Raw genomic sequence first — 60,000 nt, forward strand, 5'->3', positions numbered from 1 at the left:
CATGGGATTGATCCGGATCCCAACTCAAGCCAACACGAGCAAGTTCATGAGCACAACTATTACAAGATCGTGGTGCATAGACCACATCTACATGCACAAAATTCATAGAAATAAGAAATTTCGCTTCTCTAATGAGAACACAGCAGCTGGAGAACACACTAGACTGAAGAGACTGTGCCAGAATTGTTGAGTCTGATTCTAGGGCCTTGTTTAGATGTCTCTCCATCACATCAATTTTTAGCCGTTTGCATGGAGTATTAAATGTAGGTAAAAAAATAACTAATTACACAGTTTAGTTAGAAATCACGAGATGAATCTTTTGAGCCTAGTTGATCCACGATTGGATAATATTTACCAAATAAGACGAAAGTGGTACTATTTATCGGGTTCACTTTTTTTGCAATCTAAACGAGGCATAGGATAATATGAGACATACCTTGATCCATCGCTGTAGTAAGAGTTGCAAGGCAACCATGGATCTCCGCGCTTAAGGCATCATGCAGCACATTGATTCTCCCTGCACCGGCTAACATTGCTAATCCATCATGATCCCTCTCAATGAAACTCCATGCACCTTTCCTCTCTTCCTGTGAAAATGCCCCATCAAAAGTGATCTTCAGGATGTCAATTGGTGGTGGAGTCCAGGCTGATTTCAATTTGGCTTCCTTATTCTGCTTCTTCTGTACATACAGACTTATATCAGATCTCAAGGCTTGGGCTTCCCATGTACATCGATAGTCCTAGATATTTCTCATTTAATGCCTCTGTTGTGATTCCCAGGGATGCCATAAATTGATTTTTCTCTAAACTTTTGGTGTTCTTGCTGAACATCACTGAGGACTTCTCCTTATTGATCGTTTGCCCCAAGCAATCTTCGTACAAAGAGAGAATATTTTGCAGATGAGTTGCACTCCATTCATCAACTTTAAATTACATTAACCACTTTTATATTTTATTTCTCTCTAATACATTTGCATCAGGAACCTTGTCATGTTTTTTTCTTCCCCACGTCCTTCCACCTCAGATTGGGGTGACGATAAGCGCGCGTAACTTTACACGCGTGGGGGTGATTTTTTTCAAGTGCCAAAAAATTTGGAGGTGAATTTAGGAGTTATCAGAGATGAGTTTTTTTTTTCAATCTTGCCAAAATTCCTAGATTGATAGACTTTTTGGGTACTCTTGGTGATGCTCTTGGTCAGAAAACAGATAACCCGCACATACGCTTATTAAATGGCATCCTGCAAGCACTTAGGCATGTTTGTAAAACGTTTTTGTGTGTTCCAGGAGTTTGAAATGACCATCATTTGCATAGTTAAAAAGTATATGTTTAGAATGAATCATAGCTCATGCCTTTACCTAGATGCTTAGAATGAACCATTGCTCACGACTTACTCCTACCTTGTGAAATATTTTTTTTATGAGAGCGGCAACTCGCAGAAAGGACAAAAGAAGAGACTTTTCATTCAAGTGCGCTGACCAAACACATGCGCGCGCATGTGGCCTACTGGGCAGGCTACGACGCTGCACATGGGAGAAATGGATCTCGCATCTTCCGACGCCTAGGCCTCGTGTAGATTGCGAAAAAATTTTAAATCGATGAATAGTATTATTTTCGTCTTATTTGACAAATATTGTTCAATCGTGGACCAACTAGGCTCAAAAGATTCATCTCGTGATTTCCAACTAAACTGTGTAATTAGTTATTTTTTTACCTACATTTAATACTCCATGCAAGCGGCTAAAAATTGATGTGATGGAGAGAGAGTGAAAAAACTTGGAATTTGGATGGCATCTAAACAAGGCCCTAGCTTAGGTACCGTTTAGTTGGCAAAATTTTTGGTGAAATACTACGGTAGCATTTTTGTTGTTATTTAGTAATTAGTGTTAATCATGGTTTAATTAGGCTTAAAAGATTTGTCTCGTAAATTTCATCTAAACTGTGTAATTAGTTTTATTTTTCATTTATATTTAATGCTTCATGAATACGTCTAAAGATTCGACGTGACGAAGAATCTTAAAATTTTTGACATTTTAGAGTGGAACTAAACATGGCCTTAGAAAAAAGTTCAGTCAAGAGTCGAGACCATCTTTATTACGCATATATAATTATCTAACACATTAGAGGTGTAGTCTTAAATTTATACGGTAATTTTTCTTTCTAAATGTTACTCATACGTTAAATGCATACGTAAGCCAGTTTTAAAGGGAGTTTCATAGTATTGTTTCCAAGAATATCACCTTAAATAAAATGCAATGAAACTTCAATAAAAACAATCACTCTCAACGCATAGTTTCATTTCATTGTTTCATAAACATTTAATCTCATGACTCATTACGAATTTGTAATTGTGCTAAGAGAATTTCATCCCTGTAAAACTCACTTCTTCTCTCTTTTTAAATACGGTGCTACCTTATCAAAATATTTACGTGACAATATATTAAATGTGAATAAAACTTTCAGAGACGGACCTAATTACTGCTTGTCTCCCCTGCATTTTCTCGGGCTCAGGGCTAAATTTTTTACTTTTTTATTTTTTTTAAAGTTTCTCACAAATAGACCTCTATAGGAAAAATTTTAGAATTTGGATCCTTAGCTCGGCGTCATCGATGCTGGTGCCGAGCTAACACGTCTCGGCGTCGGCGTCAAACGCTGACGCCGAGCTTTTAGGCTTGACGCTGACGTGGCACCAGCTCGACGCCGCTGACGCCGAGCTTAGCGTCCTGACTTTGCCATGTGTTGTCAGAATGTCAGCTACGAAACACGTAGGGCTTGTTTAGATCCGAAAATTTTAGTAAAATAGCACTGTAGCAGTTTTCGTTGTTATTTGACAATTAGTGTTCAATCATAGTCTAATTAGGCTTAAAAGATTCGTCTCGTGGATTTCGTTTAAACTGTATAATTAGTTTTATTTTTTATTTATATTTAATGTTTCATGCATGCGTTTAAAGATTCGATGTGACGGAGAATCTTGAAAAATTTTGCAAAATTTTTTGCAACTAAACTGGACTGTAGGCTCCATATGCGATGTGCGTCAGTGCGTGTGGCCACTACTACTAGGCCTTGTTTAGTTGTAATTTTTTTTTAAAAAATAATACTGTAGCAATTTCGTTGTTATTTAATAATTCGTGTCTAATCATAGTCTAATTAGGTTTAAAAGATTCGTCTCGTGAATTTCATCTAAACTGTGTAATTAGTTTTATTTTTTATTTATATTTAATGCTTCATGCATGCGTCCAAAGATTCGATGTGATGAGAAATTTTAAAAAATTTTACAAAATTTTGAAAAGTAAGCACTAGCACGCAAATCGTTTGTTCATTGGAATGTACGTGGTAGTAGTAATTTTGTATACATTTTCTAGGAGACGCAATAATCACGCAGGCCTTGTTTAGATTGAAAAAAAATTCAACCCGATGAATAGTAGCACTTTCGTTTTATTTGGTAAATATTGTCCAATCGTGGACCAACTAAGCTCAAAAGATTCATCTCGTGATTTCCAACTAAACTGTGTAATTAGTTATTTTTTTTACCTACATTTAATGCTCCATGTAAACGGCTAAAAATTGATGTGATAAAGAGAGAGTGAAAAAACTTGAAATTTTGAGGGTGTCTAAACAAGGCCGCAATCGTTTGTTCATTGCAATAAAGCACGCAAATCTGTTCAATTCAATGAGGCACTTCAATTCTCCAACCACCTCTTTGTTGGGTTGTTGGCGCATTCACTTGCGCCCTCGCGCTCGCCGCTACCACGCATGCACCTAGGCCGGCTAGCACTGTGGCTGCTTCAATTCGGCGTCGCTGTCCCTCCATCCATCCGGCCTATATGTACCATGAACGTCAGTCACACGGAGTACTACCCACCGTGCTTTGCATGCTCCCCGGCCATCTCCTCTTCGCTCTTACTCCCTCCATTCCTTGAGTGTCCGTACCACGATTTTAACTTAATTTATATAAAATATGTGTAATATTTGTGTCTCCAAATAAATTTGTTAAAAAACTAGATTCAAAGATTTTTTCAATGATACTAATTATGTATCATAAATAATAATATTTTTTAATATATATTTTGTTAAAGTTATTTCTCGGAAAGTGAGAACGACATATATTCTGGGACAGAGAGTACATCATGTTTGGTTCTTCTGAGGGCCTGTTCGGAACAAAAAAAAAACATGAGGTATTATTAAAAGAGATGAATACCTGTTTTATTATTAAAATATTTGTCATTACAACATTAAATTTTAATTAACAAATAAATATATGTGTAAATTTTTTTTTGCAAGGAGTAAAGGAAAATAGTAACAATTTAATATAATTAATAGACATGTGATTGTTCCATGGCGGGAGCAAGACAGGAATAAACAAGCACGGACAGCAGCCGTGATTAGCAAGATAGGACTAAAACAGAATAGTAATGTGTGGCAGATTAATTTGCTAACATATAGTTTAAAAACATTTATGTGATTACAAATCAAATTTACCATTTTAATTGTTTCTGGCACGTAGGATCTGTTGTTGGTCAAAAGATGGAAAACTCTATGGTGTCTCACACAAAAATATTTAACTCATTCAGTGTTGTCTGTTCTTATCCAAACCTTCTCTTCTTTTAACGTTATCTGTTCAGCGCGGGTTTAGTTGAGTGAATTTGGAAATTTGGGCTATCGTAGCACTTTTATTTTTATTTAGCAATTAGTGTTAATTATGGACTAATTAGGTTCAAAATGTTCGTCTTGTAATTTCCAATTAAACTGTGTAATTAGTTTTTTTCATCTACATTTAATACTCCATACATGTATCATAAGATTCGATATAACAGATACTGTAACACTTTTTTGAGATTTTAGAGTAGCAACTGAACACGCGCTCTGAGCGCAGACGGGACGGACAGAGCGCGTGGGCGCAGCGCAGAGCACGGCCGCACGTACACGGTACACGTCACCTCAGGCATCACGTCTCGCCTCCGCGCTTGGCACCCAGTGTGTCCACATGTCCCTCAGGCACCACGCACGGGGCACCGGGCAGCACAGCTGTGCATACGGCCACGGCATTTCATATAGCGGGGGTGTTTGGTTTCTTCACCTAAAATTTTTATCATATAAAATATTTAGATATATGTATGGAGTATTAAATATAGATTAATTATAAAAATAATTACACAACTTACGACTAATTTACGAGATGAATCTTTTAAGCCTAATTAGTTTATGATTTGACGACATGTTGCTACAGTAACATATGCTAATGACAGATTAATTAGGCTTAAAAATCGTCTCGCAAATTAGTCTCTATCTATGTAGTTGATTTTATAATTGATCTATATTTAATGCTCTTTATTAGTATGTAAACATTCGATTTGATATGAATTTTTAGGAACGACTAAAAAATCAAACATCCCATATATATATATATATATATATATATAGAACTACTATCCTGTAGCTGGCTACAGAATAACTTATTCTGTAGCCACTTTGAGTTACGATAATTACTATGTTATTTTACGAGATTATAGTAACTCCTTACTAAGTGGTTTAATATAACGTTATGGTAAATATCCCCATGTGTTATAGTAACCCAATTATCGTAAATATATATTTATATTATGGTAAATTAGTATATAAAATTATAGTAAATGGAGGTGGCTACAGAATAACTTATTTTGTAGCCGGCTACTGAATAGCCTCTCCCTATATATATATATATATATATCAGGCCATGTGTCCGACGACTTTGCTGAGTCTACTGCTATCAAGTCTCTGCTAGCAGTACTGCGTAGCTAGCACATGGTGCCGTGCTAGGCGAGCCGTGCAACGCGTGCACGTAGACGATCGGCGCTGTATATCTTGGCGTTAGCGTCAATGGTGTCGAGCTGGCGCCATGTCAGCATCGAGCTCAAGTGCTTGATGCTAGAAACGCTGGCGTCGAGACGTGTTAGCTCAATATTAACATCGATGGCGTCGAGCTAAGAATTCAGATTCTGAAAATCTTTCTTCCCAGCATTCATTTTCTGAGAAACTTAAAATAAAAAGCTAAAAAATAAAAAATTCGGTGCTCAGGGCTCCGGCGGTCCGGACCCGGCCAGCACGTGGTGCCGTCCTCGGCCGGTCGGCCCCGACTCCGACAACGATGCTGCATTGTTCCACACGCGGAAGAGACCTGGACAAACATTGAACACCTCCAGTCCTTCACGCCAGGCCGCCAGCCGCTGCGTCAACCGTCCTCCGTGCACGGCGCACGAGTTTGGCCGCGCGGGGGTCGTCGTCCTCGCCGGCGCCGCGCGCGCCGCATACACCGCTGCGCAGGCACTCACTCCTCCCCGGTGTGGACACGGGGAGGCGCAGATAAATGCCCGTCGTTTCCAGTAAAAGCATGCAGCCACATGCCAAAATTGGGGACGGCGGGGCGGTGCTTCTGCGGTCGGAGCCGTGAAGACGGCCGGTGAGTGGGGTTCAGATTGTGTGACTTGCTGTAGGAAAGTCACTGGTGACTTATACCATGTCCGATGCCCTCCATTCCACATCAACGGCTGAAAGAAGAAAGCAACTTTTCCACCACAATAGCAAAGCCCAGCACCGGTGATTCTGGCCCAATATGGCTGCACGCGGTTGGCTGCCCTCCCCCATGCGTGGAATTTTTTTCGGCAGAATTTTTTTTGACGGAAATAAAAGACTTTTTTAATCATTTCATTGAAAATCCGAAACTAGATGCTATGCTCCACCTCCACTACAAGTTTTCCACCGGTGACTTTCCTCTCACCGGGTGACTTACTCCATGCCCGATGCCCTCCATTTCACATCCAACGGCTGATAGAAGATGCAACTTTTCCACCCCAAGCAGCAAAGCCCAGCTGTGGTTTTGGCCCAAATATAGCCCAACTCAGGATTATTATATATGAAACAGAGAAATAACATATAGTTTTACTAAGTATTTTCATAGCAAAATTAAACGGGCATTTTACTAAGTATTTTTAATGAGCAATACTATGGTAACCTCTTTACTTACTATATTTTACATGGCCATTTTACGTGTTCAATATATATGACAGCTTGTATTTTATTAGAAGAGCATCTCAATTATGTAACATATTTTAATCGAGTCAGCTAACGTACATACTCAATTATGTAACGTGTTAATAACATGTATATTTTAGACCGTCGACGTTCACGTTCGTGTTAGCGTGTAATATGTTTTACATCGTCAACATTCATGATTCAGTTAATGTGTTAATTAGATGTTGATATTTTTTTATGTATATAACATATTTTTTTAACTGAGTATGTGAATTAAAAAAAAGATTATTTGAATTTACATTCAAGATATACTATATGCTTTATCAGTTATTTTAGTAGGATAAAATATTTATGCACAGTCACAGAACAGAAAAAGGAAAAAGACGAGCACAAGAATACTAAAATAACTGATAAAGCATACAGTATATCTTGAATGCAAATTCAAATAATCTTTTTTTAATTCACATACTCAGTTAAAAAATATGTTATATACATAAAAAAATATCAACATCTAATTAACACGTTAACTGAATCATGAACGTTGACGATGTAAAACATATTACACGCTAACACGAACGTGAACGTCGACGGTCTAAAATATACATGTTATTAACACGTTACATAATTGAGTATGTACGTTAGCTGACTCGATTAAAATATGTTACATAATTGAGATGCTCTTCTAATAAAATACAAGCTGTCATATATATTGAACACGTAAAATGGCCATGTAAAATATCATGTACGCACCTAAAGTTTTTTTTTTCTCTATGTCAGGTATTGGACACGTACGTAAGTTCAGAAATTTATAAGACATAAACTTGTAGTGGAGGTGGAGCATAGCATCTAGTTTCGGATTTTCAATGAAATGGTTAAAAAAGTCTTTTATTTCCGTAAAAAAAATTCCGCCAAAAAAAATTCCGCGCATGGGGGAGGGCAGCCAACCGCGTGCAGCGGACCAGAATCACCGGTGCTGGGCTTTGCTATTGTGGTGGAAAAGTTGCTTTTTTCTTTCAGCCGTTGGATGTGGAATGGAGGGCATCGGGCATGGCATAAGTCACCAGTGACTTTCCTACAGAGAATCTGAACCCCGGTGAGTGGCGCCTCCGCTCCGTCCGTAGGTGCATGGCCGGCGGCGGTGACATCTGGCCATCTGGGCGGCTCTTTTTCCATCAGTGGGTAGAGTAGATGATCGGGGCTCGTCGTGCAAAGTACAGACATCGTGCTCACGGGCTGTCGCTCGCATTAAAGGTACCCAGGTCAGCAGCTACCCGGACCATACGCTCACACGGTACACTCGGGTCAGCTGGCTTTGGAATCGCACTCGGTGTTTGGAATCGTTCTATGGAATTCTAAAAACAACTTTTCCCCCCCAAAAGTGCAGACGACACTAACGCATGAGCACATTTGAAAGACTGGACACATATTCTGAGATTCACAAAACACATCGCTTACCACTAAAAGATAACGTTTATAATCCTAAAATCAATTAAAAAGATATAAATATCCACGTCAAGTTAAGTTGAAAACTTAAATTTGGATGGACAGTTTCGCTCTAAAAACAACTTGACATTGTTACACGACAGTCCTAACGTATTTCGTGCAGCCTAGCCCCACAGGCTCCCATTCCTTTCAAACCTAGTAGCACTGTGGTTGGTGGTTGTTTCGTGCTATGATAGCTCTGAGTCATTTTTTTTTCAAAAAAGATAAGGGAAAAAATCAGACAGCCAGGCTAAGCTTTCCAAAAAAAAGAAGAAGAGCGGGATGTGTCTGATCCGTAGATATTACTGTCGCCTGAATCTTGATCGCTAATCACGTCGTTGCCGCTTTGCGTTAGCTAAAGGGTAGGATGGAAGTGCCGAGTGGCGAGCATAATAAGTGATGCACAAATGAACCGAATTTGCAACTGTTTTCTTTCCTACGTACATCCGTGCATGTCTGCATGACTTTATGTTACCACTTTCAGTGAGGCAGGAAGCGCACAAGTAAGGTGTGCGCAACCCCGCGTTTCCTGCACGGAAGGAAAATTGCTGGCCTCCTATCGGCTAAAGGACAGGTCCGAGAGCTCAAAGCGGCATCAGCGCAATCATCTTCGTCCCACACGGAGGCCGGAGGGCCTGCGTGGCCTCACCGCGGCCACTCGCGCCACAGGCAGTAGACGCCACACGCGCTCGGTGTTCGTTGGCGCGCCGCGTTCCCTTTTCCGCCTCCCTTCGACCCGGGACGAATGGCGATCGAGCCGATCCCGCCGTCCGCCCGTCCCGTCGCATCCGCGCGTCTGAACCCAACCACGACGTTCCGCGCCCCACGCCGAGCTGCCATCCGATTCGGCGATCCACCCAGGAGAGTTGAACGCACGGTGTCCGGGCCCCCGCGCGGCGGCCGGTGGGTGAGAGAGTGTGGACGGCTCTTGCTCGTCTCGTCTCACCCGTCGATGGGATCGCGCCACCCAACCGGTCCCCGTGAGCGGCCGTCGCTCTCAGAGCAAGGACACTCAGGCGGGCCGCTGCGCGCCCAGCCCCCGCCCCGCTCGCGGTATATAAGCGCCACGATCTAGCTCAGTTCCGCACAGTTCAGCCAGCACGCTGCACCTGCACGCACCTGTCTGTTGTCTCGCCACCGAGGTAGAGCTCTGCTGTGCAGTGCAGCGGTGGGAGCAATGGATCCGTATAAGTACCTCAAGATCCGCTTCAACCCGGACGGCTCGCTGTGCCGCTACGGGGAGGCGCCGCTCCTCCCCGCGGCGCCGGCCGGGGAGCCCGTCGCGATCGAGGACGACCAGGGGGCGCGCCGCATTGCGGTCCACTCCAACGACGTCCCGCTCAACGACGCCACCGGCACGGGCCTCCGCCTCTTCGTGCCGTCCGGGTCCGGCGGCCACCACGACCGCCTGCCGCTGATCGTCTACTTCCACGGCGGCGGGTACGTCCTCTTCCGCGCGGCCTCCGAGCCGTTCCACAACACCTGCACGGCGCTCGCCGCCGCGGCGCCGGCGGCCGTCGCGTCCGTGGACTACCGCCTGGCCCCCGAGCACCGCCTCCCCGCGGCGTTCGAGGACGCCGCCGACGCCGTCCTGTGGGCGCGCCCGCACGCCGCCGCCGGCAGGCCCGTGTTCGTGATGGGCAGCCACAACGGGGCCAGCATCGCGTTCCGCGCCGCGCTGGCGGCGGCGGACGCCGGCGTGGAGCTGCGCGGGGTGATCCTGAACCAGCCGCACCTCGGCGGTGCCGCGAGGTCGCCCGCGGAGGCGGCCTCCGTGGACGACCGCGTGCTGCCGCTGCCGGCGAACGACCTGCTCTGGGAGCTCGCGCTGCCCGTGGGCGCGGACCGGGACCACGAGTACTGCAACCCAGAGTCGATGGTCACCCGTGTGGGCGCCGCGCGGCTGCTGAGGCTCCCGCCCTGCCTGGTGCTCGGCCGGCGCAAGGACCCGCCGCGGGACCGGACAAGGACGCTCGTCAACGCTCTGCGCAAGGCCGGGGTTGCCGTGGAGGCGAGGCTCGACGGCGCCGGGTACCACGCGATGGAGCTGTTCAAGGCCAACTACGCCGCGGAGTTCACCGCGCAGGTGGCCGACTTCGTTCGCCGCCACTCCTCTGCCGACACCGACACCGGCGCCAGCGCCGGCGACGTGGTTGGTATGAGCAAGCTGTGACACATGGTCAAACCGATCGGGCCGCAGTGGAGATTGCTGTACGGCACTTGGGTGCAAGTTGAACCGATTTTTAAGGGCCACTTCTCAATCATATCATATCATCATCGTCATGCTACAATGCTGAGCGGCGACTGGCGAGCTCGCCAACGTCCAACCGATGGGTAGACCCGGGCACACGGGCATAGTAGTGCCGAGCTCGTTCAATTCCGGATAGCTACACAAGTTGGCCGCCCTTTTCTTTTTTTGTGTCGTTTTTATTTACCCGCGGGTCGATTTCGGCGTTAATTGTGCGTGGTTGCCTGGTTGGTGGCCACCCGAAGTACACCAAGATGAAGAGGCACCCCCACATCTGTTACTAGTACTACCCTGTAGTATGCTGTTGTAGTATTTGTACAGCTGATAGAGATTGCTTTCAATGGCCCCGTTCGCATGTCTTAAAAATGGCTGTTTGGCTTTTTTTTTTAGCCGGAACGGTGTTTTTCTCTCGCAACAATTCAGCCAGAACAGTGTTTTTCAGTCAGTTTCAGCCAAGTTTCAGACCAGCGAACGGGGCCATTGAATAACTGAAAGCACACCCTTTATATTATGCATGTGTACTTGAGAACTTGTCATGCTTGATACCTTTGACAGGTTTTCACAGTCAACTTTGCCATTGAGAAAAAGAACGAGAGAAAATGTTACAGTCAACTCTGATGCCAAAAAAAAGAAAAGAGAGTAAAAATATAGAAGTTGGCTTCGTTCCCATACGGTTGGATTGGTTGTAAAGATGCAAATTGAGTTGATTGCACAACTTGCGCTACACCATGAAACAGGTAGCATTTATTGCTTGCCTCCACAGTATTGGCTTCGAATGGAAGACTGCAGTCTCATAGTAACAACAAATCGACAAAGAACACCAGATCGGTTGGACGTTGGCGAGCAGTTAGAAACCTTTGCGCAAGATTAGCACAGGATGACATCAAGGAGGATATAAAGAAAACAATGGAATTACTAGAGCAGATGAGCCGAGATGACAAATGATATGAAGGTCAGATTCCAGAATGATGCAGACGGGAGAATACTAATGGGGTGTTTGGTTCCATGGATTAAATTTTAGTCCATGTCACATCGGACGTTCGGATGATATTTATGAGAACTAAATATGAGTTAATTATAAAACTAATTACATAGATGGAGACTAATTTACGAGACGAATTTATTAAGCCTAATTAATCCACCATTAGCACATATTTACTGTAGCACTACATTGTCAAATCATGGACTAATTAGGCTTAAAAAATTCGTCTCGCAAATTAGCCACAATCTGTGCAATTAGTTATTTTTTTTATCTATATTTAATACTTCATACATGTATCTAAACATCTGATGGGACAGGGACTAAAATTTTCCTGTAGTAACCAAACATGGCCTAAATATGTTGTGGTGCACCAGGAAAAATCAACAAGATTACGAGCACCTTGGAGATGTCGTAACTTTTGATACGACGTACAGGACAAACCTGTACAACTTACCGTTTGGGATCTTTGTGGGGGTTAACATTTCCCAGCATCAACTGTGATTCACAACTTCAAATAGCCCACTATGTCGACTAGTGGGAGGTGCCTAATCGGTGCCTTTGGGACTAGTCCCTCTTTGGTTACACACTAGCAACTTCGTTGTTTTATTTATTTATTTAAATCGATGTGTTCAATATGCTTGTCGTTATGGATAGATCACCTGTGCACATGTTTGTCACGAACCTTTCGTTTTTTTTTAAATTAAAGTATACCTTAATTTATCTAAATATCTAATAGTCGCATAACACAATTTGCTTAATTTATCTAAATATCTAATAGTCGCATAACACAATTTGCTACAAGTCGCTATAAAATGCCCAAATCCCGTATCGATCACTGAAAAAAGTTATTGCAGACTTTTACATCACCGTTTCATTTTTAAGCTTCGAGTATGCCACTACCATCTATGTATTTTAGCTAAAACAACAGCTAACATGAGTATGAAATGTCTATTTTACCTATGTTGGCTCTGTTCGGCTTACCCCATATTCGACTTGTTCAGCTTCTTTTTCAGTCGGAATAATATTTTTCTCTCACAATAATTCAGTCGGAACAGTATTTTTCAGCCACTTTCAGCCAAGTTTCATACCAGCGAACGGGGCGTTGTTCCATCCTCCTCTTTCTATCTTCCTAGATTCTCCTTTCTTCTCGCGCCGTCCTGCATCTCGTGAGGGGGCAGCGGCGCAAGGATAGGTGGCCACGGCCAAGGTTGCCAATGAGGGCCCCTTCGGAATGTAGGTGAAACAAAGAAAAAAAAAATAAGATTCATATCTGTTAGGATTGAAGGACTATAGCAGCTTTTGGATCGTAGGAAGCTCCATATAGGAAAAATAGAGGAAAAGTTCCTACATGGCTGATTCTATAGGGAAAAAACACAAGAAACTTTCCATCCCGTTCAATCATTTTTTTTCTCCCACGCGTAGGATCGAGGCAAACAACTCTGTCATCCTTGTAGGTGATCTAACGTAGGATGGGTCAGGCTCCCAATGATAGATTGATAGGTGGGGCCCAGGTTGCTTGATCCTTGCTGATGATGATTGGTTAATAATAGAAGTGATCTACCACTAACTCGTATCTAGAAACCATGTGTTTTTCCGTTGGCCATCCAAATAACCGTACTCATTAAATTCCTTTCTTTTTCAATCCTATGTTTTACACATGTATTCCTATCATATTCCTATATTTTTTCTATTCCTTTATTTTTTTTGATCATTTTGATAGAGGGGGATGGATAGAGTGGGCAAAACAGACTCACATTTTTCAATCGAAAAGATGGGTTCCTTTTTCGTCTCGGCAAAGAAAGAATTATCTTGAGCTCCTAACCCCTTCGTAGGGCCGTGTATAGTAACTGTGTGTATGGTTGGAGGGATTTGTAGGGGCGGGATGGGATGGACCTGGGATTTGGGCTGTTTGGATGGGAGTCAACCCAAGGACAGGGACATCCCACCTAAGCATATTCCCCTCAGATTCCTTGACTCACATCCTATTTTTTTTACACGGACGGAGGCGGTCCCTGCTTTCTTATCGTTTCTTCTCACCTCTCACCGATAGCCTCACTCGGTTCTTTCTCGGAAAAAGGCACGAGCGGGCGAGAGCTCGGTGGCGGCGCATCCTTCACCGGCGCGGGACATGGGGCCACATCGCTTGGCGGCAGCGCGGCACCAGGCGGCGCGTCGGCGGCGCGGCACCGGCCCCCACAGCGGCGGCGTGGCACCGGCCCTTGCAGCGACGGCGTGGGCTGTGGTCGGCAGCGGCGGTGCAGCCTGTGGTCAGCGGCGGCGGTGCGGCACACGTCCGGCGGCTTCGTCCTCCTTCTCCATTAGCAGATTTGTGATTTGCCCAAGGTATACAAACCCTAACACAATGGATTTACTTTTTTTGTTAAATGTGCCTCCAGTAATTTAACAAGTATGATGTGATTTATGCTTGAGACATGTTTGCTTCTGCATATGGTAAAAAATCAGCAAAGTCCAATGGAAAAAAAATTTCCCTACGTTGTAGCGCTAGTAGGTTGCCTCATGTTTCTGATATGTGTTTAAGCATGACATGACAATATTATTTTTCTTTCTTTGATTGTTGCATTGTAGATGGATCAGAGAACCAAGGTTCTAATTTGTTCAGCTGCCGCATATATGTTCTTGTTCATGGTGGCCACGGTTATTCAGTCTAGAAAAAGAAAAAGACGTGCCAGTAGAGTTGGTATTACTTATGCGCCAATTGAGGAAAGTGATAGAATTAGACAAGAATACCTAGACACTTGCATTTGGAAGGATGATACAACTTGTGTAAACATGCTTAGATTTAATAGAGCATGTTTCTATCGATTTTGTAACCTTTTTAGAGATCGAGGGTTGCTTCAAGATACCACTAGTCATATGTGTGTTGAGCAATAGGTGGCTATGTTTCTAAATACAGTAGGGCACAACCTTAGAAATAGGTTAGTTGGCACTAATTATAAAAGGTCAGGAGAAACAGTAAGCCGCTATTTCAACAATGTCCTTCATGCCATTGGAGAGCTACGAACAGAATTTATTAGGCCCCCATCATTGCAAACTCCATCCAAAATTGCTGGAAACTATCGGTGGGATCCTTATTTTAAGGTGTGAGGTTTATCCCTACCTTTGTTTCACATTTAAATTATGTAACCTTGTGTTGGCCCCTAATTAATTTTTACTTTGATGAACATAAACTAGGATTGTATTGGAGCTATTGATGGTACACACGTAAGAGCATCTGTTCCTAGAGATTTGGAGCATTCATTTCGTGGTAGAAAGTCCTTTGCAACTCAAAATGTAATGGCAGTCGTAGATTTCGATCTACGTTTTACTTATGTCTTGGCTGGTTGGGAAGGCACAATACATGATGCTTTAGTTTTGCGAGATGCTTTAGAACACCCTAATGGCCTTCGTGTTCCACAAGGTAACAAAAAAAATCACCAACTTAATTTCGTTATGCCAATTTTTGATAACTTGAAATGTGATCTCCTTTTCTACAATATGCTAGGCAAATTCTATCTTGTTGATGCCGTGAAAGCTCTAGTTTGGTTTTGGTTAATTAATGAAACCCTAAGTGCTAACCTAGTTTATCAAAGTGATTATAAGATAGATAGCACTACTCCAAGTGATGAAGCAATGACGAAGATCATGACGATGGTGATGGCATGGTGATGATCAAATGCTTGAACTTGGAAAAGAAGAAAGAGAAAAACAAAAAGCTCAAGGCAAAGATATAAACCATATGAGCCATTTTGTTTTGGTGATCAAGACACTTAGCGAGTGTGATCACATTTAGGATTGATAGCCGTACTATTAAGAGGGGTGAAACTCGTATCGAAATGCGGTTATCAAAGTGCCACTAGATGCTCTAACTCATTGCATATGCATTTAGGATCTAGTGGAGTGCTAACACCCTTAAAAATATTTTTGAAAATACGCTAACACATGTGCACAAGATGATACACTTGGTGGTTGGCACATTTGATCAAGGGTGGTGAAGTTTAGGTGCAAGGGTAAGAAACTCCACTGGTGGAGTGTCCACCCGTATAGTGTGGACAGTCCGACGGTGCTACCGGCGCTCTAGACAGAAAAGACAGAGGTCACTGTGTGTGACCAAACGCTGGCCACGGTTGGACCGGCGCGTCTGGTCAGGTGTAATAGCAAAGACACTGGCGTCGGTCAAATGACCGGATGCTGGGTCGCTCTGCGACCGGACGCTAGCAGGGTGCGTCTGGTCAATGCTGACGTACGCTGACGTGAGGCGCACAGAGGAGACGTTGTGTGACCGGACGCTGGGTGTGTCCGGTCAGGCATGACCGGACGCGTCCGGTCGTGAAATGTCGCGTTTGGAACCTTACTAGAAACGACTGGATGCTAAGATCCAGCATCCAGTCACTTTCTAACTGACGTGTTCGGTCATCACTTGACCATTGAAATTGGGAGATCGGCGTTTGAAGCCAATGACACGTGGCGCACATCGCACGACCGGACGCTGAGGTCCAGCGTCTGGTCAATCTGACCGGAGCGTCCGGTCGGCCCGTGTTCAGTGCAGTGAGTAGCCCAACGGCTTTATTTCATGGGGGCTTCTATTTAAGCCCCATGGCCGGCTCAAGCTTACTCTCTTGCACATTTTCATTGACATAGCAACCTTGTGAGCTTAGCCAAAGCCCTCCCACTCATCTCCATCATTGATTCATCATCATTGTGAGATTGGGAGAGAATCCAAGTGCATTGCTTGAGTGATTGCATCTAGAGGCAATTGGTATTCGTATTGCGCTACGGATTTCGCTTGTTACTCTTGGTAGTTGCCACCACCTAGACGGCTTGATGCAGCGGTGGAGGATCGGCACGAGTTGGTGATTGTGAGGGGAGTTGTACCTTCCCCGGTGGATTGCCGAAAGGTAACTCTAGTAAATTGCTCGTGTCATTGAATTACCTCACTTGTGGGTAGGTTCTTGCGGTGTTCAATCGTGTGGACGAGGTTTGTGAAACACCTCTTAGCCGTCAAACCACCAAGTGTTGGTCGACATAACGGGGACTAGCGTGTTGGCAAACACGTGAACCTCAGGGGAAAAATTGGTTGTCTCTTGTCATTTGCATTCTCCCGGTGATTGGCTTAATCTTCATCTTGTGATTGGTTCATCCCTCTACACATTGATATAATCATCTTACTCACTCTTTTATATTCTTGCAAACTAGTTATGGCAAGCTCTTTAGTGTAACTAGAATTGAGAGCTTGATTTGTTATTTAAGTTCATCTAGTGGAGCTCTTTAGTGTAGCAAGATTGAGAGCTCTTAGTGAGTAGTATCATTGCAAGTTGTGTGTATAGTAATTATTGCAACTAGAATTATTGGATAGGTGACTTGCAACCCTTATAGAGCTAGAGCAAGTTTATATTTCGCCTTTTGTCATACTAATCAAATTGCTCTAGTTGATTTGTAGATTTTTAAATAGGCTATTCACCCCCCTCTAGCCATACTAGGACCTTTCATGCCGGTTATGGAGCCAAACCGGGATTCTTGCCTCCTTTCCATGGAGTTAGGTACCATTTGAATGAGTGGGGGAATAATCCGGTCCAAAATAAGGAGTTATTCAACCTTAGGCACTCGTCTTTTTGTGTGACTATAGAGCGTGCATTTGGTTCACTTAAGAGGAGATTCAAAATTCTTGATGATGCAACTCCATTCTTCTCTTTCCAAACTCAAGTAGATATTGTTGTAGCTTGCTGCATAGTCCATAATTTTGTCATATCAGATAGGATTGATGAGTTCATCATTCAAGATTCGAATTGGCCAATGCAAACCCATGCTACATCGTATACTGGACAAGCAAGTGAGCATGCTGCAACCGTTCAATTTAGACAAACAATTGCGGATCAGATGTGGGTATGTGATAGAACCGACCAATTATACGAAATTAAGTGAGAAAATCATCCACTAGAGCAGACGATTTATCCAACTTAAGCCCGTATAACCCGGTAGTCCATGAAATCACGAAGGATTTCAAACCAACTCGTGTCCCAGCCATGATCGTAGTAAGTTTAGCGGTCACCATCACATATTACATAAAAGTTCGCGGTCTCAGATACATCAAAGTTTAAACATAGTTATTACAAACCAGTTCGAATAAAAGTAGCGGAAGTCATTTGTTTAAACCACACACACACTCACGCGGAGTTTAAATACAGTGCCAGCGGATGATCATCTCCAACAAAAGCATTAGATGAGATGTAAGGAATGACCATGCCCATGGTCCTAAGCATCACCCATCGCAGGATAAAGGCAGTTGATACAGTAGCCATAATACATCTGTCCCATCTGCAACAAGTGGGAATAAAACCCTGAGTACGAGAAGGTACTCAGCCAGACTTACCCGACATAACCGAAAATAAATGACACCAAGGATTATGAAGGGCTTTATAGTAGGGTAGCTGACTCATTTGCAAAAAGAAGCATTTTTAGTATTTCAAGAACCTTTCTAAAAACATTATTGCCAAGTGAATTATTATTAACCTGTCAACTAGATTTGCACTTATGCTAGAGTAATCATGTGATTAAGTAGATAATGATAACCAATGATCATTAAACAATTTCCATACTGTCATATTCACTATAACTGTCCAAGTGTTCCATAACATTTACTACGATGAAGTAACTCAAGTCAAGTGCTCACTATCCAGGAGCGATGGCGATTCGAATCGATTCCTAACCAGCTGGTGATTTATTCCTTACACAAACCTCACTCACCCGCTAAAGTGAGATATTGATCACCGAGTCAACTTTCCAGGAATCTCGAGTTTGCCAGGAACCACATGTACCCGGGGGCCGACCGACTGCACTTTGGTCTTATCATCCCGCCCCCGTGTCCTACCACACCTGCTCCGGTACAGTGCGTTGCGGGCAATCTACTCGGCCCGAAAAATCTCCCAGCTTCGCGGTCGGAAGGTACTTTATCCGGCCAGCTAAATGTAAGGCATGCGTTCAACTATGACTCGAGGCCCAACAACGGTCGGTCCTTAATCGACACAGACGGAAACACTACAGTCCAAAACTCTGCAAGTCTCCGTCCGGTCTCAACTTCATTTAACACTTAGTTATACCATGACTTCATAGTCATCCAAGCAGATCCAGGTAACCACCTATAGCTCGCAGGTGACAGGAAATCACCCGACTTCTACCGGTCTAAGCCAGCTAAGCATTGACTCGACTGCGGATACCAGGGTAACAAGGATATAGTATAACAAAGGTAAGCAAGGTATAATGCAGCAACGGTTGCAAACAACTCCTGAACGTAATGCATCAATTTAAAGTAAAGTATTTAATTAAATAATTGCAAACCGGGAGAAAATGCTCCGGGGCTTGCCTCTCTCGAAGGAGCTCGGACGGTGATCGGGGCACTCCGGAAGTTCCTCAACGTCCTCCTCGTCGACTTCTAGGCACTTCCTGCTGCTGCACCTCGGGCTGCTCCTCGGGCTCCTCGGGTAATGACGACTGGGTTCTCAGGTTTGCGATCCTGTATGATGCAATGCGCGTAAGTGATTATGCAAACGGTGCATCGAAGGAGATGAATGTAATGGATATGTTGAAATGCAAGGTAGTCAACATCATCCAAGAACTATACTACAAGCACATGTCATCTACTGCATTCTCTTCTACTACTAATATGTTAAGTTAACATACCTTATGAAATGCTTCAAAGATACACCAAAGCTTTACTAATTTCCTAATCACACTTAAAGCAACACTTGCTTAAACTCTAATTAATAATAGGTTTGAATAGCAACATATATTTTTGATGTTACTAAAAATCTGAGAAAATTACAGTAGCATACTACTACCCTAAACAGACTACCATAAAAATTTCATGGAATTTGGATAAGTAAACTATCCTACACAAAAATGACAAGCTATAGCATAAAAATGAGCATGAAATTACTTTGTACTATGAAAAGTGTCAAACAACAGAATTAGTATTTTTCCTAGGTTCTTAATAGCATATAATGACTGTACAAAAATTATCACATGCATGTTTTATACAAAGTTTGCTCTCTAACAAAAATAACAGAATTCAGCCATTAAAGGTACTTGAACTACACCTCAAAATTTTCCACAACACATGCATGAAACATATTTTTCCTAAGAAGTACATGACACTAGAAGATTAACAAACTTAGAATCATATTTTTCTGAATCCTATAGATTTTTCTACAAATTTTTAAAGTTATCAAGCAATATTCATGATTAAATAAAGTTCCACAGAAAAGTATTTCAAAAATGGCATGCAATAATTTTACCTAGTAGATCTGATGATAAGGAACCTAGCAAAATTTGTTTCAACAAATTTGGAGCAACTTTGAGTATCCAAATATTTTGCAAACCATTTCTGTTTTCAAATAATAATGAATAAATTGAAAACAAATCATTTAAATGCTACTGGGCCGGCCTGCGGAAATGAACTGGCCCACGGCCACAGCCGGCCTGCGCGGCCCGAGCGCGAGGGAGAGGGGACGGCCCAACAGGGCGTCAGCCCTCGGCCTGGCTCGGCCTGGCCAGCCGAGGCAAGGTGCCTCACCGTGGCGCGCGCTGGCGCGGCGGCGCAGCTCGGCCAGCGGCCGGCGGCCATCTCCGGCCTCGGCGGCGCAAGCGAGCGAGCACAGGAGACGTGCGAGGAGAAGGTGAGCTCGGTAGGGTAGCTAGGCGAGGCTGGAGGGGAGAAGGAAGACGGATTCCATGGCGGCCGAGCACGGCGGCGCCATGGCCGTCGGCGGCGAGACGCAGGGAGGCCCAACCTGTGCTCGGAAGGCGGAGCAAGCTCGAGCGTGACTTGAAGGAAGGCGAGGCGGAGTTGCGGGCGCGAGTAATTGGAGAATGGCGCGGTGGTGCGGGAGTTTGACGCCGGCGGAGCTCGGGCGCGGTGAGGGCGGAGCTCGGGGCTCGCGGCTCTGGCGGAAGGAAAGGCAGCGCGGGAGGAGTGAAGGCAGAGCGCGTGCGGCTGGCAGCAGGGCGCGCTCCTCTTCAAGCCCGCCAGCGCGCTGCGTGGTCAGAGCTAGCCGGGCGCGTGGCGGACACACGGCGGGCGTCGCCTGACGCGGTCAGGACGTGGCGCGGCGACGGGCACGGCGCGCGGGAGAAGAAGGCGCGGCGCACGGGGGCAGGCCGAGCTGGCACGGCGCTGGGCTGGGCCGAAGGCGAGGCGCGCGGCGTGCGTGGGCTCGCTGGGCCGGCTTCGGCTGGCGGGCCAGAAGCGAGGCGGCGGCCCAGACAAATAGAAATGGAATTTTTCAATATATTTTCAAGAAATTTTTTAAATGCCATCTTTCAATCATTATTTTGAGCAAGAAAATGACCTCTTTTGAAAATGTACCAAAAATGAAAGTTGCTTAGAATTTAATTCCCTACAACTTTGCTTTTATGACCAAAGTCCAATTCTATCTAGATTTTTAAATTATAGAATCAAAGTTAAATTTTAACTCAAAAACCCTAATTTTGGGAATTTACTTTGGAAGCAAAGTTTTGAATTAATTTGAATACAAACCTTGCTCCAAAAATTTTGCTAAACAATTCTAGATGATTTACAAGCATAACCAACAGTTTCTACTCAACTAGCAAGCAAGAATCAGAGCAAAACAACTCTAATAAGTGTATGCATCATTTACTTTTCATAAACATGTTTCGTATGTTTCGAAGTAATGTTTCAGTTGTTATATGCAAGATTGCGCATATATGAATAGGATGCTTGATGATGCACAATATGTATAATTAGCAATGCCTAAATGCAGGCATAACACCGGGGTGTTACAGTGTAGAACGTATTAGATATGTATTTGAGAGATCGTTTGTATGCCACTGAATTTGTCACTAGAAATTATTTATTTCATAAGTTTATGAGAATGTACGGCACGTACATACATCATATTACTTGTGCATTTCATTCATGTCACGCATTCCTCCTCTTATAAATTGATTATCTCATTTTGATAAAAATTGTATCACCTAAAATATGTTCCCACGGGGTAATAAAAGAACTTTTACTACAGATGGCCTGCACGAAGCAGACCACCCATAAGTCCACCGGAGGAAGAGCACCTCAACGTCCGTTGGCCCTAAGGGAGCACCGCACCACGGACACCTTCTTGAGCGAGTTTGGCATGCCAACCTTGCTTTGGAGAGTGCTCCATGATGTGGGGTACCTAGAGGGTCAAGAGCCGGTGTACTCTTGGAATGAGAGCCAGTTAGCAGAGGATGGACTTGCGGTGGTAGAGATCACAGTTCCTGCTCTTGGTGATGCTCTAGAATGGGATGGTTGGCACTTGGAGTTTGAGGGTCACACTCCTGTTGAGGGTGCAGAGGGAGCAGATTTCCATGTCATCAGGGATATCATGAGCAGATTTCCCAGTGAGCTTGTAGCAGCTCTAGCTGGCATCTTTCCTAGGGATGATCCTCGTGATGCTATTTAGGTTCAGCCTCAGGGAAGTGCTTTGGTCAGAGATCCAGCTGAGGGACAGGCTAGCGACAACCATGCTATGAGTGCTATGTTCGCTGCCATTAGAGCGTATGAGGGTCTTGAGAGTACCTACTGGACTTTGACTGGCTTACGTAGTCATGATAAGCTCAAGGTAAGAAAGCAGAAGAAGAAGCAGGCACATGCTATAGCTAGTTTGCAGGAACAGTTGGCTGATATGAGCTTACAGCAGGACCAGGCGATAGAGAGAGGTGATAAAGCTATGCAGCGAACGCATACGTTAACTCAAGCCAACAACAATGCAGACCGCATGATTGGACAGTTGGTTCAGGAAAGGAATGAAGCCTAGGACAAGAGGGACCTTCTGCTGTAGAGGGTCGATGAGCTAGAGGAGTACAACATCAACCTGCATGAGGAGTTTCACGCGCTCTACAATGGGGTTGGCCCATATGCTCCTCTAGACGCCACTGGTATGGACATCGACGATGACGACAAGGACGAGCCTGTAGTTTCACCTAGGGGTGATGGTGACGTCTCCGTCTCCAACCCCGACGACGACCCCGAGGAGTAGGCTAGTCGCCTTGCGCTAGTGTTTAGGTCCTATCGCGATGACCTTTCTTTTGTTGGCATGTAACCTAATGTATCTCGCTTCGAACTAATGAGACTTGGCATGTGATTGGAACTTGGCTAGTAATGCGAAATCTGAATGCATAAAAGTCCAGTGTATGTATGCTGGCAATTTGGTTGTATGGACGTAATGTTTGCTTTTGAAGTAATTTAATTAGTGATGTTGTTTTAATTGGGATGCGATTATTGTGCCTTTGTCTTATTGTATGAATTTATTCTCTCTAGTAAATTCAGTTTGGCATAATTTTTCATTCACTCACAATTATTACAGCTTCACTCAAGCATTACTTGTTGAAATATGCAGATGACAAATACTCGTCGTACCACGTATGAGGCCGTTGAGACCGGTGCTAACAGTGCGAGGACCGGTGGTGATGGTGGAAACCACATCAACAACAATGAGCCCCCCCATGAACCACATTTGCCACCTCCTCCCCCGTTTACCCTAGAGGTGTTCCTCGCACAGTTGCTCGAGAGTCAGCATAACACGGAACAATCCCAGAAGAATATGGAGGATTTTCTACATACTATCGCCAACAATGTTCAGCGTGGTAACAATCAGGGTGGTGGCATTAGGGTGAATTAGTATAGCAGCTTCAAAGATTTTATGGACACTAGGCCGCCAATATTCAAGGAAGCAACAGAACCACTTGATGCTAAAGAATGGATCAACACTATGGAAGATAAATTCCGTGTGCTGAGGATGACTGAGGTATTGAAAACTGAGTATGCTGCACATCAGTTGCAAGGACCAGCGGGAATGTGGTGGAAGCACCATCGCACAACCTTCCCTCCAAATGCTCAGATTACGTGGAGAGAGTTCGCTGAGGCCTTCCATGGAGTTTATATTCCACCCGGGTTGACCGAGATGAAGTTGGGAGAGTTCTTGGCGTTGAATCAGGGCACCAAGACTGTGATGCAATATTTGCATGCTTTCAATAACTTGTGTCGTTATGCTCCCGACATGGTTGACACTGATGCTAAGAGAATCACCAGTTTCAAGAGGGGCCTCAATCCAAAGATGATGAAGCATGTGGGTACCAACACCCGTGCCAGATTTAATGACTTCATCGGTGATTGTCTAAAGCAGAAAAAGAACAACAACACTAGCACCGCAGCCAAGACTCGTAAGAGAGCCCTAGAAGGTGGTCTATCCCAAGCAAGAACACCTACAGGAGGTCGTCCTCCCTATCGTCCATCTGCACCTAGCGCTAGGTTTAGGCCACCATAGCAGAGAGGTTAGAATTTTAGGGGACCACAGAAGCCTTACAAGATGGCGGTACAGTCCAACAAGGCAGCCGCAACTGCGGTATAGGGCAGTTCCAAGGGAGCTATGGGATCTGCTAGTATAGTAAGGGGACCCTGCTATAATTGTGACCAACCTAGCCACTTCTCTAGGTTCTATCCCTATCCACCCAAGAAGAAGCAGTAGACCTATAATGCTCGGGTGCATAGTATGACCGTGGATGAGATTCCTGAGGGAGAGCCCATAACCGCTGGTAAGTTTCCTGTCAACCAAAACCCTACAGTTATTCTATTTGATTTTGGATCATCGCATTCTTTTATGAGTCAAGCATTTACACGGAAACATGAACAACTATGCACAGAATTGGGTTATGGTTACCGTATAAGTTCAGCAGGGGCTGGTGTTTTGACCAATCGGATGGTTCGAGGGGCAACCCTTGAATTAGGTAGCAGAAAGTTTTGAGTGAACTTGATAGTTATGCCTGGACTAGTTCTGGATGTCATTATAGGGATGAATTGGATGAAGGATTAGGGAGCAGTTATAGATACCAGAAGTCAGGTACTTACCCTTAAGGATCCCCTGGGTGAGGGTACTTTCAAAGTACCATTGCCTTGGAGAACAGACCTTATAAGTGTGACATGTGCTACTGAAGTTATTCCTATTCATCATATTCCGGTAGTATGTGAGTTTTCAGATGTATTCCCGGATGAGCTACCTGGTCTTCCGCCAGATAGGGATATTGAGTTTGGAATTGAGTTACTCCCTGGAACAGCTCTGATTTCAAGGAGACCCTATTGGATGCCTCCAGATGAATTAGTTGAGCTGAAGAAGCAACTAGAAGAGTTATCGAAAAAGGGGTTTATCCGGCCAAGCAAGTCTGAATGGGGATGTCCTGCCTTATTTGTGAAGAAGAAGAAAGAGGGCACATTGAGAATGTGCGTGGATTACAGGCCACTTAACATTGTAACCATCAAGAATAAGTATTCCTTGCCTCATATTGATGTTCTGTTTGACCAGTTAACCAAGGCTAAGGTGTTCTCAAAGATAGATTTGAGATCTGGTTATCATCAGATCAAGATTAGGCCACAAGATATACCGAAAACCGCATTTTCCACCAGATATGGGTTGTATGAGTATCTTGTCATGTCCTTTGGCTTGACAAATACTCCTGCATACTTTATGTTTTTGATGAATACAGTTTTCATGCCAGAATTGGATAAGTTCATGGTTGTGTTCATTGATGACATTCTGGTGTACTCCGAGAACGAGAAGGATCATGAAGAGCATCTGAGAATTGTCTTGACCAGACTTAGAGATCATAAGCTATATGCTAAGTTTAGCAAATGCAAATTCTGGTTGAAGAAAGTTCCTTTCCTTGGTCATATTATGTCAGAAAATGGAGTTTTAGTCGATCCAAGTAAGGGCAAGAGGTTATGGATTGGAAGGCACCGACCATAGCTCCTGAGGTTAGAAGTTTCTTAGGATTAGCTGGTTACTATCGTTGTTTTATACCGGACTTCTCGAAGATTGCCAAGCCAATGACAAGTCTGATACAGAAATATCACAAGTTTGTGTGGACAGAGGAGTGTGAAGCAGCTTTCCACACCTTGCAGAAACTGTTGACCACTGCTCCTGTTCTAGCACAACCAGACATCGAGAAACCATTTGATGTGTTTTGCGACACATCAAAAACTGGTTTGGGCTATGTTCTTATGCAAGAAGGAAGAGTCATTGCTTATGCCTCACATCAATTGAGAAAGCACGAGGGCAACTATCCGACACATGATCTTGAACTTGCTGCAGTTGTGCATGCCCTAAAAATTTGGGGACATTATCTACTTGGTAATGTGTGCAATATTTTCACACATCACAAGAGTCTCAAGTACATCTTTACCCAACCAGAGCTGAACATGAGACAACAAAGATGGTTAGAATTGATCAAAGATTACAACTTGAATGTGCAATATCATCCTGAAAAGGTCAATGTAGTGGCAGATGCTTTGAGCAGAAAGTCACATTGCTTGAATGTGTAGCCATTACTTGAAGATGGGTTCGATCTGATGCATCATGCTATGTTACATAGTATTCAGATTAGTTGCTCTTTGGAGAGTAAGATAATAGAAGGCCAGAAAATAGACAAGGGAATATTCCACATCAAAGAGAAAATAAAAGAAAAGTCGTCTAAGCACTTTAAAATGGATGAACAGGGCGTGTTATGGTTTGACGACCGTCTTGTGGTTCCCAAGGATCGAGAGCTTAGGAATAAACTCATGGATGAAGCTCACCTTTCTAAGCTATCTATCCATCCGAGAAGTAGTAAGATGTATCAAGAACTAAGACCTCGTTATTGGTGGACCAAAATGAAGAAAGAAGTTATAGCCTATGTTGCCAGATGTGACACGTGTTGTAGAGTGAAAGCTATTCATATGAAACCTGCCAGTTTGTTGCAACCTTTGTCCGTACCTAGTTGGAAGTGGAATAATATAAGTATGGATTTTATCTCAGGTTTGCCCACTACTCAAAAGGGACATGATTCGATTTGGGTGATTGTGGATCGTCTTACCAAGACCGCTCATTTCTTACCTGTCAAGACAACTTATCGACCACCTCAATATGCCGAGAAGTATATCGCAGAAATTGTGAGGTTGCATGGTATACCAAAGACTATAGTATCTGATAGAGGGCCACAGTTCACGGCTCACTTTTGGGAACATTTACATAAAGGCTTAGGAACTAGTTTGATTTGTAGTACCGCTTATCATCCTCAGACAGATGGTCAGACTAAATGAGTGAATGCTGTTCTAGAGGATATGTTAAGAACCTATGTGTTGTCTTCTAGGGGATCATGGGAGTCGTGGTTACCATTAGCTGAGTTTGCTTACAATAATAGTTATCAAGAAAGCATCAAGATGGTTCCATTCGAAGCTTTGTATGACAGAAAATATAGAACACCACTGAATTAGGTCGAGCTAGGAGAAAGAAGGTATTATGGCATTGACTTTGTAGAAGAGGCCGAGAAGAAAGTTCATATTATTCAACAAAATATGAAGGCAGCCCAATCACGTCAGAAAAGTTATGCAGACAGAAGAAGGAGACCCCTTGTGTTTGAAGTTGGTGACTATGTTTATCTGAAGGTCACGCCAATGAAGAAGAAATGGTTTGGAGTCCGGAGAAAGCTTGCCGCTAGATTCGTAGGACCATACAAGATCTTGGAAAGAAGAGGTCCAGTAGCTTATAAGATAGATTTACCTGAGACAATGAGTACCGTATTTCTAGTTTTCCATGTATCGTAACTCAAGAAATGTTTGCGTGTTCCGGAGGAAAGAATAGAACCTCGGGGCATCAAACTCAAATCAGATTTGGTGTATCATGAGCAACCGGTCCGTGTGTTAGACACTAAAGAACGTGCTACTCAGAATAGTGTGGTGAAAACATACAAGATACAGTGGAATCACCATGATGAGGGAGATGCAACTTGGGAAACGGAAGAATATCTACAAAAAGCTTATGAAGATTTTTATAACAAATGATTCATAACCCAAATCTCGGGACGAGATTTTTATAAGGGGGGAGGGCTGTAACACCCCAGTGTTATGCAAGCATTTAGGCACTACAAATTATGCATATTATGCATCATCAAGCATCCTGATCATACATGCCTAATCATGTAAATAATAACTGAAACAATGCTTCGAAACTTATGAAACAAGCTCGTGAAACATGAATGTTGCATACACTTGTTTAGAGTTATTTTGCCCTAATTATGCTTGCTAGGTTAGTAAAACATGTTTGGCTATAATTGTAAATCATCTAGAATTATTTAGCACAATTTTTGGAGCAAAGTTTGTATTCAAACTTTTGACAAAATATGCATTTGAAATTTTTATTGAAAATGGTCAAAAATCCTCCCTATTTAGCTTTTACTTCCCAATTCAAAATCTATGCAAAATTTTTAGTTGGTCCCTAAAGCAAAGTTGTAGAGGATTAAATTCTAAGCAACTTTTATTTTTGGGCTATTTTCAAAAGAAGTCATTTTCTTGCTCAAAATAATACTTGAAAACTGATATTTGAAAATTCATTGAAAATAGAATTTGAAAAATTGTTTCTCTTTTAACGGGCCGCCGCCTCACTTCTGGCCCACCAGCCGAAGCTGGCCCAGCAATCCTCCCTACGCCTGCACCTTCGCCTCGGCCCAGCCCACCTCACATGCTGGCTTCCTTCTTCCCCCGCACGCGCGTACGCGTCCGACCGCGTCAGGCACGCCGCGCCGCGTGGTGAGCACATGCCGGCGATGCCGGCCGGGTGGCGTCCCGTGGCCCCCGCAAGCAAGTGCGCCTTGCCATTTTCAAGCAACCGTAGCTCCGCTTCTCCCTGCTCTCCTCATTTCCTCTCCCACGCCGTGTCTCTGCCTCGCCCCGCACCGAGCTCTGCTCGCGCCGCCATCGCCACCGTAGCCCCACCAGCAAAATTGGCCACCGGTGGTCCACCATTTCCCGCAATCAAGCACACGTCGCTCCGCCTCGCTCCCTGGCACCTGGTGCTCGCTGTAGGGACACCATTTGAGCAAGGTATAGTGGCCTTGCGTGTTTTCACTGCCGTCGGTCATGGCGCTGCCGCGCTTGGCCTCGCCATGGAAGGGCTTCCTCCGTCCCTTCTCCATCCCCTTAGGTAATCCGCTCAGGTTCGCTATCTTCTTGCGGACCCAGCACTCATGCCTATTTGTTCAGTCATGGTCGGCAATGGCCGTCGGCCCGCTGGTAGCAGCCGCACCGCCGTGGCGTCTGGAACACTGGCGTGGCGTGGCGTGGCGTGGCGTCTCGCCTCGGCCGAGCTGGGCCAGGTCGGCCTTGGGCCGGAGCCCTAGGCCAGGCTGTCGCCTTTCCTTCGCTCGTTTGCGCAGGCCGAAAGTAGCCGTGGGCCAGTTGTTCCCATGGGCCGGCCCAGTAGTAATAGGGAAATTGTTTTCGGTTTTTCTTTTATTATTTGGGAAGAGAAATACTTTGAAAAATGTTTATGTACTCATTTTGGCTCCAAATTTGTTGAAACAAATTTTGTTGTGTTCCTTGTCAGTAGATCTACCTGATAGAATTATTGCATGTCATTTTTGAGATACTTTTCTGTAGAGCTTTAATTAATTCTTGATATTGCTGATATCTTGTAAAATGTGTAGTAAAACCTATATGTATCAGAAAAATATGCTTCCAAGTTCGTTACTCTTCTTGTGCAATGTACTTCCTAGAAAAAATATATGCCATGCATGTCCTGTAGAAAAATTATGAGATGTAGTTCAAGTGCCTTTAATGGCTGATTTTTGTTATTTTTGCTAGAGAGCAAAATTTGTATAAAAATGCATGTGATAATTTTTGTGCAATGATTATTTACTGTATAGAACATAGGAAAAATATTACATCTGTTGTTTGACACTTTTCATAATACAAAGTATTTTCATGTTCATAATTATGCCATAGCTTGTTATTTTTGTGTAGGCTACTCCACTTATTCAAATGTCATAAAAATTTAATGGTAGACTACTTAGGGTAGTACTATGCTATGATAATTTTCTAAGATTTTTCTAAGCTATAAAAATAGATATTGCTATTCAAACCTATTATTAATTAGGGTTTAATCAAATGTTGCCTTATGTATGATTAAGAAATTAGTGAAGCTTTGGTGTATCTTTGAAGCATTTAATGAGATGTGTTGACTTAGCATATTAGTAGTAGAAGAGAATGCAGTAGATGACATATGCTTGTAGTACATGTTCTTGGATGATGTTGACTACCTTGCATTCAAGCATATCCATTGTGTTCATTTCATCCAATGCACTTTTTGCAGAAGCACTTACGCACATGCATCATACAGGATCGCAAACCGAAAGCCCAGTCGTCATACCCGAGGAGCCCGAGGAGCAGCTCGAGGTGCAGCCGTAGGAAGTGACCGAAGCATACGAGAAGGACGTTGAGGAACTTCTAGAGTGCCCCGATCACCGCCCGAGCTCCTTCGAGAGAGGCAAGCCCCGGAGCATTTTTCTCCCTGGTTTGCAATTATTAATTAAGTACTTTACTTTAATTGGTGCATTACGTTCAGAAGTTGTTTGCAACCGTTGCTGCATTATACCTTGTCTACCTTTATTATACTATATCCTTGTTACCCTGGTATCTGCAGTCGAGTCAATGCTTAGCTGGCTTAGACCGGTAGAAGTCATGTGATTTTCTGTCACCTACGAGCTATATGTGGTTACCTGGATCTGCTTAGATAACTATGTAGTCATGGTATAACTAAGTGATTAAATGAAGTTGAGACCGGACGAAGACTTATAGAGTTTTGGACTATAGTGCTATCTATCTGTGTCAATTAAGGACCGACCATTATTGGGCCTTGAGTCATGTTGAACGCATGCCTTACATTTAGCTGGCCGAATAAAGTACCTTTCGACCACGAAGCTGGGAGATTATTCAGACCGAGTAGATTGCCCGCAGTGCACTGTACCGGAGCAGGTGTGGTAGGACACGGGGGCGTGATGATAAGACCAAAGAACAGTCGGTCAGCCCCCGGGTACATGTGGTTCCTGGCAAACTCGAGATTTTCCTGGATAGTTGACTCGGTGACCGATATCTCACTTTAGCGGGTGAGTGAGGTTTGTGTAAGGAATAAATCACCAGCTGGTTAGGAATTGATTCGAATCACCATCGCTCCTGGATAGTGAGCACTTGACTTGAGTGACTTCATCATAGTAATGTTGATGGAACACTTGGACAGTTATAATGAATATGACATTATGGAAGTTGTTAATGATCATGGGTTATCATTATTTGCTTAATCACATGCTTGCTCTAGTATAGGTGCAAATATAGTCGACAGGTTAATAATAATTAACTTGATAATAATGCTTTTGGAAAGGTTCTTGAAATGCTAAAAATGCCTCTTTTTGCAAATGAGTCAGCTACCCTACTATAAAGCCCTTCATAATCCTTGGTGTCACTTTATTTTCAGTTATGTCGGGTAAGTCTAGCTGAGTACCTTCTCGTACTCAGGGTTTTATTCCCACTTGTTGCAGATGGGCAGATGTATTACGGCTACTGTATCAACTGCCTTTATCCTGCGATGGGTGATGCATAGGACCATGGGCATGGTCATTCCTTACGTCTCGTCTGATGCTTTTGTTGCAGATGGTCATTAGCTGGCACTGTATTTGAACTCCGTGTGAGTGTGTGTGGTTTTGAACAAATGGCTTCCGCTACTTCTATTTGAACTCGTTTTGTAATAACTATGTTTAAACTCTGATGTATCTGAGATGTGAACTTTTATGTAATATGTGATGGTGACCGCTAAACTTATTATGATCTTGGCTGGTATGTGAGTTGGTTTGAAATCCTTCGTGATTTCATGGACTACCAGGTTATACGGGCTTAAGTTTGCTAAATCGTCTGCTCTGGCGGATGATTTTCTTACTTAATTTCGTATAATTGGTCGGTTCTATTGTAGCTTGGTGACTTGCGACTCCATTGAAGCACGTGAGAAGATCGTGCGGTGCTCTAAGGAGGATTTGTGAGGGGGATTGTGCTTACCCTGTAGGGATCGCGAAGAGCTACTCTAGTTGAGCAGTCATTGAGCCACCCTCACTTTTAGGGTAGGTTCTTGTGGTGCCCGACAGGCGGGCTTGACGGGTGATGCCAATTAGCCACTGAACCACCAAGTGAACGGTCGACACAATGAGGACGTAACTTGTTAGTCACATTGCTTAGTTTATGTAGCTAAGTAATTTGCGCTCTCTAATTTGGCTTGTGTAGCCTTATTATTGAGCATTGCTAGTGAGCTTAGGGGCTTTGTGCTTTTGCTTCACTAGCTGTATAGGAGCTTCCTCGGTTGTGTGAAGCACTAGTGCATTGGTTTGTGTGACCTTACTCTAGAATTGATTAGGTGAGCTCTAGCTAGCCCGACACCTTTGTTACTTCTTTAGGATCTTTATAAGGTGCTTGTGAACTTAGATAGACGAGAGTAGTCTTGGCTAAACAGATAGTTTTAATTCCATATTTATTTTGGTTAGCCAGTGCGATTAAGTTTTAGAAAGGACTTTTCACCTCCCCCCCTTTAGTCTGCCATCTCGACCCTATAGACGCCCACCCTCTGCCGACGCTCGGCAGGCATTAAGGGCGTGTTTGGTATGTTGGCCCGATGGCCCGGCTACGCCCCCCAGCTGCAACACGCAAGTTTGGTACACCTAGGCCGTCTCTCAGCCAGGCTATCGTGGTGCTTTTCCACCCTCTCGGCCTGTCTCCAGGGAAATGACTCCCTTCTCCATTTTTCTAGGGCTCGGGCACGCGATAGTCCTCGCTGGCGATTTTGGGTGATTTGGGAGTGGCGGCGGGTGGCTCGTGTGGGCTCGCGCATGAACGGTGAAGCCTCCCCATGCGCTCCCGCCTCCGATGAAATTTGCTGCCTTTATAAGTGGCCCCTTCGGCACAGCTCTCCCTTCCTTCTTCTCGCTTGCTTCTCCACCCACTCCCATGAGAGACCAGTGGTGCTGCTATGGTGTGGTGTCTAGCGAGGCTGCTCTTCTTCCCCGATGGCTTCCTCTCCATTCTCCCATACCAGATCTGCTTTGACGCGGCGCCTCACCATCCATTTTGCTAGGACTTAGGGAGGTGGGCATCTTCTTCCTTTGTCTTCCTTAGGTCAGGTGGTGTGGACCAGATCTGCATCCCCTCCATCCAGATCTACTTCCACTCCCTTGCCTCAGCTTCTTCTTCTCCATTTTGTGCTCCTCGATTCCTCCGATGACCACCGCTAGGTGAAATCGATCCCTGAAAGTGCATCTAGCCCTTTAGTGGGTTTTGGATGATTGAATGACAATGTGATTAAAGGTCTAACCCATTTGCTAAGTGTGGATAGGTAATAGGTTATCTCACTGGTACTTAATGAAAGCCAAAATGATGTGTTGTTGTATAAATAATCTAGTTCAAGCATAAGACAATAATACAAATGGAATTTATACAAAGGATTATTTATTGTGGGATTTTCATGTACTATGTGAAAGCAAGCTCGTAAGAATTAATTAATGAGATATGGGGGATTGCATATGGAATGGTCTCATATTTGAAGCTTGCTAAATTGAAATGAAAAAGATAACAATACAAATGAATGGATGATTCAACACAAGATGTGACTTGATGGCTTGAGATGGTGAAGATAGCAAGGAAAGGCTTCGAGGTACTAAGCAAGGGTGAAGGGCAAGCGATGGCTTGGTGGCTGAAGAACCTAGCTAGGGTGAAGAAGGAAGTACTTGCATTTAGTTGAGGTACTAATCAAGCTATGATGGTCATGTTTATGTGGAAGATCAAATCACTATTAGAGTGTTTGATGGAAGTGACATGATACATTTGGGATTATTCAAGTTTGATGAATGGAATCAAGTCACGTGCTCAAGATGGCTATGCTCAAGTGAAAAGATCAATATCAACATGTTGGCACCCTCACTTGATGAAGATTGGAATACATGGCTTCGGTTGAAAGAGACAACTCAAAATGTTTAAATTCATTATACTCTTTAAATTTGAGTTAATAGGAATGTCGTACTATTAAGAGAGATGCATCATGTTGATAGATAATTATTCATAAGTGCTCATGACAACCCATGTGAGATTTGAGTGTTTGAGAGACAAAAGAGCTAACCTATTTTGCTGGTACCGGACGTGTCCGGTATTTGCTCAGCAATGGCAATATTGTTGATCTCGGGTTGGTTCATCGAAAGTTTCGACGGTCGGGAGTTTAGACGGATGGGAGTTTCGACAATGGTCGAGAGTTCCGACGTCTCGTGCTTAACTGACTTGGGGAGTTCACTATGGTGGTTATACCGTATGGACAGACAGAGGCCAACGGCTAGTTTTCAAATGCCTTGAGGGTCGGGAGTTCCGACGATCAAAAGTTCTAGCATGTGTCAGGAGTTTCGACACCTTACAAACTTTGACCCAGTTACCATAGTTTTCAAATAGACTAAGGGTCGGGAGTTTCGACGTGAGTCAGGAGTTCCGACGGTCAGAAGTTCCGGCATGCGTCGGGAGTTCCGACACCTCACAATGTTACTATAACTCTGTTACCGTTGGTGTAGGTATGTTTGGTATGGCAATGACTATAAAACGGCTAATTTTTCAAGGGGGCTATAAATACCCCCAAGCCTCCACCTTAGGAGGCTACTGATTCTGTTGATACACATACATGTTTTTGAGCCTTGCCAACTCTCCCAATCCCTCTCTTAGTAAGTGTGTGATCCAAATCGCAAAATCCATTTGTGGGTTAAGAGAGAATTTGAAAAAGAGAGCAAGCCACCACTTGAGCACTTGTGCATATTGTCAATCTCGTGATTTGTATTTGTTACTCTTAGACTCTTCGGTGTGTCTCGAAAAGTTTGTAACGGTCGATTCCGCCGCCTTGGAATCAACTAGTGGAAGGAGGAAAATGAGTTAGAAAAGACTCCAGCTAGAGTGACCTTCATGGTACCCTCTAGGGCTGACCTTCGTTGGGTCGCCTGTAGCCCCCTCAATAGAGAGTAGGACTCAAACGAGTCCGAACTTCGGTAAAATAAATATCGTGTCTCAATTTGGATTTCATTTGATATTTGTATTGCTCCAGCTCTTGTGCAGGTTCTCTGTGTATATTGTTATCTCTAGCAGGTACCTACAGTTTAGCTTGAAGATAGAAATCGATAGGAGCAAGTTTGGGGCTGCTCTGCAGAAATTGTGTATACCGGACACGTCCGGTATTCATACCTACGCTGAATATATCCATTCTTTGTTCTAACTTTGTGTTGCAGGATTGTAGCTTCTAGATATATTCTTTATACCTTGTTTACTCTGTGGCTAACTTATGAGGGGTGGTATTACTCTTAATTTGAAGTTTCCATTTTGGAAACTCTCTTTACTAATCATTTCCGCATTTAAAGGTGTTAATTTTTAGAAACGCCTATTCACCCCCCTCTAGGCGGCATCCTAGGTCCTTTCAATCCCTAATCCCCGTATTCTTTGATTTGGTCGATGCTAGGGTTAGGGTTTACTTGTTCATCTTGCTGGTTTATGGGAGTACTTGCTATTGCTCGATTTAGGGTTTCACTTGCTCGCTGCCTTTGTTGCTTTTGTCAGTACTAGTTCATGTCAGATTTTTGGTTTATATTGCTCTGTGGCTATGCTGTAAATGTTCCATGATGATGTCCAACGCGCTGGGAGGCATGTTCATGTCGGATTTTTTGTTTATATTGCTGTGTGGCTATGTTGTGAATGGTCGATGATGATGTCCAATGCACTAGGAGGCATGTTCAAGCATGCTACCATGCTTGCTATCTCTTTTTAACTGCTTACACATTCATGTTGAGGCTAGCCAGGGTCTTATGAATTGAGTTCTGTCTTGATTGTTCAACCATGTGTGTGAGGAGAAAAACCCCACTAAGGTTGGTGAGGGCAGCAAGGCCACAGAGCCGCTCTCATCTTAGCTAGGTGGCAAGAGGAAGAGGGGCAACTTCACTGAGGATGAGATGCTCATGCTCACAAACATGTCAGATGTTGTTAACAATGTTGGCAATACACTTGGGAAGACTGGACTAGCCCATGTTGATCCAGACCTCTACCTTGCTGTTATGGAGATGCCTAGATTTTCTGAGGAGGCCCAAGGGGCGTTGTTGGCATGAGTGACAACCACAGGACCCTTTGTCTTTGGACCTACCTAGCCAAGAACTACTACATGTAGTTCAACTACATGCTGGTCTGCATGGCCAAAAAGGGGTTGATTGTTGAGATATATAGTTCCTCCACTTCTCTCCTTCACTCTCTTCTTTTGACTACAGTTGGATACACTTTACTGTAGGCTTTTGTGCAGGTAGAATGGCTAACTCACACTTGTTTTTTTGGGTTTGTTTATTGGGAGGGTGGCTAACTATTTGTGCCAGATGGCACCATGGACACCATTTAAGCCCTGACCTGTTGGGCTGAACTTATTATTGTAATGCACAATTTTGCAGCCTCTGTTGGCTGTTTTATTTGAGGTCTATGCCAAGTTCCTGTTCTGCCTTCGGCTCCTTGCTTTGCTGTTTTATCTGATTTATGTCTTAGCGGCAACTGTGGGAAACTTATATGGCCAGTGATGCAACAAGTAGAATGAGGTGGTCGTCTTTATTGTCAATTGTTGCTGCTGTTTTCTCATGTCTGTCATCAAACCCATCTGAACCATCCATTCTCTAGCAACAATCGGGTTAAATCCAAGGTGATGGCAGAGAATGGATGGTCAGTAGGGTTCCATGCCAGCCATGACTTTGGTTTTTACTTGCTTGCCTATTCTATTTGTTCTTTTCATTTGGATGGTAGCCACCAATGACTTGCTTAGATGAATGAAACCACCAAATTCATAAGCTGAGGCCACTCTTATTCTTCTTATTGCCTATGATGTCACATATGTTGTTTATAACTTGCTAAAGTTTGTCATTGGCGAGGAATTTGAGATCAACGATTTGGTTAAACCCAAACCGTAGATCTTCAAGTTCCGCACTCATGCCTATCTTCATTGCCTGCATTTGACTGAGGCTAAATCACTATTTCATTTAACAGAGATGGGCACTTGCTATGTTGTTTTCAATGGGGAGAAACCTAGGATTTACATGACATTGGCATGCGTGCAGTCAACATGTGCTTGGCTACAAGAATGCCATATACAGGAAGTACTCTAACTATGACCATGCTGTTAGAGATTTCAATGCCTCTCTTGTTCCACTGACAGCTCCCCCTATTGATCTCCATGATGGTTGTCAGCTGCTGCCTCCCCCTGTTGATGGTAAGTATGATTCTTGGAAGAATGTGGCCATTGTCGGCCTTATGGTGCTTGTATGTGGTCTTTGGTTGAGGCCGTTGGTGTGTAGCCAGTGCAAGTGCACTTCTTAGGCTGATGATGACAACAGAGATGAAGGATGAGCTAGTTAGGTGTTTTCCTATTTTCTGTGATGCATTTCTGTTACCTCTATCTACTGGTTGGCCTACTTGTGCTTCTGTTCTCATTTGCTTACATCTGGGTTACCTCTGATTAGTACCTGCTATGATTCTATGATTAATTAGTGATGGTGTCTGAGGCTTGTAAGTTGAAACTGCAAAATTTGTATGCTGACAGCTCTATTTTTATTGTAATGGAACTCCTTCAAACTCTATTGTATACCTCTGTGTTCCTTCGTTGCAATCTCTGTTTTATTGCTCTGTGTTCTTCTCTGGTGCCGATTTAGGGTCTGGCCGCGTGCTAAACAGGATCTCAAAGTGGCGGTTGGAGTTAGTTGGCCTTCGACCAGGCTGCCAAGTATGCTATCAAATACAATCTCATATGGACCTGGTCCATTTGGTACAAACAGCCAAACTAGGCCGCTTGCACCGTGTTGGACCGGCTATGGCTGGCATTGGCATGGCCGCTGGGCCGGGTTGGCTTGAGCCCGCGTACCAAACACGCCCTAACGAGCTCCTACAGTACGATGCACGATACTGTAGACAGAAATCTCTGATCCACCTGCGCTATCAAGGCTGACGAAGCAGAGCTGCAGAGGGAACGAAAACACAAAAATGGAAGCAGCCACAGTAACGCGACTGAAAGATGCAATTAATCAAGCCATCACGGTCACGGCCTCGAGACTTCGAGAGAGGCTCTCTCGCGTCCTTATCTCTGCTAGTGCTAGCAGCTAGCTATATGCGACGTGCGCGCGTCATGTACGTAGGAGTACGTGCGTGCGCAGTGCGCTAGGACGCCGAAGCAGCAGCGGACAGGCACGCCGCAGGCGGCGCGACGCGCGACGTGCTCGGTGCTCCATGTGCCCACGCCCTGCCCGGTGCCGCTTGGCGTCCCGCGGCTGCGCTTCATCGGTTAGCTCTGGCAGCGCGAGCTGCTTCTGATCGACGGGCGGTCGTACCATTAGAAAGGTACTTAAAAGGTTGGACGAGGTTATAAAAAAAAGGTTGGACGAGCGCAGGACGGGTCGTCGTCAGAAAGCGTAAGAACTTGTGTAAACTGCACGAAATTGAACCCTGGAACCGAAGCCAACGCATGCATGATTCTTGCCTGTCAGTTCTCAGGGCGTACGTTAGATTGTCGAATGGATTATGGACTGATCAATGCTCTGGTTGAGCTGAAGCGATCAGCGATGCATCGTTACGATAAACAGGTTGGGGATCGGTACCAGAAAGGCGACCCTTCATCTGATTACGAAACGACAAAGGTGTAATGTGTACACCTGACAAGGCATTCAGGACATCGACGTCGACAACTGTGCACGGTGCACAGAGAACGACCCCCCCAAAAAAGCAAAGATGTCGATACAACGTCGTACGCCAATAAGACGCTCATAATTTCGTGCTTTCCGGACATAATGGCACGGTGAGCACATGATTTTGGAAAATAAAGACTCCCTACGCATTCCCTGATCAGATCCCACTCTCTGGAGTTGGAAATGGGAGCCCTTCCGTTGCTTCCTTGAATTTGCTGGGCCAAAATGGCAAAGTTCCGCAGCAAACTGAAAACTTTAGAAACTTTATGATGGGTTTATCCTGGGCTCGGAAAGGTCTCCCCTTTCAGCCCAATTGTACTACCAAACAAGGAAAAAGAACTGGGCTTAGCCCTGCGAGCACCCGGGGCCGGGAACCGAAGGAGGGAGGAGTCGCGTGTGTCTGTGCGGCTGTGCCATGGCGGCCGGGTCAGATCCTGCCTCCCCGGCGTCGGTGCCGCTGCCGCCACCGAAGCGGCGAAAGATCGAGCCGCCTAGGAGGTACTAGTTTTGATCACCCTCCCAAGTTCTCGCGAGATTCCTAGCTATATTTGTTGCGACTGCTACGTGCTCCCAAGTCCCAACGCTCTGATTTAGTGGACGCCCATGCCTGATTTCGTCCGAACGAGCTGCGCTGCCCCTTCTAGTTTCGACGAGTGGACTGGAGAGGCTCCGTCCTAGCTAGTGGAGTGGGCAGATGGCTACAAGTGTAGGTTTCTTTTAGGCAAGAGATTCCGGACTAGGCATCCCGTGGGCATCCTCATACGTTAGGTTTTGGTGTTCTTCAAAAGGGGCTTTGGAGTGTGGCAATGTGCGTGTGATCTTCCGTATTTCGGCAAAAAGTCCCCATATTCGTGTGGAACCTTCCTTTTGCATTTCTGCCAATATGCCTGCACCTGCTAGGGCATCGGCCATAGCTGAGTAGCATAGGTGGTATTGGGTGATTTGTGGGCACAGGTATGAAGAAGAACAGTGCATTTCCCCCCGAGGGGTCCTAGTGATTTTCTTTTTCAGACTCGCATGATCCTGAACCTGAAGAGTCAAGCAGGCTGTGTATGTATTGTCTAATACTCTGCTTGATTGCTTGTGCAACGCTATTTGTTGCCAGGAAAGGGAAAAGTAACTCTACCTTTTGTTTTGTCCATTCTTACGTTCCTCTGTTAACTCAACTCCAATTGTGGATTGTACTCTGTAGACTATAGTATAGCATATAAACTCAAAAACATAGAACATTCAATTTTGTCTCCTCTAGACATAGATCATTAAGAATTGCTGTGCAAGTCAAATATGTTTCTGCTTCTTCTAGTCATTATCCTCATTAATCAATTGAACCAGAACCATCTATCCTGTCAGTTAACTTTCCATTGTGTGTTGTAAATTTAAGTATCAGTATTAGGTTATCTGGAGGGCGTATCTTAATATAGCCTAAAATAACAAAAGGAAAAATTTCATGCTCTGTAGTTCCTTCTCAGGTAGCTATGCCAAGCCAAATAGGTTTGTGCTTCTCAGTCAAGACAAAACACGTTATTATCGGCATGTTCGCTGGTTGGTTTCTGGGCTGGTTTGGGCTGGCTGGTGCTGATTTGTTGTGAGAGAAAAACACTGTTGGCTGGCTGGTTTGGGCTGGCTGAAACCAACAAGCGAACAGGCTTATTGAACATCACATGAAATGTCTTTTTTGATCATTGTTACTGTTAATACGTTAAGGCCTTGTTTAGTTCCTCCCCTAAAGTTTACTTCATATCCCATCGAATGTTTGAACACATGCATGGAGTATTAAATATAGACTAAGGCTCCGTTCGGTTACAGCGCTACGACACGAGGAACAGTTCCGGCCCTAAAAAGCTAATATAAATGAAACTACCGATCCGGCCTGGAATTGTTCCCGGAGGTCATTCCCCGGGAACCGAACAGGGCCTAAAGAATAACTAATTACACAATTTATAACTAATTTGCGAGATGTATCGATTTGACAATGTGGTGCTACAGTAACACATGCGCTAATGACTTATTAATTAGGCTTAATAAATTCATCTCGCGGATTACCGACGGATTCTGTAATTTATTTTTTTATTAGTATTCGAATACCCTATGCGACAACCATGTGACATCCGATGTGACGCCCTAAAATTTTACACCCTGGATTTAAACAAGGTATACCTACTCGAGTGGGCTACAAATGGCACTCATGATTTACGCCCTGTTCGCTCGGTTTATAAACCGTATTTTTTCAGCCAACGAACAGTATTTTTCTCTCACAATAAATCAGTCAACAGTACTTTCAGCCACGCTTTATCAGCCAAGTGAATGGGGCATTAGTTGATGATTTGACGCCGTGATAGTACCAGTCAAATCTATTCTATCTTCTGTCATTTTTTAATAGTTACCAATTCACAAGCAGCAAAACTGTACTGAACTAGAATTATTGTGAGAGAAAAACACGGGTCCGGCTGAAAAAAGAAGCCGAATAAGCTGGATATGGGGTAAGCCGAACGGGGCATGTGTTGCCTGTTGCATAGTTTATCTTGTTCTCAGGAACACAGGGCCAGGCCTTCTCAAGTTACCCTAGGTAAGGACAAGTCGGTAGCATCTTCCAACTCATCGTCGGTATGCCCTGACACGTCCATTGGCAATGGCCGCTTTCTCTCCTGTTTCTTGATATTCCCTCCTAACATCCTTTCTTGATGTGAACAACACTTTTGCAGATTCCGGGTTCGCTGCCAGCGAGAGTTGATCTCAACAAACTTAGAGAGGCAACCATGAACAAGAATGGCAATTTTGTAGGGCTAGCTGTGAATACCCAACAGGATGACCCTCCTAATTTTTGCAACAACTTCCTTTAAGAGTGCGACCTGATGCCGCATACTAATAGGATCCAAACAGGAGGCTAAAAGTGAGCAAATGGCTAAAAATTGAGCTAAAATCTTTTGTCCCCAATGAGGCCTAAAACTGGGTTAAACTTCCTCGGGGCGAGCGCGGGACGCCTAATACCCTATGCCGCTCGCATGCATGGCGAACCATCTATCCTGTCAGTTAACTTTCCATTGTGTGTTGTAAATTTAAGTATCAGTATTAGGTTATCTGGAGGGCGTATCTTAATATAGCCTAAAATAACAAAAGGAAAAATTTCATGCTCTGTAGTTCCTTCTCAGGTAGCTATGCCAAGCCAAATAGGTTTGTGCTTCTCAGTCAAGACAAGACAAAACACGTTATTATGTTATTGAACATCACATGAAATGTCTTTTTTGATCATTGTTACTGTTAATACGTTAAGGCCTTGTTTAGTTCCTCCCCTAAAGTTTACTTCATATCCTATCGAATGTTTGGACGCATGTATGGAGTATTAAATATAGACTAAAAAATAACTAATTGCATAATTTACGACTAATTTACGAGACGTATCTTTTAATCCTAATTAGTCCATGATTTTTAATCCTAATTAGTCCATGATTTGACAATGTGGTGCTACAGTAACACGTGCGCTAATGACTTATTAATTAGGTTTAATAAATTCATCTCGTGGATTACCGACGGATTCTGTAATTTCTTTTTTTATTAGTATTCGAATATCCTATGCGACAACCAAGTGGCATCCGATGTGACATCCTAAAACTTTACACTCTGGATTTAAACAAGGTCTACCTACTCGAGTGGGCTACAAATGGCACTCATGATTTATGCCCTGTTCGCTCGGCTCGGCTTATAAACCGTATTTTTCAGCCAACGAATAGTATTTTTCTCTCATAATAAATCAGTCAACAGTACTTTCAGACACGCTTTATCAGCCAAGCGAACAGGGCATTAGTTGATGATTTGACGCCATGATAGTACCAGTCAAATCTATTCTACCTTCTGTCATTTTTTTAACAGTTACCAATTCACAAGCAGCAAAACTATACTAAACTAGAATTATTGTGAGAGAAAAACACAGTTATGGCTTAAAAAAAATAAGCCGAACAAATTGGATATGGGGTAAGCCGAACGGGCCTGTGTTGTCTGTTGCATAATTTATCTTGTTCTCGGGAACACAGGGCCAGGCCTTCTCAAGTTACCCTAGATAAGGACAAGTCGGTAGCATCTTCCAACTCATCGTCGGTATGCCCTGACACGTCCATTGGCAATGGCCGCTTTCTCTCCTGTTTCTTGATATTCCCTCCTAACATCCTTTCTTGACGTGAACAACACTTATGCAGATTCCGGGTTCGCTGCCCGCGAGAGTTGATCTCAACAAACTTAGAGAGGCGAGAGTTGATCTCAACAAACTTAGAGAGGCAAAGCGATTTGCTGTCCTTCAAGCGCAGCATGAGGGGTGCCTTGGAAGCTATGAAAGCTTCGATTCCCTCTTTGGGAATTACCTTGTTCCTGTCATCCCAACGAACGACTTCTTTGATCAGGTCGGGACCAAACATGAACAAGAATGGCAATTTTGTAGGGCTAGCTGTGAATACCCAACAGGATGACCCTCCTAATTTTTGCAACAACTTTCTTTAAGAGCGCATACTAATAGGATCCAATCAGGGAGGCTAAAAGTGAGCAAATTACTAAAAATTGAGCTAAAATCTTTTGTTCCTAAAGAGGCCTAAAATTGGGCTAAACTCCCTCGAAGCGAGCGCTGGACGCCCAATACCCTATGCCGCTTATATGCATGGTGCATGAATAATTAAATAAAGACAAATCAGTTAATGCAAATTAGAGGACTAAAGTTTAGCATATGGATTAAGGAGCCGACAGGACTAAAGTTTATGGACATGACATTTCATCGATAGATAACACGAAGTTACTGTCAGCTCAGAGTTAAGTACTACCAAGCTGCATGTGACGTTGTACGTATGCCCCCAACTTGCAAGATCTCGACAGCGACAAAAGGTAAAGATTTTCCTGCACAGCTGAGCTGCAGATCTAAGCGGTGAAAAAGGTTTGCATTGTGGCGAGCATATGTTAGTGTGTTGGCTTTCTTTTTTCTAGTGGGAATTTGTATCCGGTCCTTGCTATCACCCCACGCGGCCTCTGAGGAATGCACATCTGGATTCAATCATTTTATTCTTGTATTCCTCTCTCGTCACTAAAACCTCCTCTTCAATTATTGATGTTTTTTCCCCAGCCCTTTTGTCTTATACACACCACTAGTTAGCATGCTCGTGTGTTGCTACGGGACAACTAAATCTTTTATATTAAAAACATATGGATTGTACAATAAGATAACAATATTGTTAAATTAAATACCGACGTCAAAGTGACATTTAATTCAAAAGGCAAAGTTCGTGAAATTAACATAGTCATGGAGAGCGCGACATCGTAAGCTCACAAACTCTACTGTATAGACTTTTTCGTGATACGGCTAAGATAATATTTTATATCGGCAGAAAGAATTCTACGATATCCATTTCTTTCATGCGTCAATAAATCTATGAATAAATTCCACTGCATCTCCATATAATCATGTACACACAGGTTCAAGTATATATGTAAATAGGTTCATGCCCGTGCGTTTCTATGGGACAGCTAAACTTTTATACTAAAAACATACGGATCGCACGATAAGATAACAATACTGTAAAAGTATATGGCCTGAAAGGATCAAGATGCCCAAGAGAGGGTGAATTGGGCTAATTCTAAATTTTCTTGTGATAATTAAATCCTACGGTTAGCCCAATTAACCCCTTGTACCTAAAAAAGTGTTTCTAATAATCTAACGCACAAAGAACTTGCAACCTATGTTCCAAACTAACTCCAGCATGGCAATTCTATGAATGTAAGAACAACTATTGAATTGCTCAAAGTAAATGCTCAAAGTAAATTGAGAGAGGAAAGCGACGATGTTTTGTCGAGGTATCGGAGAGTCGTCACTCCCCACTAGTCCTCGTTGGAGCACCCGTGCAAGGGTGTAGCTCCCCCTTGATCCGCGCAAGGATCAAGTGCTCTCTACGGGTTGATTCTTCGACACTTCGTTGCGGTGAATCACCCACAACCGCTCATAACTTAAGTTGGGTCACCTACAAGCTCCGTCGGGTGATCACCAAGCTCCCAATCACCACCAAGCCGTCTAGGTGATGACGATCACTAAGAGTAACAAGCACAAACTCTCACTTGACCACGCGAAGCCTAATGAGAACGGTGGATGCACACTTTGCTACTCTTGATTCACTAATGAGGCTACTCTCTTGGATTCTTAAATCTTAATCACCTCACTAGGATCTTGCTCTTCTTGGCACTCACAAACGTGTTTCTCAGCTGTTGGAATGAGCAAAAGTAACTCCACACACAAGTGGAGCTTCTATTTATAAGGCAGCCTAAAAAACAAACCGTTATGTGCCTCTATGGGGTGACCGGACGCTCTGGTCATGTTGACCGGACGCTCTGGTCAGTTCAACCCGCACACCAGTGTTTAAGTGTTGACTGAACGCTGGCAGGGTCCAATCACCACTGACCGGACACGTCCGGTCGCATTAAACCCTCACTGGAACCTTACTGTACTCGACCGAACGCTGAACCCTCAGGGTCCGGTCAGTACTGACCGGACGCGTCCGGTCGTAGATTTTCTCCTATGGAACCTTACTGGAGTCGACCGGACGCTGGTCCTCAGCGTTCGGTCACTCGACCACTCAGCGTCTGGTCGCATCGAACGCAATCTCCTTGGTCAAATGAACTGACCGGACCCTACGGCTAGCGTCCAATCGCACCGGAGCCAGCATCCGATCAGTACTTGACCCTCCATTCACTTCCAACTCTCGATCATATGTGAATGAAGTTTGCTCCATTAGATCTTAGGCATATGTAGGAGCTACCTAGTGCTAGTTTTAACAAGTGTGCACCACACCTAATTTACTAGACTCATCTAGGTCAAGCTACCCGTCCATACCCCCCTTAATAGTATGGCCAAAGGAAAAACAAAGTCCTAAACTACTCTAAGTGTCTCTCCAACTCCAATCAACACTTAAAACTAGTCATCCTTAACCTTGTCGTCCATCCTTTGAAAACCGAAATGATTTCCATCATAGGGGCATGACCACCTCGATTACCCAATTGATCTCCATTACTATGACCTAACTTAATTGCCTCTACAAAACATATGTTAGTCATAGTAATCTTGTATTGTCATTAATCACCGAAACCTAACTAGGGGCCTAGATGCTTTTAATCTCCCCCTTTTTGGTGATTGATGACAATACCACCGTGAGTATATGAAAGAGTGAGGTTTTTGAAATGCTTGGCTCATATAAGCTTTTGTCAATAAGAACAAAATAGTTAGTCAAGCTTATATGACCCAAACCAACATAATGTATTCAAAGGATATGAAATAAGCATGAGTACAAGTAATAAAGCTCATTTGCATCGGATTATAAACGCGGAAGCAAGGCAAATGAGCATAACACAAGTGATATGACATATAAAGGAATTCAAAGTAGAGAGCACACATGTCATATATCACAATGATGTAGATATCACTATTGAAAGCATCTAGGCCCCTAGTTGGATTTCGGTGATTAATGTCAATACAAAGATTACTATGACTAACGTGTGTTTTGCAGAGACAAGTAAGTTAGGTCATGGTAATGGAGATCGATTGGGCAATCGAGGTTGTCATGCCCCTACGATGGAAATCGTTTCGGTTTTCAAAGGATGGACGACAAGGTTAAGGATAACTAGTTCTAAGTGTCGATTGAAGTTGGAGAGACACTTAGAGTAGTTTAGGACTTTGTTTTTTCCTTTGGCCGTACTATGAAGGGGGGTATGAACGGGTAGCTTGACCTAGTTGAGTCTAGTGAGTTAGGTGTGGTGCACACTTGTTAAAACTAGCTCTAGGTAGCTCCTATGAATGCCTAAGATCCTTTGGAGCAAACTTCATTCACATATGTTCGGAAGTTGGAAGTGAATGGAGGGTCAAATACTGACCGGACGCTGGCTCCGGTGCGACCGGACGCTGGCCGCAGGGTCCGGTCAGTTCATTTGACTGAGAAGATCAAGTCTGGTGTGACCGGACGCTGGGAGGTCATGTGACCGGACGCTGAGGGCCAGCGTCCGGTCAACTCCAGTAAGGGTCCAGACTTGGAAAAGTGTGACCGGACGCGTCCGGTCAGTGTGACCGGACCCTGAGTATCCAGCGTCCGGTCGTTTACAGTAAGCATCCAAGAGCGACCGGACGCGTCCGATCGGTACTGACCGGACCCTGACAGCGTCCGGTCATCACTTGAATGCTGGTTCGCGGGTTGAACTGACCGGAGCGTCCGGTCATCACGACCGGAGCGTCCGGTCATCCCGCAGAAGCTCATAACGGTTAGTTTTTCAGGCTGGCTTATAAATAGAAGCTCCACTCGTGAGTGGAGCATCCTTTGCTCATTCCAACAGCTGAGAAACACGTTTGTGAGTGCCAAGAAGAGCAAGATCCTAGTGAGGTGTTTGTGATTTGAGAATCCAAGAGAGTAGCCTCACTAGCAAATCAAGAGTAGCAAAGCGTGCATCCATCTTCTCATTAGGCTTCGCGTGGTCAAGTGAGAGTTCGTGCTTGTTACTCTTGGTGATCGCCATCACCTAGACGGCTTGGTGGTGATTGGGAGTTTGGTGTTCACCCGGCGGAGCTTGTGGGTGACCCAACTCAAGTTGTGAGCGGTTTTGGGTGATTCGCCGCGACGGAGTGTCGAAGAATCAACCCGTAGAGAGCACTTGATCCTTGCGCGGATCAAGGGGGAGCTACACCCTTGCGCGGGTGCTCCAACGAGGACTAGTGGAGAGTGGTGACTCTTCGATACCTCGGCAAAACATCGCCGCGTTCCTTTCTCTCTCTACTTACTTTGAGCACTTACTTTGAGTATTTACTTTGAGCAATTCAATACTTGTTTTACATTCATAGAATTGCTTGCTAGAGTAAGTTTGGAACATAGGTTGAGAGGTTGTTGTACATTAGTTTGATATAAACACTTTTCTAGGCACAAGGGGTTAATTGGGCTATCCGTAGGATTTGATTATTGCAAGAGAATTTAGAATTAGCCCAATTCACCCCCCCTCTTGGGCATCTTGATCCTTTTAATTGGTATTAGAGCCTCGTGCTCACTTTTTAAGCTTAATCGCTTAGAGCAAGATGTCTCACGGGGATGGACCTCCTCCTATCTTTGAGGGAGATGATTTTCCATATTGGAAAATCCGCATGGAGGCATACTTAGAAGCTCTAGATGTTGGAATTCTTAGAGCCGCCTCTCAAGGGTTCCCCGCACCTAGGAATGCCGCACAACTTTAAGGCGATGAAGTGAATTATGAGAAATGGAATGCAAAGGCTCGCAACACCATTTTTAGAGGCCTTTGCAAAGAGGTGTTCAATCGTGTAAGGAACCACAAAGACGCCCATGCTCTATGGTCGGACGTTTGTGCGCTCCATGAGGGAACCAAGAGTGAGCGTGAGGAACGCTATCATCTTGTGATTAAAAAGCTAAATTCTTTTGAGATGTTTCCCAAAGAAAGTGCTAATGAGATGTATTCTTGATTAAATGTTCTTGTAGAGGAAGTCAATGGGCTTGGACTTACTCAAATGTCACCATCCGATGTTGTGAGAAAAATCTTGAGTGTCCTCCCCATTGATAAATATGGGCACATTGTGACCGTGCTACATCAAGGTGATCTTTCCACCGCTACACCGACACAAATCTTGGGAAAGATCAATGCTCATGAGATGTACATGCACATCACACCACAAGATGGCTCATCCTCTACAAAGAAGAAAGAGAAGGACCTAGCATTCAAAGCTAGCCAAGACAAGGGCAAAGCAAGACTTGAGTATGAGAGCTCAAGTGATGAAGATGATGAAGAAAGCCTTGCCCTCATGGTGAAGAAGACCACCAAGATGCTAAAAAGGCTAAACAAGAGTGGCATCAAGTTTGATGGCAAGAAGAAGAAGTTCTTCACTAGCTCAAGAAGAAAGCCAATCTCCGAGATGGATTGCTACAATTGTGGCGAACTTGGTCATCTAGCTCATCAATGCACAAAGCCCAAGAAAGACAAGTTCAAAAACAAGGGCAAGAAAGATGATTCAAGTGATGAAGATAAAAAGAAGAAGAACAAGCCATACAAGAAGAGAGATGGCAAAAAGAGGGAGTTCTACAAGAAGAAGAAGAGTGGCAAGGCCTATATTGTCGGTGATTGGCTCACGGACATTGATTCATCAAGTGGATCATCCGATGATGATAGTGACGATGAAAAGGTGGCCGCCATTGCTATTGATCTTGCATCTTCACCACCACCATCGCCATCATCCTCTACACACCTATGTCTTATGGCCAAAGGTGAACGCAAGGTAACTAAGAGTGATGATAGTAGTGATGATGAACATGCTAGTGATGATGATAGTGATAGCGATGATGATGACTCACCTACCTATGATGATCTTGTCAAAATACTAAGAAAATATACTAAGATCATTAGAAAGAGTAGAGCTACAAATGAAAAACTTGATGCTAAAAATGACTCACTCTTAGCTAAATGTGACACATTAGAAAAGGCTAATGATGAGCTCAAAGAAACAAATGATTCTATATCATCCAAACTCAAGGAGCTCAAATCTTCTAAGAAAGAGCTTAAAGATAAAAATGATAAACTTGAGTGGGTGCACAATGAGCTTATCACTAGTCACAATAAGCTAAAAGATGAATATGCAACTCTAAAGATCAATTATGATGCCCTTATTATTGCACAAGAATTCTTACCAAATGAGCCACATGATGCTACTAACCATGTTGTTAAGATTGATATAGCTACCTCATGTGATGATTTAATTGATGAAAGCATTGAGCATGGATCTAGTAGCAAGGGCAAGCAAGTGGTTGAGTGCAATGACTATGATGAGTATGTCAAGCTCAAGAGTAACAATGAGAAGCTCATGAAAGATCTTGAAGAAATGAAAAGTCACTACACCATTGTGCTAGAAACTCTTGATCATGACAAAGAGGTGATCCTTGAAAATGAGAAGTTAAAAGAAGAAGTCAAGAAACTCAAGGAGGAGAAGAACAATGATCTTCTCAAGGAAGAGAACAAGAAGCTCAAGATGGAGAAAGAGCATCTCAAGGTGGGATTGAGCAAGTTTGCTAGAGGCAAGCATCTCCAAAGTGAGCTACTCATGAATACCGTCATGAAGATGGATAGAAGTGGCATTGGATATATGGCAAGTGTAGAGAAGAAGAAGGCTCAAGCTTAACACCAACAATCAAAGCCAAAGCCAAAGCCAAAGAGATGTTTTGAATGTGGACAAGAAGGCCACTTTGCTCATGAGTGTCCAACTCCACCGCCACAACCCTTGCCCAAGCATGCTAGACCCTTTGCTTTCAATGCTCACTACATGCTAAGAAAAGATTCGAGTGGAAAGATAAAAGTCATATTCTTGGGTCCCCCCAACAAGAGTAGGCCTAAGAAAATTTGGGTGGCTAAGTCACTTGTTGAGAAGGTGAAGGGCCCTCAACAAGCTTGGATCCCTAAAGCTTGAATCTCTTATGTGTAGGTGAACTACAAGACCGGTGGAAGTCATTGGGTTATTGATAGTGGTTGCACTCAACATATGACCGGTGATCCTCGTATGTTCACCTCACTAGATGAAGAGGTAGATGGACAAGAGAAAATAACATTTAGAGATAATTCAAAGGGCAAGGTTAAAGGATTGGGCAAAGTGGCAATATCAAATGATCATTCCATCTCAAATGTGCTCTATGTTGCTTCATTGAGCTTCAACTTGCTATCCGTTGGGCAATTGTGTGATCTTGGCTTTCAATGCTTATTCACCGAGAAGGAGGTGGTTGTATCCAAGGTAGATGACAATCAAGTGATATTCAATAGATTTAGATACAACAACTTATATCTAGTTGACTTCACCTCCGAAGATGCAAACTTGAAGACTTGCCTATTCACCAAAATAACACTTGGGTGGCTATGGCATAGAAGACTTGCTCATGTTGGGATGAGCTCACTCAAGAAGCTTATGAAGAATGATTTGGTGAGAGGGTTGAAGGATGTGAAGTTTGAGAAGGACAAGCTTTGTAGTGCATGTTAAGCCGGCAAGCAAGTTGCAAACACTCATCCAACCAAGGCTTTCATGTCAACCACAAGAGTGCTAGAACTCCTACACATGGATTTATTTGGACCAACAACATACAAGAGTTTGGGAGGAAATCTCTATTGTCTTGTGATTGTGGATGATTATTCAAGATATACATGGGTGTTCTTCCTTCATGACAAATCCGAAGTTGCATCTTGTTTCAAGAAGTTTGCCAAGAGAGCTCAAAATGAATTTGAAGTGAAGCTCAAGAAGATAAGAAGTGACAATGGCAAAGAGTTTGACAACACAAATATAGAAGCTTATTGTGATGAAGTTGGAATCAAACATGAAGTCTCCGCAACCTATACTCCTCAACAAAATGGTGTAGTTAAGAGGAAGAACCGGACTTTGATCACTCTTGCAAGGACAATGCTAGATGAGTACAACACCCCCGAAGCTCTATGGGCGGAAGCAATCAACACCGCATGTTATGTATCTAATCGCCTATTTCTTCAAAAGTTCCTTGTCAAGACTCCATATGAGTTGCTCAATGGGAAGAAGCCGGACGTCTCCTTCTTTAGGGTGTTTGGTTGCAAGTGCTACATCTACAAGAAGCGGCAACACCTAGGGAAGTTTCAAAGGTGTTGTGATATAGGTTTTCTTGTAGGTTTCTCATTGAAGTCCAAAGCATATAGAGTATTTAATCATGCCACCGGCTTGGTTGAAGAAACATATGATGTGGAATTTGATGAATCTAACGGCTCCCAAGGAGCACATGAGAATCTTGATAATGTAGGTGATGAACCATTGAGGGAGGCTATGAAGAATATTTCGGTGGGAGACATCAAGCCAAAAGATGATGAAGATGATGTACAAGTCATTAACCAACCTTCTTCATCAAATGTACCACAAGATGGTGAAAAAGTTGGGAGAGTAGAAAATGAAGATACTCATATCTCCCATGAGCAAATGGTGGTACAAGCACAAGATGTTGATGCTCCACAACCTCCTCCTCAAGTGGTCAATAGAAGAAATACACCTCTCCTACAAGATCATCCACAATATCTCATCATAGGGAGTCCAACAAAGGGGGTGATGACTCGATCTCAAAAGCTTACTTCATTTATTGCTCATCACTCTTTTGTTTCTTGCTATGAGCCTACCAAGGTAGAAGATGCTCTTAAAGATCCGGATTGGATCAATGCCATGCATGAAGAGTTGAACAACTTCACTCGCAATGAAGTTTGGAATCTTGAAGAGCGACCAAAAGATGCAAGAGTCATTGGAACAAAGTGGGTGTTTCGCAACAAGCAAGATGATCAAGGTATTGTGGTGAGGAACAAGGCAAGACTAGTGGCAAAGGGGTTCTCTCAAGTTGAAGGTTTAGATTTTAGAGAAACCTTTGCACCGGTTGCAAGATTAGAAGCCATCCGTATCCTTCTTGCATATGCATCACATCATGAAATGAAACTATATCAAATGGATGTGAAAAGTGCATTCTTAAATGGCTTTATTAATGAACTAGTCTATGTTTATCAACCTCCCAGGTTTGAAGACCCTAGATATCCTAATCATGTTTATAGGTTGTCCAAGGCACTATATGGGCTTAAGCAAGCCCCAAGAGCTTGGTATGAGCGCCTTCGGGACTTTCTTATTGAGAAGGGCTTCACCATTGGGAAGGTCGACACCACACTATTCACCAAGAAGCTTGATGGGCATATCTTCATTTGTCAAGTATATGTTGATAATATCATCTTTGGATCATCAAATGAAGACTCATGCAAAGAATTTGGTGAATTGATGTCTAAGGAGTTCGAGATGTCAATGATTGGTGAGCTTACATTCTTTCTTGGTTTTCAAGTCAAGCAAATGAAAGAAGGCATCTTCATCTCTCAAGAGAAATACACAAAAGATCTTCTCAAGAGATTCAAGATGGATGAATGTAAGCCAATCAAGACCCCAATGCCTACCAATGGACATCTCGACCTAGATGAGGGAGGTAACTCGGTTGATCAAACTCTCTACCGTTCCATGATTGGTAGCTTGTTATATTTAACCGCATCTAGGCCCGACATCATGTTTAGTGTGTGTATGTGTGCTAGATTTCAAGCTAGTCCTAAGGAAACTCATTTAATTGCCGTAAAAAGAATCCTTAGGTATCTTAAGCACACACCAAGCATTGGCCTTTGGTATCCCAAAGGAGCTTTATTTGAATTAATTGGCTATTCCGATTCGGATTACGTCGGATGCAAAGTTGATAGAAAGAGCACATCCGGAGGGTGCCATTTGCTTGGTAGATCACTTGTGTCTTGGTCCTCCAAGAAACAAAATAGTGTGGCTTTGTCCACCGCCGAAGCGGAATACATTGCCGCGGGTGCTTGTTGTGCACAAATATTATACATGAAACAAACTTTACTAGACTATGGAGTAGCTCTAGAGAAAGTACCTCTTTTGTGCAACAATGAAAGTGCGGTAAAACTTGCAAATAATCCGGTTCAACATTCTCGCACCAAGCATATAGATATCCGCCATCACTTTCTAAGAGATCATGTAGCCAAAAATGATATATCACTAGAGGGTGTAAGATCCGAAGATCAATTAGCGGATATCTTTACTAAACCGTTAGATGAAGCCACATTTTGTAGATTGCGGAATGAGCTCAATGTACTTGATTTTAGTAACTTCACTAAAAATTGAGCTTGTGTTGTCCCTTGCATTCATTATAATATACAACATGTTTAATTTGTGGCAATGCATATAGGGCTTGTCTAACATGGTTAAGATAACCGCCGAAAAGCGTGTGAAGAAGCTTAACCTTGGATCAAACTTGACAAGCAACTAGATTTACTTACAAGTATTACATATGCATGAATGTTGTTTTGTCGTTTTGTTCCATTTGCCCTCTTGTTGCCTATTTTCTTAAAAAGAATTATAGCCTAAGGCAAAATATTTTGAAAAATATGAGGGTTTGAGAGAGGTCACTCACATCAGTCCCAATTGGTGTTTATTTGGATCTTATTCAAGTTGGGACTTGATTGGGAACAGGTAGCGCGAAGGAATGTTGAAGGATTGCTGTAAAAGGTGCACCGGACGCTGCTATTCAGCGTCCGGTCAGTTCATAGGAGGTGAACTGCTGTTGAAGGAGTGACCGGACGCTGCGTCTATGCGTCCGGTAAGAAAGGGCTCAGCGTCCGGTCGATCGGAGGATGACAAAGTTAAACTAACCGGACCCTGCCTGCGTCCGGTCATGGACCACCGGACACGTCCGGTCGCGATTTCAGAGGATTCGGACCTCTCTGGAATCGACCGGACGCTGGGTGGTAGCGTCTGGTCGCTACCACCGGAGCGTCCGGTCAGTGGATCTCGCGCGTCAAGGACTCTTTTCCCCTTTCCTTTTCTGTCACGTTTTGGGGGTTATTTATCCGAACCTTCGTTCTTCTTCCTTGACCTAACCCGAGCCACCGTGAGCCTGCAGCCAAGCCGCCACCTCTTGCCTAGCCGCGCCGCCGCAGCCGCCAGCCCAAGCGCCGGGTCGCCGCCGTCCCTCGCGCCGACCGTCGCGCCACCTCGCCTGGCCCCCGCGCCAGCCTCGCGCCGCAGTCCCACGCCTGCCCAGCCGCGCGTCTCCGTGCCCCTGCCCCGCGCCACCGCCGGCCAGTCGCAGCCACACGTCGCCGTCTCGCAAGCCACTGCCTGCTCAGCTCCTCGCCGGTCTTCTCGCACCCAAGCTCGTTGTTCCATCGGTGCCAAGGCTGAAAATCCTCGCCAAGTGATCTTGCCCTATCCTCCCCTTGTTTGGTAAGGCAAATCTTGTGGTTCAATCTTGATCTCCAATTGTGACCTAGATCAAATTCTAATTACATTGATTCCCCATTGCATTCAGGGCGTTTGACCTAACCCTAACCGGTTCTGAGATCCCCCACGTGACGTCTTATCTATTCTCGGATCGCTGATCGCCAGGTAGAAAGCCATTCGATTCAATTTCGCATCTACATTGCTTTCTCTGCTAGGTTTTCGCATCTATTAGACATATGGTATTTATTTGTATATCCATCTATTCTATCGTGCAGCGAGTCAGTTCCGTTGTGTTTCATCTGGCAGTTGGCAGTAAACTCGAAGCCAAGCTCACGAGTAAGAATCGAGGCCAAGCCTCGAAAGCAGTAGTTTGACAGTTGATCTTCATCAGCGACAGTTCACCATCTTGTCAGTTCAGATGGCTCGCACCAAGAATGTTGGTGGTGGTCCAGGTGATGATGATCGGAGGCCCCGGCCTCGTCAGCCAGCCGGATCCAAGGGCAAATCAACCAAGCAAGTAACATCCAAGAAGCGGAAGTATCTAAACAGTGGGGCAGTGTTCAGATCACAGAGGGTCTGTCCGATAGAGTCCATGAAAGCTCTAGTTTGGTTTTGGTGAATTGATGAAACCCTAAGTGCTAACCTAGTTTATCAAGTGATCATGACATAGGTAGCACACTTCAAGTAGAAGAAGCTAATGAAGATCATAGCATGACAATGGTGATAACATGGAGATGATCAAGGGCTTAAACTTGAAGAGAAGAAAGAGAAAAACAAAAAGCTCAAGGCAAAGGTATAAACCATAGGAGCTATTTTGTTTCGGTGATCAAGACACTTAGAGAGTGTGATCACATTTAGGTTTGATAGCCGTACTATTAAGAGGGGTGAAACTCGTATCGGAATGCGGTTATCAAAGTGCCACTAGATGCTCTAACTTATTGCTTATGCATTTAGGATCTAGTGGAGTGCTAACACCCTTGATAACATTTGTGAAAATATGCTAACACATGTGCACAAGGTGCTTGCAGGGTTGAGATGGGTTTGGGTCCCTCTCTCCCTCCCGCCGAGCTTGCGAGGCGGGATTCGGCGTTTTTGGAAAAATGAAATGTCTATTTTCTATTGCGCTGGATGCAAAATTCTTGGTGATTGGCTCATTGGAGCAAGGGTGAAGAAGTTAGAAGTGAAAACGAGTTGGTCGCAAAGATGCCAGCGTCGGTCAACTGACCGGACGCTAGATCTTGAAGGGTCGAGATGGCGACTAGAGGGGGGGTGAATAGTCTTTTCAAAAACTTAATCGTGTCGGCTAACCGATATAAATGCGGAATTAAAACTATCGGTCTAGCCAAGACTATACCCCACTATATATGTTCACTAGCACCTTACAAAGATAACAATTATGCAACAAAGGTGCCGGGCTAGCTAGAGCTCTCCTAATCAATTCTAGGAGCAAGGTCACACAAACCTATGCCACTAGTACTTTAAGCAACAAGGGAGCTCCTACACATGCTAGTAAGCAAAAACACAAAGCTAACTAAGCTCACTAGCAATGCTCAATAACAAGGCAACCAATGCCTAATTAGAGAGCGCAAATACTTAGTTACACAAACTAAGCAATGTGACTAACAAGGTTACTAAAACCAAATTAGCCACGCAAGGGAGCTACTTCTATGCTACACAAGCAAGAAGGTAATTAGCAAGCTACACAAGCTATCTAATTACAAGAGCAACTACACAAGCTTAATATGTATAAAAGTAATTGCAAGCTTGTGTAATGGGGATGCAAACCAACGGGAAGAACAAGGTTGACACGATGATTTTTCTCCCGAGGTTCACGTGTTTGCCAACACGCTAGTCCCCGTTGTGTCGACCGCTCACTTGGTGGTTCGGCGGCTAATTAGCATCACCCGCTAAGCCCGCACGTTGGGCGCCGCAAGAACCTACCCCTTGAGTGAGGGTAGCTCAATGACACGCTTTACTAGAGTTGCTCTTCGCGGCTCCCGCGGGGCGAGCACAATGCCCCTCACAAGCACTTCTCCGGAGCGCCGCACAAGCTTCTTGCGCGCTTCGACGGAGACCACCACCAAGCCGTCTAGGAGGTGGCAACCTCCAAGAGTAACAAGCACCACCGGCTTGCAACTCGATCACCTAGTGCCACTCGATGCAACCTCACGATGCAATCGCACTAGAATCGCTCACTCACACAATCGAATGATCACTATCAAGTATATGTGTGATGGAGGGCTCCTAAGCACTCTCAAGCATGGACACAAAGTCCCCCAAGGTGCTCAGCACCAGCCATGCCCGAGGGCCACTTCTATTTATAGCCCCAAGGGCTAAACTAGCCGTTACCCCTTCACTGGGCAACGGTCGGGACGACCGGACGCTCCGGTCGTGTTGACCGGACGCTGGACCTCAGCGTCCGGTCGCCCACAGACGACCACGTGTCCCGGTTCCAACGGTCACTTGACCTGACCGGACGCTCCAGCTTCAACTGACCGGACGCTGAACCCCCAGCGTCCGGTCGTTTCCAGTAAGCTCCCGAGCATGACCGGACGCGTCCGGTCGAATGCGATCGGACGCAGCCAGCGTCCGGTCACACTCCAGCGACTGCTACACTCCACGTCAGCGCGACCGGACGCAGCCTGCCAGCGTCCGGTGCATTCAGATCCAGCGTCCGGTCAGTTGACCGACGCCAGCATCTTCTCCATTCTCTTCACCCTTGCTCAAGTGTGCTAACCACAAGAACTTGCATCCGGCGCAATAGAAAATAGGCATTCCATTTTCCCGAAAGCGCCGAATCCCGCCTCGCAAGCTCGGCGGGAGGGAGAGAGGGACCCAAAACCCATCTCACCCCTGCAAACACCACCTCCTTTGTAAATGTGCCAACACCATTAAGTGTACACCACCATGTGTATGTGTGTTAGCATTTTCACAATCATTTCCCAAAGGATGTTAGCCACTCAACTTGCCACGCCACTCGATCCTAGCGACAATGCAAAGTAAGATCACTCGAGTGGCACTAGATGACCGATATGCAAACAAGTTTGCCCCTCTTGATAGTACGGCCATCTATCCTAAACCCGGTCATAAACTTCTCTACACACCTATGACCGGTGAAATGAAATGCCCTAGGTTATACCTTTGCCTTGCGCATTCCATTCCATCTCCTTCAATGTCGATGCAACACATGCACCAACACGATCAACAATGATATGATCCACTTCATATCATCACATGATCATATTGGTTCATCGATCTTGACTCTACTTGCTCTTCACCGTTGCCATCGTCCATCGGCGCCAAGTCTTGCTCAAGCTTCACCGCCACGCGGTCCATCACTCCAAAGCCTTCGACTTGCCCTTCATGCCTGCAACCGGTCCATCAAGCCAAGTCTTGTCTTGATCTTCTCCACCTTGATCACATGACTCAATGTCATGTCTCATGTGTATTTAAGCTCCTTCATCATCACATGTGTGAGCTTTGCAACATCTCCAAGCCATTTTCACCTTCATGGCATATGTTGCTCACACACATGTACCTGTGGACTAATCACCTGTGTATCTCACATAAACACAATTAGTCCACCTAGGTTGTCACTCAATTACCAAAACCAAACAAGGACCTTTCAACCGGACGCTGGCAGGCTGCGTCCGGTCGCGCTGATGTACGGTGACACAGTAGCTGGAATGTGACCGGACGCTGGCAGCGTCCGATCGCATTCGACCGGACGCGTCCGGTCATACTCGGGAGCTTACTGGAAACGACCGGACGCTGGGCCTTCAGCGTCCGGTCAGTTTATACCGGAGCGTCCGGTCAGGTCAAGTGACCGTTGGAATCAGGACACGTGGTCGTCTGCGAGCGACCGGACGCTGGGGTCCAGCGTCCGGTCAACACGACTGGAGCGTCCGGTCAGAACGCGTTTTGCCCAGTGAAGGGGTATAACGGCTCTATTTGATGGGGGCTCTATTTATAGCCCCATGGCCGGCTCAAAGGACAGCTCTTGCACATTTTCATTGACATAGCAACCTTGTGAGCCTAGCCAAAGGACTCCCACTCATCTACATCATTGATTCATCATCATAGTGAGATTGGGAGTGATCCAAGTGCATTGCTTGAGTGATTGCATCTAGAGGCACTTGGTGTTCGTGTTTTGCTACGGATTTCTCTTGTTACTCTTGGTGGTTGCCGCCACCTAGACGGCTTGGAGCAGCGAGGATCATCGAGCGGAGGTGGTGATTGTCTCCGGCTCCGATCGTGGTGATTGTGAGGGGTTCTTGACCTTTCCCCGGTGGAGCGCCAAAAGGTACTCTAGTGGATTGCTCGTGGCTTGTGTGATCCTCATCTTGTGTTGGTTGTGCGGCACCCTATTGAGGGTTTGGCGTGTGAAGCCAATTAGCGCGTGAATCTCCAAGTGAGTGAATCGCCACAACGAGGACTAGCTTGCCGGCAAGCAAGTGAACCTCGGTAAAAAATCATTGTCTTCATCATTGATTCCGAGATGATTGGTCATCATTGTTATTCATCTTTGTGATTGATTGGTTCATTCATCTACACGGCGGTATAACCCTCTTAATCACTCTCTTTATTTTACCGCAAACTAGTTGACAAGCTCTTTAGTGTAGCTAGTTGTGAGAGCTAGCATGCTTGGTTGGTGTGGCTCTTTAGTTAGCCTTTGAGAGCACACTAACATAGGGTAGTGTCATTGCTCTTGTGTGAATTGACACTATCTAAACTAGAATTGTGGTAGGTGGCTTGCATTTTGAGTAGGCTAGCGCAACACTCGCTTCGCCTCATAATTGTCTAACCATTTGGTTAAGTGGTGTTGTAGAAATTTTTATTAGGCTATTCACCCCCCCTCTAGCCATTAGGACCTTTCAGTCCATTGTGGCAGCAGCCGAAGAGGGCATTCGGCAATACTTGTCATATTTGCCAGGACTGTCAGATCTGATTGGACGGACAGGGATATATGTACCTTCTTGGGTTCGTCAGTTTTATGCCTCGCTCTACATCGATCCTCATCACAGATTCATTCACTTTGCCTTCAACGGCAAAGACTATAGAGTGATGAGTAGCAGGGCCAGAGAGATACTGAGACTACAGGAGCAGCCTGTAAGGATGCATGAGGTTTGCTATGGACATCAGGAGCCTCCCAGGCATCCTCATGGAGGGTTGGTGCCCCCTACAGACTTAGTGCGCCATTGCTTCAAGGAGCCGTTTGGTGAGGGGTCGAGCAGGAACCCCAGTGACTTGACTCCTACAGCGAGGATACTAGAGGCCATCATCAGGAGGACACTGCTTCCTAGGTTGGGATACAGGGAGGGCCTGACTCGCTTACAGCTCTGGCTTCTCAATGCCATCATGCAGATGACAGTGTTTGACATCTGGGACCTCCTTCTTTCAGAGATGGAGGATACTATAGCTGAGGGATTCAAGGGTCGCAGGCAGCTTCCCTATGCTCACTGGATCACATTTCTCATCTGCAGAGTTGTGATTGATAAGCCCCCTGGCATGATGGATGAGTATACAGGTGCCACTACAGAGTTCCCAGCTTACAACCTATCATAGAGGATCAGACACGCCACTCCTCCGGCACCCAGACAGCCTAGCCGTCGTCCCGACGTGCCAGAGTCCGCAGCTCAGCAGGACGAGATCATCAGAGGGATTGCAGCCACTGAGGAGGCGGAGCTAGAGGCACAGCAGGAGGTGAGTGAGTACAGTGACAGCTCCGATGACGACTACCAGCCTATACCTCAGATGCCTCCACGCAGACACGATGCAGAGGCCGGTAGCACCAGTTCTGCTCCACCTGCTCCACAGACAGACCCCGCTCTCATTGCTATTCTTGAGCGGATGCAGCAGGATCAGACACGACA

General features: G+C 44.5%; 2 protein-coding genes and 1 pseudogene across 2 annotated transcripts; all 3 read left to right on the top strand.

The window, feature by feature from the left end:
- Positions 1-9,557: 9,557 nt before the first annotated feature.
- On the top strand, positions 9,558-11,221 carry LOC136533793 (probable carboxylesterase 8). Its single transcript, XM_066526326.1, has one exon. The coding sequence runs from the start codon at positions 9,666-9,668 to the stop codon at positions 10,659-10,661; it is 996 nt and encodes a 331-aa protein (XP_066382423.1). The 5' UTR covers positions 9,558-9,665; the 3' UTR covers positions 10,662-11,221.
- Positions 11,222-14,304: 3,083 nt separating this feature from the next.
- LOC136533791 (protein ALP1-like) lies at positions 14,305-23,387 on the top strand (annotated as a pseudogene).
- Positions 23,388-38,699: 15,312 nt separating this feature from the next.
- Positions 38,700-42,782, top strand: LOC136533792 (uncharacterized). The gene is made up of 4 exons (XM_066526325.1): positions 38,700-38,823; positions 42,354-42,417; positions 42,516-42,569; positions 42,600-42,782. The coding sequence occupies exons 1-4, from the start codon at positions 38,741-38,743 to the stop codon at positions 42,780-42,782; spliced, it is 384 nt and encodes a 127-aa protein (XP_066382422.1). The 5' UTR covers positions 38,700-38,740.
- Positions 42,783-60,000: the final 17,218 nt, after the last annotated feature.

This window comes from Miscanthus floridulus, unplaced genomic scaffold (assembly GCF_019320115.1).
Source record: "Miscanthus floridulus cultivar M001 unplaced genomic scaffold, ASM1932011v1 os_1194_1_2, whole genome shotgun sequence".
Classification (NCBI taxonomy): Eukaryota; Viridiplantae; Streptophyta; class Magnoliopsida; order Poales; family Poaceae; genus Miscanthus; species Miscanthus floridulus.

Bases quoted from the DNA above. Each gene is read 5' to 3' on its own strand.
- LOC136533793 (XM_066526326.1), top strand. From the start codon at position 9,666: ATGGATCCGTATAAGTACCTCAAGATCCGCTTCAACCCGGACGGCTCG.
- LOC136533792 (XM_066526325.1), top strand. From the start codon at position 38,741: ATGGCGGCCGGGTCAGATCCTGCCTCCCCGGCGTCGGTGCCGCTGCCG. The intron at 38,824-42,353 runs GTACTAGTTTTG...TCGGGAACACAG, and splicing joins AAGATCGAGCCGCCTAGGAG to GGCCAGGCCTTCTCAAGTTA. The intron at 42,570-42,599 runs GTTGATCTCAAC...AGAGAGGCAAAG, and splicing joins ACAAACTTAGAGAGGCGAGA to CGATTTGCTGTCCTTCAAGC.